We start from the raw sequence: 71671 nt of genomic DNA on the forward strand, positions 1-71671 counted from the left end.
CCCCGCGGTCCCGGGGGGCCGGGCAGGCGGCTCACCGGGGGACAAGGCGTCAGAGCCGGTCTGCTCTGGCACTGCCGGTCCTCCGCTTTGGAGGGGAAGGCAAGCGGTGCCACTCAGGCCTCGGGGAGGTCTGTCAGTGCTAAAACTTTGGTGTGTCGGGTATAAATTCAAAGGTTCCCTTCCACTTCCTTGATAAAAGGGGGTTTCCTTGCCTAACCTCGCAGCCCCGGCGCACAGGGCTGCTGATTTTAAATACAGCATCTGGCTGCAGCTCTGGGCAACTTTGCACATGGCTCTCGGAGTCACCGTGCAAATCCTTGCACAGTTTGTAGGCTTGAGAGGCATTCGGAGGTCTACAGAGAAAAGTGCTGTAAAGAGGTCTCTGCTAGTGTTCGAGAATTTGCCCCTGTGCGCCGAAGTCTAAAAGCGGACAACGTGAAAGGTTATTTTGCTACTTCTCTGAGAGCAAGCTGAGGCTCCAGGGAGGCGATGCACAGTGCTAGGTGTTCAACGCCTGCTGCCAGCAGGAGAGAGGAGCCTTGCAGAGCATCCTGCCTGAGAGCAGCCGGGGAGGGATCCGCAACTCTCTGCCCGTGCTGCTGGGAGCAAATAAAATACCAGGAGCTAACAGTAGTGGCAATTTATGCTTTTTCATCGTAAGCACTTTCCTTTGGGATGTGAGAGGGGGCAGTAGTTGATTTATGAACATTTTTGTTAATAGTTTTGTTTGGGTAACTTTTTGGGTTTACTCCTTTTTGTTTATTGATAATGCGAACTAGAGTGCGATATTTGACAAATCGGACTTTCCTGTTTAGAAATACGCACATACGTGTGCAAAATGCTAGTGCTATGGCCACAGGGATGGAAAAGTCTCCTACCAATGGGTTATTCCTCGAAATAAATAAATAAAAAAGTTGAAATAATTAATACCCACCAACTTCCTTTACTTCATATATTTCTTGCCTGCACTTGAAAGTTATCCTGCATCGTATGGTTAGACTGTCCTTAGGAAAAGCTTGAGAAACAGGTCGGACTGGAAGACATGAGAAGCAGGCTCCAGAGTACTGGAGATGCCAGGAGGGAACCTTTCTCGTGATCCTTCCTCTGATTCTAGGTTCAGACACTTATTTGTGGGAGACTGCACCTCAGGGGCACATCAGACAAACTTGTGTAGACAAAAATATGCTCTGTAGTAGGCATAAATGGCTTGCTGTTGCCAAAGACATCTGTCTTGGGGGATGTATGCGCATTATCTGTGTATCACACAGATGTAGGAATATTCAGCGCTAGTTTTATGCTGGAGGAGGTATCGGAATGATGGCTCGTGTCCTGGCAGTGGCGCAGGGGACATCAGAAGTGACAGGCAGGACAGAGCTGATCTGCTGTGCTGGATTGTTCTGGAGCTAGCATGACCCTGGGTTACTTTTGGGTTTGCCTCAGTGCAGACGCTTGGGCGGGATGATCTCTCACGGTCCCTATTGAGACCTATCCTGTTGTTTATCGGTATACAAATTTATATTGAGTATCTTTCCTTGGCCTTTAGTCAAGAGCTTCTTCCTTTGGTTGCAAATAGGGAAGGAGGATGTAGAAAACAGAGCTTAATGTAGCTTCTCAAAGGGTAAACCATTCATCTCTTCTGTCCACAGCCCCTTCCTATTTTTTGTTTTTCTTGCATCCTAACATATGCTTCCACTTTTCCTTCCATTTGGGGATTGCCTAGTCCTCATTTTATGCAATATTCTGCAACAATCTTTTCTCTGTGCCTCTCCTGTCCTCCCCCAAGGCTCGCCATGTCCCCCACCCCCCAGTACTCTGCCAGAGTCTCTGTGGCATTTCCATCCTGTGGTCATGGAAGACTGGACATGGTTCCTTTCAGCATCCATCAATACAGGCTGCTTTTTTTTTTTTTTCCCAGTCAGCTGCAGAGTAATAGGAGGCTCTCCCTCTGCCCAGAGGGAAGAATGTCTGTTTTCATGATGCTTCCTGCTACCTGTCAGCCACGAGGGAGGAGGCTTGAAGGAGGAAGATTGAACTTGATGAGGATTCTGATTGCTGTCACTCAGTCGCTGCCTTGACCCCCTCAAACCATCTGAGCATCGTGCCCTCCCGACTCCCCTGTTTCCATCTCTGCTCTCTCCCTCTCCTTTTCCTCCCTTCCCTGTGGCAATGCAGATTCTCCTGTGCAGAAATGTGGCCCAAGGCCACTGCCAGGAGCAGAATGGAAATGTCAAAGATTGCTCAATACTCCACTCTTTTTCCTTCCGTTACAACTGGGAACCCTCTCCCAGCAAGTGCATAAGTGATTTTTCTTCAGGCTTTATAATACAGAATGTGATAAATTTGGCAAGAAGCGAGACTCCCATTTGCATCCCGTTTAAGTACTATTCATAGAGACTGGAGGCATTTCCATGTGCTCATTTTGCAAGAGAGAGCCTCTCGTTGACAGATGACTGCAGCTGTAGTACCGCTGGCTTATACTGGCTCTCTGTGGGCTTTCCACCTCGCTTCAGCCCTCCCAGAAACCTGTTGCTGATTGTCCAAACAGTAACGCTTCTTTGCAGGTGCCTGGATTGATCAGAGGATCCTGAGTCACCTGCAGGAGGGACATGTCGCACCAGCGCACAGGTGGAATTGGAGAGGATATGTCTTTAGCACATGTAAACATGAGCTAAGACAGGTCTTAGGAGGAGCAATGAGTCGTGTTCCAGTCTGTAGGAGTTTCTCATAGTGAAACTTGTCCTTTTTTCTCTCTGGTCTGTTGTGAGACTCCGATGATACCTCTATATTCTTTGGATTTCTGTCTGAACTATAAATTGTTGTTAGTGCAAGCTATTCGAAAGATTTTTAAGGCATATCTGGAGCTGTCAACCAAAATACCAAATACTACACATTTGTAGTTTGAAAGAAAGCTGCTTTCTAGCCTGAACTTTCAGAAAACACCGTGGTGTAATCTGAAGGTAAGGAATAACAAATTCTGAATGAAACAAGAACTGCACAGCATCAGAGAGTTTCAACAACATATATGTTTATCTACAGTACATGACAACCAATCTAGTCTCATATTAATCTTGTAGAAGAGAGGCAGTAGTTGCTCAAGGTTAAGCCACTTTTCAGCTTTTTTTCTCTGTCCATGAAGATGAATGCCATTGCAGAGATCAAGCATCGCACATTGTCTTGCTCTATGTATGTGACACATGATTTTACAGATGTTGTTTTCTTTTTCATCTAGTACAAACATCTTCCAGGATTTTGACTCATTTCCTTAAGTCTCTTTCAGCTGTTCAGAGAATGGCTAGAGGAAATGAGGTCTAATATCCTAATGCATTGCATTTACTGTAAGTACCCTCTCACTTTAAGTACAAAACTTTGCCTTTTTTTAATTTCTGAATGTCCATTTGAATATTCCCCCGCACAGGAAACAATTTGCAGTTGCTTCTGTCCTTCAGAAACTCAGCTCCCCAAGTTGAGGCTCTTTAGCCTTAATAGAGCTTAAGGTGTTCATTGTAACCTTAGCCAAAAGAGGGGAGCTGATGCTGAAGGCATCTAACGAAAATGGCGATCCAGATTTTAGTGTGTTACATCTTTTGGACGTTTATTAAAAAAAATCTGAAGAGAATGGACATACAAGTTACTAGGACTTGACATAAAAGGAATTTAAAAATTACTATTACTATTCTATGTTATTTCACTGCTGAAGTATTCTGCTTGGCTTTTTCAGTAATTGTTAGGAAACTAGAAGGGCTTTTTCCGAAAGGACCCTCTTTGACAGTGAATCCTGCAAACAGTCATAAATGAATGTAATTTTACGTGTGTGAGCAGCCTCCGTGGCTGGTTGCCAAACCTAATGACAACTGAAGTGTACTGTTTGTCCACCGGCCAAGATTGCTGCCGTTAGTGATAAAAGCATAAGGGGAGTGTAAACATCTGTGTTTGAAGGGAGAACGTGACTCCTATTTTCTAGGGTATACCAATTAGAAAGCACAGTAAATGGTAATCTCTCAGTGGATTTACTCTTGGGGATTATATTGATTTATTCTGAGAACATAGGTTTTCAGATATACCTTTAAATGGATTTTTAATGTTCTTTTTCATGTCGCAACAGATTTTTTAGTACAGCACGTAAGGCTCTCGGTTATATTATCTTTAACAGCAAACAAGCATGTAAATAACAGAAAAGTTTCTAATGTTGCTACCGTGCTATGCAACTCTTGGGCTGCCCCATACAGATCATTCCTGGAAATTGTGACTAAAGCGAAGGATCGTTTAGTAACATTATCAGCTACAGGGGGTTTTGTCACTGGAGGGCTGACAGCATTAAATGTCTATGATTTTAAATGTCATCTTGACAGCTGAGTCCGTAATCATGTAACATAATCGTTAAATATCTGATACGGAGAAGAATTCGCTGGTCAACTAGGTACTGACGGTTGTAAATCTAAGCGATAGAGAGGATGCGTGGGCCGATTTAAGTTAAGAAGAGATGAAAACCATGGCAGGGAAATTTGAAAGTCAGAGAGATGCATCTTTTACAGGGTCCTTGAAAGTCTGGCAAATGCCAGGTTGGTCCTACATCTATCTTTTCCCATCAGTAATTGTCTTAAGCTAAGTAGTACTCCTCCGCTCATGCTGGGTGAGCATGCTCCTTGTGACGTGGAGTGGACTTCTTTTAAAGAAAGGCTTTGTGCAAAAGCCACACGGGAAAAAGAAATCAAACTTGTTGGTTATAACCTGTCATTCAGAGCCTGCATGTTTGGGGGGTTCAGAAAAGGTCTAAATGAGCTGTGTAATAGAAGTGTTTTGAGTGTTCACACACCTAGGCCATTCAGAACTAACTAGATTCCTGAGAGAGTAAAAACTTGCACTTGGCTCTCTTAATCTGTTTTTTGTTCAAGAATTAATGGCTGCACCGACATCACGTGTTGAAGGTTTTGTCTGCAGCCCTCAGGACTGGAAACTTAATTTTGTGCTGAATGAAATCTGGCTTTCTCACGCATTCTCCTGCCTCCCACAGGTGGGTTTCTAAGAGACGCAGCAAGTCTTAGGAAGCTGCCACAGACCAGTAAGAGTAGGGCTGGAGGAGACCTGGAGAGGTCATCTGGTCTGTCCCCTGCCCTTCCCGGCGGTCAGACGGAGCAGATCTTCCCAGGCCGACTTTTGTCTAAGCTGCTCTGAGGCAGAGTTGTGGTGCAGAGTCTACCACCCATTTTTTCTAGTACATAACTAGTTGTTAAAGGTCAAAAGCTTCTCCTGATATCTGACATAATCTCCCTTGCTGGTTGCTTAATTCCATCCTTTTTTTTCCCCCTGCTCTGATGGATATAGTGAACTGCTGATCACAATTCCCTTTATAATAACATTTCGCACATTGACAATCAATATAACATCTTTGACTTGTCTTTTCTATGATAAACCTTTTTCAGCCTTTTCTTCTGGTGCATCTTTCGTAACTCCTCTTATTCTTCTCCAGCTTGTTTGTGCTTCCTCCAGATATGATGTGTAAAATTGACGTCTGACTCCAAATAAGAAATGTAGTGCTCCCAGGTTTAACAAGATAGTTACCTCTCCGTGTACTATGTGCTTCAGTTTGATTCAAAGCATTGTAAATCTGATTTTAATCATGATTTAAATCAGCCAACAGTAAGCCTCATTTTAACTGTTTTGCATTTGTACTTAATCATTTTGTAAAGAAAGGTTTAACCTCCTTTATTACCGTTGAGATAGAGTTTTAATTAAATATAGCCTTTGAACGTAATGTTATACTTACTTTGATTAATCACTGTGCCTGTATTTAAGCAATTATGTAGCTTGTTATATATACACTTATTCTGATTCTTCATGTCTATGTTTTAGTATGAAAATAGAAAGTGTTGACGTTTCTTGTATTAGATAATTGATTTTTTACTGATGATTGGCATCGATTACAGTGAAGGAAATGAGAATTCTGAAATGTTCTTCCGTTAGATAAATAGCGCCACATAGAAGCCAGCCAATTCAGAAGAAAAAACTCATTCAGAAATGTTTTGAAATAAAGAATTAATGTCTGAAAGGCCTATCTGTAGTCAAAACTGGTGGTTTCTAATCACTGTGCTGCAAAAATTTTAGAACTAGCCCATCTCATCCTCTTTTTATTCTTAGAATGGCAATGGAAAGAAACATTCATGTTTTTTTTCAACTCCTGATGAGTAGCTCCTCTTTGAATAGGCTAGTTGCTTAATTGAGTTGTACTGAATGAACTGAAATAAAATATTTTCTCTGCACCTGCTAGGAGACTCCAGATGCCAAAGGCTGGTTTATCACTGTGGCACAACCTGCCTGGAGGTGCTCAGTGACTGACTTCCATGAATTCAGTAGTTTGATTATCTTCAAAATGTTGGCAGCAAATGTACTGCTTGAATAATTTTTTTTCCTTTCATTTTTTTTAATGATTAGAGGAGTTGTAAGTTCAAATTTAAGTTGTTGTACTTTCAAAATTACTGTTGAATATTTTTACTTTTTAAAAGGAAAATATGCGTTGTAAAAATGCTAAGTTTTTATAATGCTACTTTTGATGTAATATTAAATTAAATATGCAGTTTAATAGGGTGTTTTTACCTGAAGTGGTTCTGTTCGTATGCCTTAGATGCATCTTCTACACTGAGACCCGGTACTGAGATGTTCATTTTCTGCTGCTCAGTGATTGCCCGATTCTTTTCTTTACTTTTGCTGCCTCTTTGTTCACTATTTCATATGGCATGGAAGTGCTTTCTATGCCTGGATGAGCATAACTTTTTAACTTTGAAAAGAAATTATGTGATCTTCAACAAAATAAAAGCTTCCTCCCAGTAGTGTTCATTGTAACACAAGCTGTTCAAGTTTCCTATTCCATAGCACGTCTGACTTCCAGCTATTATACCTAAAGTTGCTGACTTTGCAGTAATGCTAATATCATCATACCTAGGATTTGAGGTATGCAGCACAATGAAAGAGATCAAATGGAAGGAGCAGAAGTAAACCCTGTATTTCTGGTCTCCTCCCATAAACTGGATACGATCAGAAGCGATGCTGAAATGGGATTCCCTGCTTAGGCAGGTACTTGGACTGTGCTTATAGCGCGATACCCTCTTAAGTATCTCTCCTGGGGCAGGAAGGAGGACCACTTTTTCAATAAGCAACTACCTATATATATGCCATGTATATGCAATTTGTGATAGGGCTTATTAATAAACTAAGAAATAAGGTACAATTTGCAGGCAAAAAATACAAATGGGACTTCTGGTGACATTGGAGATTAAATTCAACAGCCAAGATATGCATCTCTTTGCCAGGAGACTGGGGAAATGAAACTGGATTGTCAGAAATACATCCAAGTCTCTGTATTCAAGGCACTTCCAAGACAACATCAGTGACGGATCTTGCCGGGTGTTAGTGTGATTACCTGAAGCGAGATTTGTTCACCCTACGAGGTTCTGAAGAACGTGCTGATGAATCCTCCAGAAGTTCTCCTTGTCACAGTTTCAGAAGGCATGTGCAAAGTTACTTCTCTAATAGTGGCTCTCCCATTAAAAATGTGTTTATTAGATTTGATATTGTCTTTAAAACAGCGCTTATACAAGAATTTTTTACCAACGTTTTAGTTAGTAGCGAAGTTTGTGCACTAGTTAGGCAAGGGAAATCTAACGTACTGCAGGCTTATTGAAAATCACTGAATAAATAAGGTTAATTTATATGGACAAATATGGAAATACTCCAAAATCTACTTCTTAAATGGATCCGTGTGCCATGTGGATGCATGACGTGATGCAATGACTTGTATTTCAGTAATAGAGCTATATAAATACTTCAGCTATCTTTATTAATAAAACCGGCATTTTTCTCACGAATCTGTCAGTTCTTTCCGTGAAAGAAAAGAGAATACAAAGTAATATGGACATAAAAGATAGCTGTGTCTTTTGAGCAAAATTTGGTGAACATGTTTTTAATCTGAAAGTCTTGTTTATTGCTGTAATCTTCTAGGAAAAAGTACTGAACTAAATAGAGAAAGTAAAAAGCAGTGCTCCTCTTTGTGGTATTTAATGTGGTCCATCATAAGAGCAATGATAACATAATTATGCAATTATTGGTATATTTTCCCCTCTGGAGGCCTTACGTAGATGATTACCAGTGCACCTTTTAATGAAATTGCTACTATTTGATAAAATAACTGCCAAGACTTGAAATAATTAGAATTCGCATTGCCAAAAGTCTTACATCTCCTTCCTCGGTTGAGTCTTTTCCAAATAGGCATTAATTCAGATTGCAAAACGATTCACTGTTCTCCAGTTTTCTCATTTCTCTTCATTAAAACTACCTTTTCACTGCATTTCAGAAAACATGCTTTCAACCTCATGTTGCTCCTTACAAGGAACATTCATTCAAAATGGAAGTTGAAAGATACTGCGCCTTTTAATGTAAATGTCAGCACAGAAGAGTGAGAAGAAAAAGCCATTAAAGGCATAGACTGGATGAATGACAGCTGAATTTGAATACACTGTGCGTTAGCATGCTTTTTCATTCCTTCTAATCATTCTCCATACTTACTTTGTAATTTGTTTACTTATATGTGTAACAGCTGATAAAACTAACTGTAGGAACAGCTGGTTAATAAGTAATTTTGGAAATTAGAGGGAAGAAGGCAATAACTTGGAGTAAGGATCAGTCTAAATGTATAAATCTCAATGCTGACAAGTTTGGCAAGCAGTGGCTCCTTTTTTTGCAAATTCTTCTTATGTGTGTGTACATACATATATATTTATCTGTCTTTTTTTTCTTTGAATAAGAATTAGCAGGTAGTCATTTTAAGCTTAGACCATTCTAGTTTAAAAAAACCTGATAGGTCAGTCATGCTTTGGGTTTGGTTTTGTTCATTAGTACATTGCCTGTAGGTTCTGTGGTGAGTAGTTTAGGTCTAAGAGACCATAGTGCGTCAACATGCTGTAATAAAATGAATTAATCACCTAGAATAGGTTGTTGCTCATAGTGCTTCAAGATGAGTGACTGAACTGCTATAATGCTTATGGTGCTTCTTCAAAAAACAACCGCCAAAACCCCAAAGCAACAGAAAAAGCCCCAAAACTGTGACTTCCTGGAAAAAGGAGGATTCAGAAAGGTATCATACCCAGACGTGGAGAGAAGCATGGCGTTTGATCCTGCTGTGGCCATTTAGTATATGTGCTAAACTAGACTTATATTCAGCTACGTGTCTGCCTTTGACAAATGCCTGTATTAGGAGAGTGAGGCATGCCGATCAGAAAGGGCAAGCTGCTTGGTAGGCAGGCAAAGCGGCCTGTTGGCATGGCTGGAGTTTCCTCACCCCAGCAAGGGAAAACACAGCGGCTGGGGGAAGAGGAAGGTGCGTCTCTGTCTCTGGAAGGTGCAGTTCCTTCCCCCAGCCCCTTGCCCTGAGGGAGCGTTGTGCTTGCATGTATAGGGCATCTCTCACATGTTTGTTTTGGAGGTCACGTGCAGAATCTCCTCCGCTAAGCCTGTTTCTGAAATAAGGAAGCAAAGCGTGATTAGCTACATTGCTAATTGCTGCGACCAGACCCTCTGCAGGAGGATCTGCTGGCTTCCACCCACAAGCAGGGGATCAGCCCAGGTGCTGATGCTTGTCCTGCCTGAAGATCCTGTGAATGTCTCTCTTGGAGAGTGGGATGTGCGGGGGCTAGAGAGCTGGCTGGATTTGTCTGCTTGCCACCTGCCTCTGAGGCTGGCTGGTTTTCTGATTAGTCAGATCTCGTTCAGAGGGGTGTATAACCTCCCTTCAGGTGTAGCTGGGTGTCTCCTCAGTCGCCTGAGCTGTTTGCTATGCAAGGGGTAGGCACCAAGTGCCCCTTACTTGTCCTGTGGAGTGCCCTCCCAGGGCGTGAGGTGTTTAGTGAGGCAGGTCCATGTAGGAGCAATCCCAAACCGTGGAGCTGAAAGGTTCCCGTGGGGTGTCACTGCAAAGAGGGGGTGTCTCACAGCCACAGCCAAGGCCCAGCTGCCTCTGTGGTTCCCCACACTCATGCCTCCGCAGATGATAAAGACAGCCTTTGTTCCAGCCTCTTCCACATCCTCTCTTGGGTTTGCCCTGGGTGGGAATCGGCTGGCCAGCTCCACACTTGCTCTTTGTGTTGGGGGTACCCGTTTCTCCTTTACGCTGCCTGCAGATGGAGTGGGTTTGGCTGTGCCTTTGAGTGCTGGGCTGGCGAGATCCCGCCGTCCGCCCTCCACGGTGCCCTTCCTCTGCTCCCTTCCCGTTCAGGGTGAAGGGTCTACGGCAGGGGGAAGGCCGAGTGAGAAGACAGTGGTTGCCCTCACGCAGCAGAATAAATGTCAAAGCCCCCATTGATCCTCTCCCCTGGTTTTCTGCTTGGTAACGTACAGCCTTTGAGGATCCCAAACTTCAGAGCAAATGCAAGCGCAGGAGCTCTGCATTTCTGCTCTGGGAAACACATGGCGTCGAAGAGTCTGTTGGTCAGCAGATAGCACTGACTCTGTTAGATGGGTTGGAAACAAACCACTTAGTTCTGCAGGGAAGCCTAATCAGTCTAGACCCTGTAATACATGCCTGGTGACAGTTAAGTTTTCAGTCTCCAAGATGAAGTTGGGGCTGAGGAGCTGGTCAACATTTCTATCGGCAAGGATTTGTGGCATTCGTATATGCTGAGAGTCCGTGACGCTTGCAGGGGACAATCATGTCTTTGGTCTTTTTTGGTCTATGTCTTTGAGGAAGACACTAGCATGGGTGTTGGCATGGGTGGTTTCTTTTGCAAAGTAGGAGGCTATGCTGCTAGCCGCCTTTTCCCCTGCAACCTAGCTGAAATGGGATCTGATGTAGCTTTCAGATCAAATAATTTAAAATTGACATTTGCCATTGCTAAACTTTTCATCTAGCACAAGGGAGAGTGTCTGTTTAGTGAAGTGGAACAAAACAAGTAAGCATATGATAGCATCTCTCCTTTGAAAAATCTGGGAGATTTTATACATCGGAGTAAATTAAAGTTGTTTCAGTGTGATTAACATGTAAGTTTGACACTTTGTTTCCTTGGGGCATGAAATGGCAGGACAAAGAAAATATAATTGAAAGGGTCTTAAATTCATCTCCGTCACAGCGTATGTCAAGTGTCATAGTGGCTTTAACAAATAAGAGACAGAGTTGGAAAGGTGATACTCTTCAATTAGACTCACTAATACTATAAACACCAGGCAGGCTTCTGGCTGGGACTTCTGCACTTGTGTAAAAGAGATAGTTTTGCTTCTACTTTTCTTTCAGACCTGCAGGAGACTTGTGTGTCTGAAAACATGTTCATTTTTCCAGCAGTGCTGGGTATGCTGAAAGAGGATATTACCTCCCTGCAAGCCATGTCTTGCTGATATCCCCAGACCATTGCATCTACAACAGTGCCACTACTTTAACTGATAAAGCATATCTCTTGTTTCTGCTCTCTTATGTTGTTGTAGATGAGAAACTGAAAAATGCGGTGAGGGAGGTCGATGTGATAGCCCTTGAAATGAACCCAGTGCCCAGAATGAATAGGCACTGAAAAGAAAATAGTGTCTCTAATTGTATCCAATCACCACAATCTTACACCAGTGTTGCGGACATTTTGTCCCTTGAAGTTTTAGCTCCTTCGTGCATTTGTCATAGAAAAACGTTAACTGGTTTAGAAATCATGGTCAGGATCAGGTCATGGTCAGGTCATAGTTTTCGTTGTGCGATGTTTGTTCAGCTTACATGGGGACTGCTGATGATTGTGAAGGTTATGGGCAACCACAAAGGGAAGAGACAGAAGCTCAGAAGAGCCTGCTGTGCCCTTACAGTTCATCCCAGCCCTGGGAGAGGCAGGGAGAGGGATTTACTCTTGCTGGGTAGCAATGGACCTGCTGGCAGGTTGCTGCCAGTCCCTTGGGCTTGGCAGAGAGGCTGGCGTTGGATGTGAGCAGGTTGTGGCTGTACTGTGGAGCTGTGCCGTGCCCCTGTCTTGGGAGATGTTTGAGAGAAGTTTAATGTGGAAGGCAGTGGTATAAGGCACAGGTTTTTTTTCTTTTGTTTGGTTTTTTCTGAAAGCAATCTGTTGTGTTGTAGGGCTGCCACAAACTTCTTGTTCCTTTTAATGTTTAGATAAGAGTTGAAAAAGGAAACAGCCACAGAGGGACTAACCTGTTGGCCTAAGGTTGTGCAGGAAATCTGTGGCAGAGCTGGGAATAAAGTCCGCAGCACTTGAGTCTTCATCTTATTCTATGGCAGTCCCACGCCCTTTGTTTGCTTGGCAGCTGGAGATGGTTTCCAGTTGCTTGTGCACATGATGTCGACTTGCACCTGATGTGTTTTTCCGTGCTACAGCAGTGTTGTGGCTGAGGCTGAAAAGCTCCGGCATAAACCATATTTTTTTCCCCAGGATGGTGCACTCCTTAGCCAAAGCTTTTTTTATTTGCACATCCCTTAATTGTTATAGGAACATTCTGCTGTCCTTAATCATATCCCTGCAATTTGACCTGCATTTCCTATCAGTATTATCTAGAGCTGCTTCATTTTCTAATTCCTCCAGCCCGGTTTTCCAGATGTTCCTTGTGCATGCAGAAGTCACAACTGCTGTACTCCCCCTCTTTCCTCCCTCTCCCGTCATTTTTAGGACTTAGGAAGCTGCTTGTAATATATTCACATATTCTGCTTCTTTTTTCATTTACACAGCTGCCTTCACAAGTGATCCTGGCATTGTAGTTTTTAACTCAAATTTGTTATATTACAAGGTGAAGCTGGGGTAGTGGAAGTGACTCTTTTCAGCCGTGGGACACAAATTTAGAACATCCAGAATGGATCTTGGGCTGTCCAACTCTGAGCTTTGCAATTTATCATATGGGGGTTGTTTTTATTGTTAAATATTTGCCATGATGAACGTATTTTGTTAGCATATAACTACCTGCTAGTTGCCCTTGAGGACAACTGTAGAGGGTCATCCAGAACCCCACTGTGGTTCTCTGGCTGTGCAGTGTATGGGCAGTGTTGGATGTTTTGCAGTGGGATCCACAGTCCGTGACTGGCAGCGGGATCATCTGGCCCCAGTAGCCCTCAGGAGCCATGGAGACAGAGGATGGATTTCCTCTCGTCTCCTTGTGCTGTGGGGCCCCTGTGGTCAGGTGGGCTTCACTGAGCTGGGGACACCCAGCCAAATACTGAAGTAGTGGTCCCCCTCCTTTTCCAAGGTGTAAGGAGGTAGAGAGAGGGTGGGGGCATGCCCAGGTGTGGGTCATATAACAGGGTAAGGATGCACACCCACACCTGGAAATCTTCAGTGGAGGGATAACGATGGGTTCCTCCATCCTGTTGCTCAGATAGTTTAACTATCCTGCTGATGATAGGTAAAGTCATGGTCCTGCTTGGGGTGAACACACAGCCCTGGGAGGAGACAGCAGATGCTGTATCCCATGGGGTTTGGCAGTTGGAGATCTGTTGTCATCCCTGACGTATATCCTGCCAACCCAACTGATTCCCCAGTTATTAGTGTTAGTGTCGCAGTTATGGTTAGACGCTTATGAGGTGTTACTGGAGTGCACAAGAGCAACAGTGGGCCTGGAAGAGCCCTGTCATGGCTCTGGTGCGGTACAAATGGAGCAGTCTCAGACATGAGGCGTTAGCAGTCTGAGGAAAGATCAAGAGATAGCAGATGGACACAGGCTGTGGGGATTAGTACACTGGATTACAAGTTGTTGGTTAAGCTCTCAGATTTCTGTTACTTAATTATTCCTCCAAAAAGAAGACACAAAGTCATTCCCATCGTTCTAAGCACCATTTTAATGCTTCTTTTATAAAGACAGGCGATATTTAGGTACATAATACCAAACACATGTGATAGTGCTTGCATTTACAACCTGCTGTACTTTTCTTGAAGATACATTATTTTCAGAAGTCAACAAAAAAAACCCATTACATTGTGGGAATATTTTGTGTGAGGCATTAATGCAATTTGTAAATTGTTTTGCTGAGAATTTGTAGGCTGCATAAAAGGAAGCATAGCAAGATTGTCTTGAAATATGAGTGATGGTTTCAACTGGAATATCGTGGCTTTTGTTGTGGAGTACCACAGTGTGCTTGTTCCCTCTTTGCCTTTCTTTCTCCAGCTCCAGTACGTAACGTATTTCTTGTGCCTCCAGACAGAGTCCTGCTCTGCTGTATTGTTTACCACCTTTAAAAACTTTCCACAGCTTGCCAGATAGTCCTGATAATAAATGTTGCAAAATTTTGAGGTCTTAATCTGAACGGGTAGGATGAGTAGTAGGAGAAAGAGTAGGTAAAAGTCACAAATGTTGCATAAAAATATGAAATTGTGTTTTTCTTAATCTTTCTGGCAATTATTATTTCTCAGATGGTTGTTTATACATTCAGTCACGGAAGTGCATATGCAGGGTTAGTGGACCTCATGTGGAAAATTTCTGGTGGCACTGGAAAAACGCACTGGTGGACAGCCTGTTGGGTTTAGCACTGATAAATAAATCTTCATCCGAGGGACACAGGGAGAGAACAAGGGCTCTCTCCAAAACCCAGACCCCAAACAAAGTAATTAGGCTCTCCAGGTGGTGTGACCGTCCTTTGCTTCCTATTCTGTGGTGGATTTGTCAGGAAGAGGAGCAGTTACCTGACCTGGTCTTAATCCAGTATATACGTTAAGAACAACTAAAGCTGTGAGATGAGTGAATTAAGTCTGGAATATGTAACCTCATCCCAACTAATTATCTGATTGTTTTGCTTGCACGTCTGTTGTTATCTGTGTGAGTAAGGAAATTCAGCCTCTGAAAGGAGACACAGAGTGTGTTTTTGCATGCAAGTGGTGGTGGTTTTTGAGAAACATTTCCCCCCCCGAGTCGCGCATGGCTGTTATACATCCAGTCCAACTGTGCAATGCCGTGCTATGCATGAGAGGGGCATGGGGCGATGGTTATTTGTAGGACTAAAGAGCCAGCTTTCGGATGGCAGCTTTCCCCCTGCTGCCTGCTTTGTGCCAGGTGTTTGGAGCTGAGGGCAGGCCTCTACCAGCATCGCCCCTTCTGCTGGTGAAGGAGGGCTGCTCCGTGGCGTGATGAGGGGACACCTTGGTGTTTGCTCCATGGCAGGGGCTGTATGAGTGACCTCCCCGGTGCCGTGCTCCTCGGTGGTGGGGCGGGGGGGCCCCCCCAGTCCAGCCACACGCATCTCCCCTGGCAGGGCCCAGTCTGAGACCTTGGTGGCTGCAGGCAGGGAGTGATGCCAGTGAAGGATGTCCCGATATTCTCCTTTCCCAGCCTTCCCTGACTCTTCTGAGAACCTAGTGCCAGAGTGACTATACAACATTGCACTTTTGCTACTTTGTACAGCTCATGTCATTTGTCGCTTGAAGTACCCTATAGTCTGTGGGAAGCAGTGAAGTCTTACAAAGACATTCCCGTGAAGAACCTGCATGGTCTTTCATGAAACCTTCTCGGAGGTCTCGGCCCTCTGCCTTGTCAACTGCCAAAAGTTGCTGGCTCTGATCTGAGGGGTTTGGAAATCAGAGGTCTCCTTGCCTCTGCCCTGCAGTCAGGCACCTCTGTGTCCAGGGCAAAGGGTTTTTCCAGCGCTGTTGCCAGCTGAGCCACTGCTGGCCACGACCTGCACTCCTGAGACCTTGGACTTGCACCCTCCTTGTTTGAGTTGCTGTATCACAGTTCAGGCTCACACCTGCACTTTGAGGTAGCAGATTTGAAATTAAAAGCTGGATTTTTTTTGCCTTTTTCTGGCAATTATTATTCCTAGGATGGTTGTTTATGCGTTCAGTCACAGAAGCGTATATGCAGGGTTAGTGGACCTCATGTGGAAAATTTCTGGTGGCACTGGAAAAATGACTGCCTGTTGGGTTTAGCACTGATAAATCTTCATCCGAGGGACACAGGGAGAGAACAAGGGCTCTCTCCGAAACCCAGACCCCAAACAAAGTAATTAGGCTCTGCAGATGGTCTGACCATCCTTTGCTTCCTGCTCTGCGGTGGATTTGTCAGGAAGAGGAGCAGTTACCTGACCTGGTCTTAATCCAGTATATACGTTAAGAACAACTAAAGCTGTGAGATGAGTGAATTAAGTCTGGAGAATGTAACCTCATCCCAACTAATTATCCGATTGTTTTACTTGCACGTCTGCTGTGTGGGTAGGGAAATTCAGCCTCTGAAGGGAGCCGCAGAGTGTGTTTTTGCATGCAAGTAGTATTTTCAGTGGCATGACTCTGCTACTACATATGGATGTTGTACAATCTTGTACAACTGTGCTTTACATGAGCGGGACATTAGCTAACAGCAGTTATTGTAAGCTAAGGATTACTTGTAGGACTAAAGAGCTACTCCGAAATGGGAAGGGTTTATTCCTGCAAGACCACTTCAATATTTGTGTATGATATTCTGATGTTCAAATATGCCCATAGTAGTAAGAATTTATCTGCATTTTCTGCTATGAACTCTACTTTGGAGGTTGACTAAGACTTTCGCATCAGGGGTATGCTAACTTAGCAACTCCCTGCTTGACTTACCTTAACAGTAGAGCCAGAGAAGCCTGAATGTGCTTCTTTCTCCAAATACGCCGTGTAAGCTGGGCAGTGGCTGGGAATTGTGAATTGAAGCTGCTAATTTTACACAGCTTTATTTTCTGAGAACTTTAAAAAAGTTGTGTTATGGCATGTTCGGTGATAAAGAAGGTAAGAGGTCAGTCAGAGTAGCTTTGGTGACTGGGAGATTGGTGCCTCAGTGAAACTAATCTGGTAGTGTTGGGATGGAAGCTTGAAGAATATTTTGCATGAAATTTTTTTTGGAGGTAAGAAATGACAAATTGGCACTTCAAGTAAAGAAATAAGCGAGTATGGAAAGCACGTACTGATGCCTTCATTAAACTGGACACTTCTAATCTAAGAGTGTGAGTGGAGCTTCTGAGTACATGAGAGAGCAGTTAAAAAAAGATAACTGTTGAGCAAGGAAACTTCAGTTCTTGGCAACATACTGAGTAAATGACAAAGAATGATTAAAAGTGCTGCCATGTAGAATCAGGCTCATATGTTCTTGAATTTAATTTTTAAATAGCTTGGGTCTGTTCCCATTCAAAAGCCAAACCATTGCAGAAACTGGTGCATCTGAAACTAGTTTCAAGTGGTTTTTTAAAGGCCAGTTCCCATCTGCAGTGGTTATTTGCTCTGTGTGCTGAAGGTCTTACAATCCAAAAGGTGTCTGTAGAATTGCACAGTGCCATTGCAGCTTAGTGTTTTTAAGAACTAACTCCCAAAATATTAACTGCACATATGCAACTATAAATAACAATTTTGCTGCAGAAAAAAAATAGTGTGTTGTATTGACAGGCATTGTATTTTACGCCTTTTTTTTTTTTTTTTCCAGGTGGTTCACTGCCCCGTGAAGAATCTTCACTGGTTGTGAATAAAGGGGAGGAATTAAGGCTTAGGTGCAACGAGGAGGGACCTGTGACTTGGAATTTCCAGAACTCAGACCCATCGGCAAAAGCAAGGAGTTCCAATGAGAAAGAGTGGTACACCAAAAATGCAACAGTCAGAGACATAGGCAGATACATATGCAAAAGCAAAGGGAGTATTGTCACCTCTTTTTATGTTTTTGTTAAAGGTAAATATCAATGAAGGCATTATTTTTGTTTTCCCCCGACTTTCCCACTCCCAAAATAACAGGACAGTAAATGCTAGAGGAGGGAATGAATTTGAGGTACAGAGGGAGAATACAATCTGATAGAAGAAATCTTCTTCTCTGTCCAGTAGAAAGAAAGCTCACTCTCAACTTTGCTTGCAGTGGCCTTTGTCACAAGAGCAAAGTTCTGGGTGAGTTTCTCCTTACATCCCTGTAGTTCTGTGGTGAAATGCACCTGAGCTCTCTTTCTAGAAGCTAGCCAAGTGACCTGAATCGGTTGTATGAGTCAGTTGTACTGTGAGGAAGCAAGCAGTATGTAGAGATGTCTTTCTAATTCCATGCCATCCATCAGTATGGAGTCATGTAAGGTTTGACCACAAACTCTTGATTTATTGAGGCACTTAGCTAAAGGATTTGGCTTTTCAAGGCTGCGCTCTCAGGCTTAAGCCAGCAGGCAGCAATGATTCCTCTGCCTCCAGCTCCTGATCTGCCTTGTGACTGATCAGAAGTGTCTCAGATGGGGAAAAAGGTGCCTCTGCTCTTGACACATTTTCACAATCCTTTATTACCCTTCTTCTTTGTGCAGTGTTTTCTTCAGAATTCTTCTCTTCTTTTGTTGGCTCCTGATCTGTAGGTTCATCAGCTACCCTCAAGCTGACAGTTTACTAAGCCTGGCATTCTCTTTTCCTTTTCAAGGAAGACGGTTATTTTGCTGCTTCTTCACATAGTTCTTGTGGTCTTTCTTCCATGTTGATGGAAAAAAGTCCTACAGAATCCACTTTCTTGGAGATGGCATTCCTTGTCCAACAGGGATTGTCTCAGCGAGCCTCCTCTGAACCCTGCCAATCCTTTGAGCATTACTGCAAGGTTGTTCTCCAAGACAGGGAAATACCAGCACAACACAGCGAAGAATATTTTCCAAAGGGAAGATATCTGGCATAGTGACCATACAATTTAAAGAGTGCTTCTTTAACCACTCCCGAGTTGTCCAAATAGCCATGCAGCTACCATGGATAAGTTTTCTTGACCTTCTGTGTTTCTCTAAGACTGTAACTAAAGAAAATATGGCATGTATTTTACCTATATGTGACAAATATTGTTGACTGTATCTACCAGGACTGTTTTCTTGAAGGTCATGGTAATTATCTCAGACAGCTGTGGTCATAGAGATATTTGTACCTTCCATTACGTGAGTGACTCCTTCACCTCAGGATAGCAGGCAACCCTCCCCCTGAGCGTGATTACCAAAGCCTCAGAGAAGTTGTGTGGCCCTCATGCAACGTGTTGTTAATTATTTTGTCTTAGTTGTGTGAAAAATATGCAAAATTCACTTTGACAAGTTCCTGGCAGTAAAATTAAGTATGTTTGTGAGGTTGGCCATCATTTTGCAATAGGCTGTGGCTTAATGACGTCTTACATCACCTTGAAGATGCTACTATGAGCTCAGCTGCTTGTGGCGTTGCCACAAGCACCCCATATGCTTTCTGCTTGTAAAGCTGGGAACTGAGAGAGAACAAGACCAAGAACCTCGCTCTTGCACAGCCCCAAGTGGCACATAAAATCGTGGCAGCTCTTTATCTCTTACGTCCTTCTGGATCTACTAAAACCAAATTTTCTGTGAGTCTGTGACTAAGGATGACACAGTGTTGATGGACTGTAGGCACTTACCTCTTTCACTTTTCTGCTTTGGCAGAAAGTGCCTGTGTTGTGTCTATAGAAGCAGTTTGTGTCCCTGTCCAAGAAAGTTTAGTGAAATCAAGCTAATTCAGACACCTACATAAGAGAGAAAATCTCTTGATTTTGATCTCAAGTCTTTTCAGACTCAAGCAATGATAAGTACCTCCAAATCCTGTGTTGGAAACCTGAGGTATGCCCAGAAAGCAAGTGCTACCAAAGATGTACCTGGGGTGGAAAGCCGTGAAGAGAAGAACATGACCATAAGAAGCCTTGCTTGTGCCTGGATTCCCTACAGCAAATCCTTTCATGTCTTTTCACCATGATACCTCCTTTCCAGAGGGGAGTGGAAGATGGGAGGGGAACACCTCAGCAATTCTGCTTACCCCAGCCAAGGCCTTCCCTGCAATTTCAGCTGTTAGTGAAACCGGTCTTTGTTCCTTTCTTCTATTTTCAAAAATGTCTTTTTTTTTTTTTTTCCTGGGGAACCATACTTTCTGCATAGTGAAGATATCTTGGCTTTGTCCATATTGGAGAAAAAGTGAACTGAGATGAAAACAATGAGTTAGGTCTCTGTCAGCAGGGACATTTAGATGAGCTCTTCTAATCCATGCTCTTCCAGCTCAGGAGTGAGAGCTATTCACAGCATTTCTCTAAGTATCTATGTGTGCAAAATGTCACACTTTGGTTCTGTTCAGACGTGCTTTGCTTTTTCATTTGTTAGCAGTCTCCATCCTCTAGTTCTAGACTGATGCTTCAAAGCTTTTAATTTGTGGGGGCTTCTTGGGTTGCAGTATCAAATGAGGTTAAAAGTACACCTTCACTCTAGACTAGAAACCAGCCAGTAACTTCTCTGTTCAGTGATGAGCAGGCTTCAACTTAGCATTTCCTAATTGCTTACGTAAATGTCCCATGCTTTATTTTCAGCCTGGTCCTTCTTGTCTTAAAACAAATGCACATTGTCCATCATCTTAACCAAGTTCTGTCAGTCTTCCTTGTTAAGTCATGTTTTGTTTATCTCTGATTATTCGAGTTGTATGAAGCCAGTTTGCAAAAAACAATGAAAACTTTCCCCTCTGTTTCTACATTTCTAATTCATGCTGCTCTGTAGGGAGGGCAGATGGGAGCTGAAATAAGCTTTTACAGAGTGCTTGTCACCACACCATCCTTTATTTTTGTGTTTGCTATTAATGGCCAGGTTATTAGCACTTCAAGGTCAACACCCAACATGGGCTTCAACTTTAGTTGTAAAAGTGTTTCAAGTACTGTATGTTTGTGTGCTGTGGTTGGCCGATACGAAATGCTTTAGAAAAGTTACCTTGTGAAAGATTATGTGACGATTTTTCAATCAGATATGCTGTTTGTATGCCCAGCTTTTTTCTAAGGAGGCTCAAAATAACCCCTGCTTTCAGGGAGGAGAGAGAGAGAAGTTGTTTGGTGCTTCCTCTGGTAGCAATGTATGTTCATTTAGATTATGTATTTTACAGAAGTGAAAACCATAATTTAGGTGCTTTTCGACTTCCATTTGCTCATAAATTTCTTCAAAATCCTCCTGTGGGCATGAAACCGTAAAACCCTGCCACTAGCTAGAAACAAATTACTTTTAATGGTCTATGAAAATCTGTTTACTGTTGTTGCGGGTGGAGGTTTTGGAGCTAAACAAGGCAAAAAAAAATGTTCATCTCCAGATAAAAAAGCGGTGAGATTATTTTTAGTGCACATGATTCTTTAGTGTGTCTGATATTGAATGCTACTGCACATCCCCTGTTGTGCTGCTCTTTTAGGACAAAATTTAATGTCTCTTGGTAAACATGAATTAGATAATACTCAGTTTTACTGGCTGAATGTAAAACTTTCTTTGATGTAAGTGCCCAATTGCAGAGTTATGGTCATCAGAAGTTCCCTGTGCAATGTCAGCTTCTCTGACAGGTCTTTGCATTTCTTCACAGATCCAAACGTGCTCTTCCTTGTTGATTCTCTGATCTATGGAAAAGAAGACAGTGACATCCTGCTAGTGTGCCCACTAACAGATCCAGATGTTTCAAATTTCACGCTGAGAAAATGCGATGGCAGACGTCTCCCCAAAAATATGACGTTCGTTCCCAATCCCCAGAAAGGCATAATTATAAAGAATGTACAGAGGTCATTTAAGGGCTGCTACCAGTGCTTGGCCAAGCACAACGGAGTTGAGAAAGTATCGGAGAACATTTTCCTGAATGTGAGGCCAGGTAACACAGGACTTTGCCTTCTTGTAGAGCACCTGATTTTACCCTTCGCCTCCCAGGAGTTGGTGGGAAGTGTCGTGAAGCCTCGCCTTGTGTCCTGACCTTGTCATGGGGAGGCTGGAGTTGGTGGTCTCCTCTGGAGGCTTTTGGAGTCTTTTCCTACTCAAAGCTGTCAATGCTTGTGCACCAGGGGATTGCTTCGTGGTGCCTGTGGTCACTGCAGGCTATCCAAATGAAGGTGATGGGCTTAGAAAGCTTGCTCTGGGTAACTTGTGTCAGGGCACAGGTTGATCTGGTGACACTTGGCTTGTGGCTGGGCCAAACAGATTTGGCCGTGATAATTTTTATTTTCTGTTCCTGGTGATTTCCAGGCGTTTTTTTAACCATTCTAAGAAATGTGGGTTGTGCTGTTAAACTTTGAGAACAAACCAGTGCCCTGAGGTTTGGACAGGTTTGTGCAGGCAAGGTGGAGATTTGGGTGCCTGACTCACATGTCTGTTGCCCACAAGTGACAGCAGGAGGAACTGATAGATGGTGTTGAAGAAGAGGGATTCAGTGGAGAGGCAGAGCTTAGGGAAGGAGGGGGCCCTTGTTTGTCTCCATCTTCATGAGTGAGGATGGTCGAAACAGCAACCAAGCAATCATGTGCCCAGATCATGATGAGGAGTGCTGCCAGATGCACCACTTAGCTCTGCAAACCTGTTGATGATGCCCCACATTTGACCTTCACACAGCCTTGTGCCCTAGGGTTGAGTGTTTTAAGTGGGTTTGGGAAGGAGGAGAAGCCCAGTGCCTGGCTATGCAGTACATTACAGGCTGGTGTTGTCTGGGCAGTTCGGAGCCAATGGTTACCCTGTGTGTCGTTAATCTGCTGTATAAATACCCAGGAGAGAAGTGGAGGGAGCAGTTCAGCATGCCAGGCTGGCTTGGTGTTTCCTCGGGGGCAAGTAAATGAGTTTATTCTCCATGTAGCTCTGGGGCTCTTTGAATGAAGTAACCCCTCCTGCAGCTGAGAGCGTGTCTCCGCTAAGGCGTGTGTGCGATGCAGAGGCTGTAGCAAGGCCTGGGGGGGAAGCATCCCCTGTCCGTGCACACATGTAGGTTGTGCACCAGGAGTTTCTGTCGGCTGCAAGGGCATTTCTGTTCTCACGGCCGAGGTGTCTCGTTGGGTTTTTGTTGGTGAAAGGAGAGCCTCAGGTAGGGGCTGCGTTGGTTGGCTTTGTGCTTTCAGAGGCATCCAGCCATCAGCGATGCCGTCCCAGCGGTGCTGCTGGAGGAGGAGGTGCAGGGCTGGGGCCAGCGGGCTGGGGGGCTTTTCCCCCCTGCTGCCTGCTTTGTGCCAGGCGTTCGGAGCTGAGGGAAAGCCTCCACCAGCATCGCCCCTTCTGCTGGTGAAGGAGGGCTGCTCCGTGGCGTGATGAGGGGACACGTTGGTGTTTGCTCCACAGCAGGAGCTGTGTGAGTGACCTCCCCAGTGCCGTGCTCCTCAGTGGTGGGGCGGGGCGGGGGGGACAGCGGGGGCCATCTCAAGTGTAGGTTTGCTGTGGCAAATTGAAGAATACTTTTTCCTGGTGATTTGGAAACTCCGATATAGTGAATTCTAATGAATACTAAATTTCAATTAGTGAGAAGAGAACAAAAGTTTAATCAGTACAGGCATCTCTGGCATTCTCCTTTGATGACAAAAATCAAGTCGGTTCTTGCTGTCTGTCTTGTTTGTTCTGGAACAAGTTTTTTTTTTCAACTGTTTTTTCAGTGATGGCCAAAGAAAGGAAGCAGTTGGTTGATATAACTGACACTTCTCTAACATAGGAGAGTGCAAGTTGTTGTATTGGACTGTTTCACTTTTTTACGGGATACGAGTCTGTACTTGCTCGATACAGCAGTGACTTCAGATGGGAGGGCGCTGACCTGGCATCCCTTTCCAGCAGCCCACGGATGGTGGGCAGCCATAGGTGGCCATGGGACCTGGGCCCTCTGCCCGCGTTCTCCATCTGGGGGGAAGCGTGCAGTAAGTGGAAGCATCTGCTGAAGGCTGTCAGCAGCAAAGCAGCATTGTCATCCTCAGTGTTGTAATTACTGTGCTGTAGTGTTTAGTCCTCATCGAGCTCACCCGGTAAAACTCCCACTTTCTTCGTGGCTGAAGATTTAAGTGCATTGGAGAACCTTTGGTGGGCAATGTTTTTGTAATCGTAACCATGGCACACAGACCCCCAGGCCTGAGCTGCTGGTGCAGAAAGAGAGAGGCATCCATGAAACAGGGAGCTGTGCAGTCGTACTCAGACATATACCAGCCCTGCTATGATAGCACAAGGAGTGTTTATGTCCAGCCCTTCTCAAAACAATGAGGGGCTTTATAGCTTTACGGCTTTTTCTTGGTTGTCCGTAGATGTTTCTGGTGGATGAGAACACAGCATGCCTTCTGCACCAGCTTCCTCCTGTCTCTTGGGTACTGCTGAATGATGGGGGGGATTTTTGTGTGAACCTTTATATCTGAAGAGAGCAAATATGTTTCTTTGTTCTCTTCCATAGCTGCTTACAGCAACATGAGGAAAACATTATTGTTAAAAGTATGAATGGTTGAAAAGCGTGACGTTTTTCTAAGTATCGTATAATTTACCTAAGACAACTACAAAGCCTATGTCAGAGGCAGGAAGAGAGTCTGGAAGACCTTATCTGATATAAGTTGCATTCACAGTTTGAAAGTGAGTCTTCCTGCATAAAAGTCCTAGTGGGAAGTTCATTGGAGTCTCATAAATAGGGAACATTTGAAGAAAGGATGAAGAAAGCAGAAAAACAAACTGTGGAGGGAATAGAGGAAGAGCTGAAGAGCTTTGGGGAGATAGGAGGCACATAATACTCAGATATATTTGACTATTGACAAAAGACACCCCAAAGCAGAATAGGGGTACAGCTAGCCCACGGCTGCTTGTAACCACTTACCTCCTGGGCGACGAACTTGTCCATGGTCTTGGCTCCAACCACCTCTGTAAACCATCACCATGAGCAGAGGTTGTGATGCTTTCAGGAGCAGGTGTGCTGAAGTCCTTGAGCTATACCTGTCCTTCCTAGGCTGTCCATCAGATGCTTTTCAGGGACCTGTCAGACAGTACTTCATGTCTGCTGTAGTATTTTGTAATTAAAATTTGCAGTTAATGCTACTCTGAGGTTCTTCAGTGGCTGATTCTCACTGTGGTTTTGGTTCCAGAGTGCAACTTTTCAATCGGTGTTATGGAATGAATCGTCTCAATGACGGTTCAACATCGTTCAAGTTTCTCCATGCAAGTTGCTACGCTCTAGCAAGTATTATCTAACTTTAATTGTAATTTGAAGGGAGATTGAGGCAGAAATGTGCTTGTTGTAAAGGAACAACTGTGTAATATGTTAAAGAAATTTGAATACCTCTCAGAGGCCTGAAATTGTATTGGAAAGTTAATGACTGTTGATTTTTATCCCCCCTTGGAAGCTCTGAAGCTAATGAGAAGTAATGTACTTCTAAATTGTTTTCCAGTTCACAAAACTCTTCCCGTCATCACCTTATCCAAAAGCTACGAGCTTCTCAAAGAAGGGGAAGAATTTGAAGTTACGTGCATAATCACGGATGTGGATAGCAGCGTACAAGCTAGCTGGATTTCTCACAAAAGTGGGGTGAGTTCCTTTAATTGTATCACGTATGCCTCAGCACAGTAGACAGACTCCCTGTAGAGTTTCACATGCTTGTCTTGGATACCTGATACTATATTGGTTTGGATTTGTTGCATTTCCAAAGGTCCCGCATCCCGCAGACTGGCCAGGTGCCAGCAACACCTGTCCCGTGCCCATGGGGGTGGCTGGGAGGGAAAAGCATCTGCATGGGCTCCTCTTCCCAAACAGAAATTAAAGTTAGGCTCTTCAATGTGAAGTTCAGGTGACCTCTGTTGTGCTACCTAAATACAGAAGCACGGAGTGCCTACACATCACATTGCAATCAATGGGAGCTGCAAATATCAACACATGGACTGCGAATTACATATTCTAGTCGTTATCATTAACAGTAAAATACCTGCTAATTAGCATGGGATTGTGTGTGACAGGAATAGTAGTAAGCATTCGCAGGAGTGATTAATTCATTTAAATTACATGGTGTGCCTCACTAACTGGGAAGGTTCTGAAAAATGAACCAGTGAACTGGCTTCCGTCTGTAGTGATAGATGAAGGTACCGCCTGGCATCACCAAATTAAATTATTGGAAGGCTAAGTGCTCCAGGAGAGTTCATTACCAACAGCCCAGCTATTCTGCAGATGAGGGGCAGAGAGATCCCCTCCCCTGGTCAGCCAACATGCTGCCAACTCTGCCTTTGAAACGAGCAGCAGGCACTGGGTTGTTTTTAAGGACACTTCTTGGTCTTCTGGTTATACCCTGAAATTTAAATTAACTAAAATTGTGAAGACACACCATATACATTCCCATGCTAATTGGCTGGTCTTTTACTGCTGATGGTAGTGACCAGAATATGTAATGGGAGTCCACGTGTGTATGGAAAAAAAGGCTTCTGTGATGCCGTGATGTTTGGATAAGTCACATCTCCTCGGGCGGGAGGCCCGTTCCCTGGGGCTGGGCATGCCATGCTTAGCTAATCCGCCGTCTCTGGCAGAGCTGCTCTCGCTAAGTGCTCGCTGCTCCAGAAATCCCACCTCGCAGCTCCTAAGGTTGAGGAGGTCTAAATGACATGAAGGCGGTGTGGGACATGCAGATGGGGCTTTTGGTCCTGTGCCAAGGTCAACTGCAAGTCCTTCATCTGAGAACTTCATCTCTTCTCTCGTTCCCTTCCCTTTTCTTTGTTACAGTGTGATGAAACTGGGGCCCTCCCTTAAGTTTTTGTGCTTTATCACTTTTCATTTTATGAGTAAAAGCCACAAGGAAAATATTTTTGACCAAATAAGTGTAACCTTTCTGTCCTTTCTTGTAAATAGCAGGGGATGCTATCTTTTAAATATTGACTATCAAATTAGATTTTGTACTGAAACAGAATACATAAAATTCATGTTTAAATAGATGCAGAATTACGTTTTGTCCTGAGTAGGTGAGAGGAAAAAAATCCAAAACACTTTTTCCTTGTGTGACTGAAGTTATCACTTTTGAAAATTAGGAGATTTCTTATAAGCAAGCACCTCCATACAAAGCAAACTTCTATTTGTGACTATTATAGCTCAGAAGGAATCAAAATTGCATTGAGAAGATTAAATTTATCTAGAAACTCTTGGAACCTCCAAGAATTGAAATCATTCTAATAGAAAATCATAACAAGTCCAGGTCTGCATTTAGAGTAATCAATGTAAATTCATCAGTCTTTCCAACCACACTGAGCATTCTCACAGAAACTAAAGTCAACACTTCAAAGCATTTATTTTTTCTATACGTACGTAGGCATAGATTCATTATATACTTGATGCTTTGAAAAAAGAATGAAGTTTCTGGTTCCCTTTAATAAATCTAGATTGCTATGGACCAAGAATCAGAGTGGGTACCAGAGGAAGAATGGCATGTAAAGCCTGCTGCCAGCAGGTTTCTCTGCAGTACATCTGCAGTCAGGAGGTGCTGCGACCTCGGCAGCAGCCCAGTTTAAAATGAAGCTCCAGCACCTTAAATTGTCTTTTGTCACCTGCTGGGAGGCATTGCAACTATTAGAGAGTTCAATGATTTTTAGGCACCACTTGAGTGGTGAACCACACTTAAGAATTGCGAAGACTTTTTATGGTAGCTGCAGCTTCTGAGCATTAGGAAAGTCAAGAGCCAGTGGTCATTTTGCATAAAGCCCTACAGCTAGAAGTGTTGTTAATGCAAACAAAATCTTTTGTCAGTTCGTCACCTTCATCAGCATTAGCAATTTAGCCAGAGTGAGTTAGGTCTGACCTTGGGCACAACACCCTTTTCTTCATATGATTGAAACATTTGAAGAAATCAGAGTTTCAGGTGAAAAAGCACACAGACACACACATGCATACACACACGCGCATACATTTTTGTGTTTTGCATGGAGAGATTCTAGTGACAGGTTTGTCGTACTGGCTTATTATTCCGGTTTAAAGTTATGAATATTAATATAGCAAAGTTATAATTACTTCTATTTTTAATTTATCTGGGAAAGATGCTGCATACACAGTGTTTTAGATGTTAATTGTTTTTTACCGACAGATTGTTACAAGCAAAAGCAGAAATTTGGGTGATTATGGATACGAAAGGAAATTAACATTGAACATCCGTTCAGTGGGAGTTAATGATTCTGGAGAATTCACATGCCAAGCAGAAAACCCTTTCGGAAAAACCAATGCCACAGTAACCTTGAAAGCACTAGGTAAATAGTTCTTGTAGAAATCTTAACATTTCTAAGAGCAGGAGGTAGAAAGTGAGAACACCGGAGAGCCTTCCCTTCCATCTCTCTCCTTTCCTCCGAACCTCAATGAGTAAAGTTGCTTTATTAAAAGGTTATTGCTGACTAGTACCATATGGAATGGCTCAGGATATGTTGTGGTGCGTATGACTACTTTAATTTCTATAACCCTTTCCATGTTATTGGAATGTGATATTAGAACAACCACCCAACAGTGTTTCCATCTCTCTGGTTTGTCTCATCCTTCCTGGTTTAATTTTAAATTTAATCCAGTCTTAACAAAGCAAGTAATTTACTTTTGCCAGGTACTATCCCTATGCTTAATTAATTTGACAGCACAAACACAAAACGTGTCTTTAATACCTACCTTCCAAAGACAGGAAATTTTGTTGACATCGACATGTCAATGTTTTTTACATAGACGCTATATATGTACCTCTATTTGAAATAATGCTGTGAGAAACGTTGTAGTGTGCATAGACAGTGTGAAATTGTTCCCGAGCTCACCCCCGTGTTAAACCCACTATCCATCACTTCCACAGGTTTTGGATCGTGTCCCTTAACAGTGAGCAAACTTCCTCCCTCCTCTTGTTTAATAACAGACTTGTTTAGAGTCTGCTATATATTCACTTGGGTGACACACAGTGCCTTTTGAGTTTTAGAGCTGCTGAAACCTGCTAATTTGATAAATTAAAGACAATTAAGGACACATTGGTATAGTTAATAAGATCATTCTGAAGAAGTCTGTGTAGTTGGCTACACCCGTTTTGGTTCCTTACCGTTCGAGGGTTTAGTAACTGAGGGAAGTGCAGCCTTGCATCCTTTTTCCTTTTCAAATCTGTTTTTCTGTTGCACAGATACTCCAGCAGCTTTGCTTGTTTTGCTTTCTCCGGTAACTTAAAACAGAAGTGTTTGACCTTGCGGGTCAGATCTTCAGCAGAGCAGCAGAGGTTTGAGTGCCCTTAACTTTGCTCCGCCATTCGAGGGGGTAGGGCTCACAACGATGGGGATGTGTTCCTCATTTTTTTTACAAGACAGACTAAATTCATATGTCAAAAAGTGAAACAGTGTGAAGTATGAAAGAAAATCTTTTCCCCAAGGGGAGCAATATGAAAGCTTTCATTATGAGAGGAGGGAAGTTCTTAACTGCAGAAATTCTTAGGACTACTACGTATGCAAATGTGGCTTTAAGAAGGATTGACTTTGGAAGGTCTGGGGACTAAAATAAAGCACAGCGTTATAAAAAATAGAAAATAAAGTAACAAGTTGGTATTTAGTAAAATGCAGTTTGTATTTAATAAAAAATGCCAGAGAAAAGCTGGAATATTTCCTTCCAAGATAGTTTTCTGTCCCCATCCTATCATATTTGACTTAAAATAAAATAAACTCCATCTCCTGGATGCCTTTCACCATTCACTGTCAAACTGACTGTATTTACCTGAACTGTGCCAGCTCCCAGGGTCCTGGGAAGTGGTGTATGGCATGTACTGGAGAGATCCTGGGATTGTATAAGATCCTAAATTGCTCTTGCTTTAATGTTAGCCAAAAGGTTTACAGGAAATAATGGGTATTTTTGGTAAATTTCCTAATTACATTTTTTAACAGCTAATTTGTCTAACTGTAAACAGTTTCTAGAACTGTGTTTTGGGGACTGATAGCACAATCATAAAATTTTATTTGCAGGCTCTTGGGTCCGATTTTGAATCTAGGTTGCATAGGGGATCCTGTTTTTATACAGAAAATAGAAAAAAGCTCTGTAAAGGAACTGAAAATCTTCCGTTTCCATATTTAAAACCTTTTTCTCTTTTCTAATGATGGAGAGCATTTTAGAGCATACCTGCCTGCTATGAGTTTACTTCATCCTTTCTTCTCCAAAGCGTCTGTCAAGTGCTCTGGCAGCTCCATATGCTTTCACCAGGCCCTGCTGGCTCTGGTTTTCCCAAGCTCAGGTGCCCAGCTGGCCACAGCAGTTTGATTACTAGAAAGTGGGAAGAAGCAGGGATCTGAGACTGACTTCGGGTCTAAATTCAAGCTCTCTCAGTAAATGTGTTTCCTTGTAATTGCAATCTGCCTGTCAAACTGATAATTCCCATATGAATTTGTGTAATAGAACTGAAAAATTTGTCTTTTCGAGGTGAATAATCCTGAAGCTGATGAGTTTATTAATGAAATTAAAACCACTGCAGTAAGGATGCTGCTCCACATGATATTTTGGAACGGAACTGCACAATGATAAATGGTAGCTGCCAGATAAAAGATTGAGACCCAACAGTAGATGAACAGAAATGACTTAGTTTAAGACAGTTGATATCCAGGCCTGTGGACTTAGTACATTTTTCTAATAGCTTAATTTGTAATGTCGTTCTTAATTACACTTGACAAAGAAACCTTAAATACTCTAGTATATTGTTGTAAATGATCAATTTATATTGCTTTTTTCTTAGTGTTTCTTTCATACCAGACAGCGACTCTGATTTTTGGGAAAATATAAATTCTTGCATAGAATGAAACATGTGCTTCCATTTTTTTTCCAAGAGCAAATAGAGGGTACTTATCACCAGAAGGTAGAATTATTTCTGTTAAGGCACTCAAGGCTGCTTTAACTCCTGTGCCTCATTGCTATATATAGCTGGTGGCCTTGGTTTTGGCAGGTGAGGGTTCAAGTTCTGCTTTGTAGATTAGGTTTCCCGTTTCACAGTTGGATGTTCGATCACTGATCTTGAAGTAGTCTAAGTGTGGTTAGAGTACTGACAATCTTCTAAATGGCCCTGAAATTGTTTTTCTTCTCCTCTTATGGCCATCAGCTAAAGGATTTGTCCGTTTGTTTGCAACAACGAATACCACAATAGATATAAATGCAGGACAAAATGGAAATTTAACAGTTGAATATGAGGCATATCCAAAACCGAAGGAAGAAGTCTGGATGTACATGAACGAAACATTACAGAATTCATCGGACCATTACGTCAAGTTCAAGACTGTGGCCAATAACAGGTAATACGATTGACTGTAAGTGCTATCAATTTCACTTTGGAGTCTGCTCTGGAAAGAGGAAAGTGGAGATGACAAGAAAATTGTGATTATAAAAGATCTTGTAGTACATGTGGCTTACCACAGTAGGTGGTGCAAAGTCTGCTAACCTAGATTTGAAATAGTGTTGAGCTAACCACACCATCTGAGGACCAGTGTGCCATGTGCTCATGATTCACCTACAAGATGCCATTCCTGCCCCATAAGCAAAAATAAGAATTTAAAGTTGGTTGTGTGCGGAGACCCCCTCCACCACCACAGCAGACCCCAACGCTCTGAACAAAAGCTAGGCCTGGTGCTGAGCAGTCACCTGGGTACACATTGGGGGTGTTAGAAGTGGCGAAACTTTTGGATGCTGTAGGGCAAGGGTAGTCGTAATGCAAGATAAGAGTGTCTGCATGGACAGTGTCTGCAGAAGAAGTTGGTGCACTAATAATTCACTCCTTAGCTTCTGTGCAGCAATTGCCTGTTCAGCGCAAGTTGTGAGCATCAGTAATGCTTAATTTTTTTCTTTACAGTTATACAAGTGAACTTCACCTTACCCGATTAAAAGGAACAGAAGGAGGCATTTACACATTTTTTGTGTCCAATTCTGATGCCAGCTCCTCTGTAACATTTAATGTCTATGTGAAAAGTAAGTAAAGTGAACAGTCTGAAATATTTCATTATCACAGTCATTGTATTTTATACAACATAATGTATGCACAAGATGTCACAGTGTGGTTCGACATATGAGAGGCTTTCTGAAGTGAAGCACGTGCTGGAAAAACTATTTAAATGTCAAGACATAAAAGTGCAGAGTACTTACACAAATCCACCTACTATCCAGCATGACCTTACATTCTAGTGAATGTATTCCCGAGGTTACCAGAGAGCAGCTAGATAGGTTATACAGGAAAAAAACTGTAGCACTTGCAAACATGATCTCAAAAATAAGCATGTACCATAAACCTTTGATAATTTAAGGTGGAGCAGGATACACAGGGATTATAATTTGCATTTTTGGCAGCCGATTAAGCTATTAATTGTCTTTAATTTGTTTGAGTTGGATGCAGAGTTTGAAAGCTTGTCAGGAAAATTATTCACTTGTGCCTTTTGGCATCTAAATACTTCTGTGTAATAATATAGATCACCATTGTTTTAGGGAAATCTGCATAGCTTTACAAATGCATGTGCTGTCATCTTTGGACATGCATTGGTTTCAGTTCCGAACAGCATTCTTCAAGACAAAAGCTAGACTTCAAAATGAATTCAATGAAACCTTCAGGAAACCCTGTCCTTCTTAGCAGAGGCATCCTGTTAGAGTATTTTGTGCTCTCAGCAGACAAATATTGGCATCTGCTAAAGGCCAAGTTTAAGGAAAAGGGGACTGCAGGCAAACTGGAGAAACTAAGATGAGGTAAACAATGATGCCTTCAAGCCCAGCAGGAGGAACTGTATAGAAAATGAGTGAATGTCGTGCAAATACAGTTCTGTGTTGCTTTCACAGCCATGTTTCCTTCTCCAGGCATAGGTTTATGCAGAGGACTGTTGAGACTTCCACAAATGCACAAAATCCTAGATATTAATTTCTGAATCCTTCTCATTTATCACTGAAGGTCAACATTTGTAGCATCACCATTAGCAATGCCGGAATTTGGGTCTAGAAATGTCACTTGGGCTCCTTTCAGAATATGGCATTTCTTCCTTCATCTGTGAATGTTGTCATTGGTATTCTTGTGCCTTTTCAATTTCCTAGCTGTGATTTCTGAGATGAGGGCACTGGCGACATCAGATGTCCTTTGCTTATGTAGGTGAGTGTGGGTTACAGTCAGAAGGGATAATTCTGCTGTTTTACAGTTTAGCAGAGCAAATTGTTGACCCAGAAGTTTAATTTCTGGGTAGGAACGGGAGAAATTGCAGGTTGCTGTGGAACTGTCAGTTCAGATGAGGCTGGATGGTGTTTTTTGACTTGCAGGATCCTACATGTGCTTGGAGCGAGGGGCTGTTCATAGTCCTCCCAGCTCTCCCATTCTCTGCAGGCTGCTCCCAAGCTCCCAAGTCTGGGCACAGGAACTAAAAAAAAAAACAAAACAGCTGACAGTTTTGTCATCATCAGGTGTCAGTTCTCGGCGCAGAGCTCCATATTGCCACTTTTGAGGAATGTGGTACTTGATAAAAACTGAAACCCCCTGTAGATCATGGTTAGGAAACCAGACTAGGAAGAACATGGTGAAGCAGGATGACCAAGGCAGGAGGGAGCACAGACAGTTTAGTTCTTCTGAATGGCTTGTTCATGCAACCAGCAGTATTCAATTTTTCTTCCCTCTTGCTTCAACTACTGGTCCTGTAAGCAGTAAAATCAGTCTTGGCATGCAATGGGGATGTTTAAGCAGTCTCATAGAGCTCATGTTACCATGCACTGTGGCCCTGGGTGGACTGCAGCCACTGCCGAAGCAGATGGATTTGACACGCTTGACTCGAGAAGAGTTTCTTTTGGCATTTTTGACTAAGCTCCTGCAAATATTTCTTCTTTTGGAAAAGCGGAGATGAAATAGATTGATCCTTCTAGGGGTTTGTTTTTAAGAAAAATCTGTTTTCAGTGGCTTGTAAAATGCTCATCATTTAGGTATGAAACACAAACTGCACGACAATGTACCGTATTATTTGACCGAGGAGACTAACTGCCAAAGGTGAGTCATGTGTGGGTGGGTCAGATCCTGATCGAATGGTGCATCCTCACCTGGCATTGTTGTCAGCTGGGGTTTCGCATAAATTGCTGGGATGTAGCTTGTGATGTTTACACGTCTGGCTTGGGCAAGTAATCAGCAGAAAGTAATCAAACAGGTAAAGCGGGATTCATAATCAGGGAAATGTCTTCACATAAACAAAAATTGATGCTGAAGCATTTGCTGAAAGATGTGAAAAAGCCAGTGCAGAAATACTTGCCTTGGATTAAAACACATTTAGTAATTGCATATGCTAATCTGAAACAATACTAAATTGCTTTAAAAAAAAAAAAGTAGTAATTCATAGTAAATGTGACATAAAATAAGGAAAGAAGGAGCTCTGAAATTAGAAGCCAAAAAGAAAATTACAACTTGACAAGCAGCATGCTGAACTGAGTTACAATTAAGAAATTGTAGAAATCTCTAGAGTGGCAAGGTACAGTGTGTTTGCAATTAGTAGAGGAATCTTCCAACTAGTATCTGAGTTTAGTGAAAAATGATATCTGGGCTTAATTACAGCCAACAAAATATTATCTATGCAGTTGGGGTTCATGCTGCAAAGAGAATACTGGTCACGCTATTATAGATCACATGAAGCCAAGCTCAGTGGTTTTCCTGTCATTGGACTACACAGTGAACAAATGAGAAGTCACCATGATATTATAAAAAGATTTATTCCAAACCAGAAAATGTAGCTGCAGGAGGAAAGCCCTCTCTCTTTGACTGCAATGACAGACAATACCTATTAAGTGTTACTTTTTAGACATTTACTTTGTTAATGATGAAGAAAAGGAAATCAGTAATAGAAAGCAATTAAATGCACAACGTTGTTACACAGAGCACTGAATTAAAATAGGGGTGACCTCTTATAAATCATCTTTGATACATTCGGAATCAACATTAATAAAAGCTGAAAAGCACTTAGTAAACTTAGTGAATTAGAAGTTTAAGACATCTAATGACTGTTATGGAAGGCAATATGCATATATACTGAGCAATGTAATGAAACATTAAATATTTAAAGGGTTAAAGCCAAAACAGTAAGCCAAGTCTAGTCATTAGGAGCCTGTCTGATACCAGGGGTAATTAGGCAGTGAAAGTCATAAAATCTAGCACAGTAAAATCTCTTTTACAAAGAAGATGCTTGGTGACAGCTTGGCATCTGTTTGTGAAAGCCAATCCATCTTTTCTCCAACATCCCCTGGAGCAGCTTCGCTGGTGGGTGAGGAAGATGCTCTGGCTGTCGGAAAGGGGTGCAGGTGCTGAGACACGTGCGTGGCCAGAGCCAGCAAAGGGCACAGCCCGGGGGGACGGCAGTGGCAGCCGCCCTTGGTCCCCTCGGGTACTGGCTACAGGAGGCTCTTCTGCTGCCGGTGAAATGCATCCCTTAATTTCTCTGAGCTGGGGAGGCTGGGGAGCCGTCCGTGCTGGTGGGAAGAGGCTGATCACACTGATGGCCACATCAAAGCGCTTAGGCAGGCACATCCCGGGTGGAGCTGCTCTCAGGTCAGCTGTTCTCACGAGGCGGCCACAGCTCAGCTTCCCATGGCACCAGGGCTGGACCGCTCTGCCCGGGCTGCTAGGGGCCTTAACCCTGGGCAGCCTCTCGTCCCTCTCCGCTGCTGCGGGATGAGTCCACGTGGACTCGTGGCCATGTAGACAGGCTTTTATTGTGCTAGGTTTTTACATCAGAAAAAACCTGACTAACGTGGGCGTTTTTGTTTCCTTCACTCAAAGTCAGAAGATGGTAGATACAGCCCAACTCTGGCCCAATATTTTTTCCAGGGCTTAATGTTCATATTGCGCTTATATTTGACTTTTCATTTCTCTCATTTCCTGAGTTACATTGTGTTATAACATTGCCTAAAACTTAGCATATACGTAAACAAATTGTACATGGGTAGTAGATTAGCTAATTATGATTTCACAATCCAACTATTTTGATAGGAGTTTTGGAAATGTGAATTATGTGTATTCCATGAGCACTGAGGCTGGGTGAGATACTGTGCACTCTCCAAATGGGTAATGCTGAAAATTCATCTTCAACATTTTGCAGCAATGTTTGGTTCTTGGTGGTTTGCATAAAACACAACATGCGGATTTAGAAATGAAAGAACATTCGGTTCCTGTAACATGAGTCATGAGGAGATGCTATGTGATTGAGAATATACGTGTGCTTTATTGTCTCTACTTTAATCAGCAAGTAGAGTATTTATTAAAAGCTAATGCCGTGCAGTCTTTGTACGTGGATTTTATCTGAAATAAATCTGTATTTTCCCACTGTAGTCTATACAGCTTCACTACTTACTAGGATATTGGAAGTTCATCTTAGATTTCTGTAAAGTTGTGTTAATGGTCCATGATAATGGACTCTTAACTTGTACCTGTCAGGTGAGCAGCATCATTGCAATATAGTCTAGTTTTTCCATTAACTTCTTTTTGGGTCATTTTGCAAGGAAGCTAAGGTAGTTATGGGAAATAAGGCCTCTAATTCAAGTTTCACCAAGAAAAACATTTTGCTGTGTTGGTGGTGCCCGTGGCTGAAGCCTATGACATGGAACTAATGACTGTGAAGTCCGTCTCATCACTCCAGTTTCATGCCAGACTTGAAACAGCAGCTCCTGAACCAAGTGCAGGACTAGCTCCGGTGCAGGATGTGGCAGGAGGCATCAGCTGGCTGAATTGCTTTCTAAACTACCAGAGCAATCACGAATTATCGTTTGGAAAGCTAATACATTCAGCCAAATATTAGCTTCCTCTATGTGCAATGTTTCAGAGAGTCAGGCAGTTGGGCATTCTGGTAACGGTATCTTAGAGGGATGTATGTCCTCTGTGGGGACAGGGAGGTCTGCCCTGGTTGACTTGCACTGTACTTCCTTTTCTGGCTGCGGTGGTAATATTTAATACACAGGACAGCTGTTTGAGAGATGTGGTTTGACAGATTTAGTATGCTTACAACTGTGAAGAAACTGTCCTTTTTACAGGCGGGTAAAGTCACGCTGTGCGGGAACGGGAACTGCGCTGTTGTTCCAAGCACACACTTCTTTGGGTTGTTTAAGCTCTGGGCTTTGCTGGTTTAGGATCTTTCATCAAAGCAAATTCTCAGAGGAGGAAAGGTATTCTGAAATGCAGCCCAAGCATTCAGTGTAAGAACCGATATTTTCAGTGCTTGCAGGACACCAGTTCAGACCCTTGAACATGCGAAGCTCTGTTCATTTGAGTAATTCCACAGATGATGATGCACACAAATTGCTGGGGTAAAGGGCAAATGGCAGTGCGAATTCTGTGTTCCCCTAATGTGTGACTCTCGTTTTTGTTTGTTGCAGCAAAACCAGAGATTCTCACTCTGGATATACTTAGCAATGGTATTCTCCAGTGTGTAGCAGCTGGATTCCCAGCCCCTACCATATATTGGTATTTTTGCCCAGGAACTGAGCAGAGGTGAGTTAAGTAAACCAGAGTCTCCAAAGGTTATTTTAAATGCAACACACCCGATTTACAATTAAAAATTTAGAACATAAAATGACTCAGTAACAGTTACGTTCAAACGTTGCATCACTGTTTTCATAATTTTCGGCATTGCGTTATTTGCAGTGGTTTGAGAGAAGGCAGGGCTACGTTTCATTATTCCCCTTTGCATTCCATTCTTGAAAGGGGAATAACCAACATTTTCTGCTGTGGAAAAGTAAAAGCCAAACTTTCTCTCTGCTGCCAGCTAGCTAATGTTTGTATCACTTTGGCCCCAAATGACACACGTTCTGTATGCAATTTCACATAATGACAATCAGAGAAACACTTGTGAATATGCTGTTATCTTTTGTTTTATTGTGTAATGGTATAATTTTTCAAGACATAAAGTAATTAGATTTCTATTCACATGAAGCATATGACAAGTAAACACGTCTGGAGTTATTAAGAATAAAACCTGATGTCTAGTTACCACGTTTCTAAAAAGATTATAGAGTTTCACTGTGAAGTGAGCATTTGTGAAGCATGTTTTAAGGTTTTGGTTGACTTCCACCATGGTCTCCCACCTGTGTAATTTGTTTTATGCCTGAAATAACTGTCATTTCCTTAATTTTTTATAGTACAGGTTTTTTATCTTAACTGTGTGCTCATGTAGTAAATATGTGACATATGAAGGAGAGGCAGGATCTTGAGAGAACAGAACCGGCTATTTCTGGCCACATATAAGCTTGATGGTGTTGTACGTACATCGTGGATTTTTTTTGTGCCATAATAAAACGATGCTTGAGGAAAGTTGTCAAGAGTAGATAATAGACCACAACTGCTCAAAGCTGAAGTTGGAGATGCAGGTTGAATGGTACAAAACCCACAGTGGACTTACAGACCTGTAGGTATCTCTAGCCAAAAGCAAACGCAAAGACCTCATGGTGTCCAGTTGGATCAGGCTTAGTGCATATATCCATTTCACCCACTGCAGAGAAGACAATGAGATATTGTGAGCAGACTGAGTTTTGAGGATAAGATCTTCGGCTGAACCCTGTTGTAGAGCAGCGTTGTCCAGTTATCTGGTGGTCTGGCAGTGACCTCAACGGCAGGACCTGTCATCCATTCCAAGTAGCAATCCGTGGCAGATAACTATCAGTATTGTTTCTCCCAGGTGTTTTGATTCACCGACAGTATCCCCCATGGATGTCAAAATCAGTTACACAAATTCATCAGTGCCATCATTTGAACGAATCCTGGTTGAAAGCACCATTAACACCAGCATGTTTGGGAGCACTGGCACCGTGTGCTGCGAGGCCTCCAGCAACGGGGACAAGAGCTCCGCTTTCTTCAACTTTGCCATTAAAGGTAACAGCTGCAGTGAATGAGACCATAAAACGTGGGTGCCGTTCAGCTCTTTCTGTTAAGAGGATTTTAAGTGGTTTACCTTTGCCATAAGAAAGTTTACGGTACTGTGGCTGAGCGTATGATAACATATTACACTACACATTCTGCCTATTCATATTCAATGAATATTCAATGAATATTGTGGTATTGTCTTTCTATGGCTCTGCAACACAGTAGGTAGCTGGTTTTCTTCTGTCTGTGCAGCACAGGGGCAAACCACCTACAGCATTACACTGGCTTTCCCTCTCTCTCTCCCTTTTCTTTTCCTGTCGTCATCTGTTTTGACTGTTTAGGCCACCACTTTTTTTTCAAGGAAAGCCTGTATTTTTAAAATGTTTTTACAATGTCTTAGGAAAAATGTGGTCCCGAACTTGCCTGGAGCCTAAGGGCCCTTCTGTTGTAAAAGAAATAACAACAACAGCCCATACTGCAAAAGGGCTTGTGAGTTTTGTAGCAGTATTTGTGGGTTTGTGGGGGAAAAAAAGCACTAGAACATAGATTACTCAAAATGTGTTTGTAAATCTGTGCGCTTCTTTGCAGGATCAAATGTTCTGCTGCTTCTTTTTTCTCTGTTACACCCAGATATAACAAATAAGCCAGATTTGGGGCAGGTCGTTTTTACTGGAATGGTATTCCTTCGCTAGTCGGCACAACCTCTACTTGTAAAGACTATGCTGTAGAGATCATACTTGGGGGGCGGGGGGGGAAGGAGAGAAATTAGGACTTCAGAAAAAAGCTTCTTCAACTTAACTTGACTGAGATGATGTAAATCCCTTTCATTAGTTGATCTTGGTGTCACGCCTCCTGAATCGATGAAGCTGAGATTCCCGAGGCAACAAACTGGATGGTTTCTGTGCCAGCTCTGTTCCCCACAGCTCATTCAGGAAAGCCATTCTGATGTACCTAGCGCACAGCTGAGAAAGTCAAAACCCCAAACTATGTTTCACAATGAAGCACCAAGGAAAGGTTATCACCTGCATCTTTTTAATATAGTTTTTCTTGTTCCGTGTTTAAGCAGAATTTTCTCTGTTTCTTTCCAGAACAAATCCGTACCCATACCCTTTTCACCCCTTTACTAATTGCATTTGGAGTTGCTGCAGGACTGATGTGCATCATAGTCATGATCCTGGTGTACATATATTTGCAGGTAAAATCAGAAGCCCCTCTGCCTGAGTTAGGAAAGTGTGTGAGCTGCCTATGGAGGCTTCGGTAGTGACAGCCGTTCTCTTTCTTTTCCAGAAACCCAAATACGAAGTTCAGTGGAAAGTTGTTGAAGAAATAAATGGAAACAACTATGTTTACATAGACCCAACACAACTTCCTTATGATCACAAATGGGAATTTCCTAGAAACCGGTTGAGTTTTGGTTAGTTTAGATTTATTTAACATCATCTGCAAGGAGAAACCTTCAGGTCTCGTATGAGACTTTGGTCAAACACAGCAGAGCTCTGTCAAAAAGATGTTGTGCAATAATGCAAATAGTGGTAATTGCTCATACTTACCTTGGGACAAAAAGCAAGCAGGCATATCTACAATAGCTTCCTTGATATCATAAAATAAAATGTTGATCCCTTCAGGGAGAAGTGCTCCAAGTCATTACAGAGCATTTTGTTTTGCTTTATTAGGTAAAACCCTTGGTGCTGGAGCTTTTGGAAAAGTTGTTGAAGCCACTGCTTATGGTCTGTTTAAATCTGATGCTGCTATGACAGTAGCAGTAAAGATGTTGAAAAGTAAGTTGCTGTAATATACTGTACAATTTTTTCTCACTTCCTTCTGGTCAATGTGTTACGTACTGAACATTGTGCTTTGCCTTGCAGCAAGTGCCCATTTAACAGAAAGAGAAGCCTTGATGTCAGAGCTTAAAGTGCTGAGTTACCTTGGAAACCACATTAATATTGTGAATCTGCTTGGAGCTTGCACTATCGGAGGTGAGTTATCAACAGATTATTGATTATTTCTGTTCCTTTTTTATTGCCAGAAGGAGGAATCCTGTGAAGAAGAACCCAGTGCTGCTAAGTGTAGAAGTCTTAAGTGCATTTCTTGCTTAGGCAGGTTGCAGATCATCGTGACTATCACCTGTGAATTACTGAATCTAGATTTTGGGCTATCCTAAAAGCAGTAATGAGACCACTGTAGCTGCACCTAAACAGGAAGGTTGCTGTTATTCTCTTTCATGTGAACCATTGTGTGCGTTCTTCTTGACAGATGACAAAATGTATGGCATAAGTTTTTTCCTCAGCCACCCCGTTTCTCACGAATGAGAAAAGATACGTGAACTGGTTCCTTGTTGGTATCTGAGCTGAAGTCAACAGGCCTGTCTTGTATAGTCTTTCAGCCTTCTGTTTAAACTGTAAATTTATCTGTTAAGGCACCACTGAAGTTACAAATTCTAAGCAGCAGAAAGTTGAGAAAAAGAATTTTCCAAATAAACTATTGCACAAGCCAAGTGTTTCACATTTAATATTAACTTAATAAGTTTGTTTTCATACATACTAAAAGCTACAAAACAGCTGAAGTGTCAATACAGAGTGATACAGTCCTGTGTTTTTAATTTATGTGCATTTTAATATGAAAGGTGGTGTTGCTTCTTACACAAATATTTGCTCTTTTAAGTTTTTGCTTCATTTTTCAAAGAAAAGGAGCTTGTAAAAAGTCATAGTTTTAGACAGAGGCAAAACATTTCTCACTTTCACATTTAATGATTTAAAAATAGGATGAAACAATTTTGTTTAAGCAGTTGACAAAGCAGACTCACTGGCCTGCATGCATGTCTGTCTCAGCTGAAAAATTGTGGCGTCTGTAAGAAAATCCCGCCACAAACACTGCTTTTGCTATTACAAAAGCTATAATTTTTAACTGCAGAAAAATGGAAATAAACTAGTGAGGTTAGGAAATGGTGGTACAGAATAACCTTACAGATGAAATAACACGCAGTACAATTACATATTCAAGGGCCATAGCTGGAGTCATTCACTCAGAAAACATATATTTGATCTATAAACATCCGTGCTGGAGATGACTTGATTCTCCTTTCCGATTTCATTTTAATATTCTAAGACCTTGTGCAATGTAGTTTTCTGTCGCAGCAGGCTGTTCTGTTTGAATGATTTTTCCTATTATACTGCAGAATATAACACTCTACATCATTTCCAAAACATTACTGAAGGAGTGTGAAGCTCTACTGTAAACAGAAGTGAATCAAAAGGATTAATGTTTGAAGCTTGAATTACTCTAACGTTTGGAACAAATAACTTCCTTCAGGAAGTGAGCAAAATCAAACAGATGTGGCTGGCCAGAAACATCATCACATGAAGAAAGAGAAGAAGACTTATTTGTTTAATTTTTGTACAATGCAATGCTATTGAGGGGGCGAAAATTAATTGGGAGTGACACAGCTTTAGCTGGACCATAGTTGCTGATCTGTGAAAGGGAAGATGCTGGGTTACTTTTCTACAACTTTTTAAGGCTAGACAGTGCTAGGCAGTGTGACTTTTAATAGCCGAGCCTGTGTGCTTGGCTGAATGCTATCTTTATGTAAGGTTTTCTGTTTTAAAAACAATACTCACCTGCTTTCTAAACCTCACGTACATCTACAGGTCCCACTCTGGTCATTACGGAATATTGCTGCTATGGTGATCTTTTAAATTTTCTGAGACGGAAACGAGATTCATTTATTTGTCCAAAACATGAAGAACATGGAGAAACAGCAGTTTATGAGAACCTTTTGCATCAGGCAGAGCCTGCGGCGTAAGTATGACCTGCTGAAACGTACTTGTGTTTTTAGAAGACTGGGAAGGAGGAGATATCAAAGTTTATTAGGGATAAGAGATGTGGAGAAGCCTTTCATGCAGCAGGCTTTGAAGATTCTTTGCTGTGCAAGGAAACAATGTAATTAAAGAGATGATTTGTACAGTGGGTGTTCTATTCTAACAGAGCACGATTGATTGTATATACTCTCTGTTTTACTTCTTTATCAAATTTCCTGTAGTTACTTCATGCAACTCCTTGGCTCCCATCTTCGTATGTATTTGTGTTTATCATTCCTGTTAAACATTGGCAGTGCTCATTTAGCAGCTTGAATGACAATTCCCCCAGTGTTGGGGTGTTAATGCTCCGAGCTCTCCTAAGTTCCTGCCTTCAGAAATGACTTCTTACAAAATCAAACCAGTGCCTTACAATATCAGAGCCAAGCTGCCACCGATAGCTCGCTAGATTTTGTGATGACACAACCCGTGTCACGATTCTGAGGTTTCTCTAGTACTTTGTTTTTTTTTCCAGTTACTTCATCTGTATATTTTTAACCACTCTGTTTTAGATACCAGCCCAGAGCTCTTTCCAAGTGTGTTTCCAAGCAGATTTCCTGCTCGGTCCTTCCCTTTGCAAAGGGAGGGAGACATAACTTACCAGAACCTGGGGGCTGTCAAAAATACCTGCCCATTTTTGGTTTTAGGCTGTTTATTGCCCCAGTGGGCCCATTACTTTGTGTTGGCAGACACAAAAGAACCAGGCAGACCCTTAGGATGTGGTAAAGTCCTTTGTCCCAGCAAGACGTAGTACTGATGAAGCTGTTTGTGCCGTGGTAATCTATGGATAGCTGGTGATGCCCCAGAGAGGTTGGCACCATGGAGGTGATGAACACAAAGCTGTGATTTGCCATTGGAGGTGTGCCCTCTTTTCAGTGAAGGAATCTCCCCGTTTGAGCACATTTTGTAAACTGAGGTATTAATGGCAGGTTATTAATAATACTACTTGTATTAGTATTTACTGTAAGGTTGCAGGTGCTAAATGCGTCAGATGTGTTCCTGGTGGTGACTAAAGCTATTGGTGATCTCATTACTCCTTCCCGTGCTAGTTCTGTGACTGCATTTATTGTTCATAAACTAAACAGGTATTTCAGGCTAAGGAAGGGCTATGTATGTGAGTTCTAATGGCAATGAAGTGAAAAATGCCGAAGTACATCCATCATTTCTAAAGGTGCCTAACTGTATATTTATAAACCATACAGTATGAAAATCTGTACATTTGAATTATATATAGCAATAAGAAAACTTAAACTTAAAGAACGTAGCAGATGGCTGTCCCAAGCCTCGTCTGATTCTTTGAAATACATACGAATCTGCTGTGGAACTTGGGAATCTCTGAATTTAACATTTTTTACCATTTGTCTTCTGCATTTCAATTGCCACTTGAGTTGCTGAAATATTCTGATGGAAGTTGGCCTAAACAGAAGAAGGAAGCATGAGCAGATCCTGTGAAACATCTGCATGTTAATTTACAGAGAGTGAAGTCTGTATAAACAGTATACGTATGAAAGGTTTAGTTTGCTCACCTGAGCCAAATTCCAAACTTTGAGATGTATCATTAGCTGTACTGACAAACCTCTCTTTCTGTACAGGCCTTTCTTCATCTTTTTTACACACCCATGAGTTTCCAATCTACCGATCACTTGTAAAGCATTCTATTCAGAAGGCTGGCATAACCTTGGCTTTTTGTTTGGATGGCTTTTGAGACCTTTTTCACTAAACTATGTTTCATTTCACCTGCTGCCTCTACAGTGATGTTGCCAATGAGTACATGGACATGAAACCAGGAGTGTCATATGCAGTCCCACCAAAAGCCGATAAAAAGCGGCCAGTGAAGTCTGGTGAGTACAGTGACAAGGAATTCTGTTTGCTGGTGGGAGTGCAGAGAGAGGGGCTTCATGGATTTTTTCAGTTTTATCATACTTTTCTTTCATGGATGGGGACAATTAAAACTCGTTAATTGATATGAGAAGGCTTGAGAAAGAACAATAGGCTAAATTACAGTGTCTTGTATTTCTCCACACTTAAACGGAGTATCAGGATTATTTTTTGCTTTTTGGCAATGGGCTATTTACGTGACTCTAGTCTGGTACTTACTCAGATCACTGTTTTGTTTAACGTTAAGACAACTCTGTTTCTAAATGATTACACTTGCTCCATTCAAAAGCTGTTGTTTATATTGCGTAGGAACCTACACTGATCAGGATGTTACCCTTTCTGTGTCAGAAGATGATGAACTTGCTCTAGATGTTGAAGATCTACTAAGTTTTTCTTACCAGGTGGCAAAGGGTATGAGCTTCCTTGCCTCCAAAAATGTAAGTTAAGAATTTTTCAGAGATGGACAGAATCAGTAGATGTCTGATTTCCATTAGCATCACTTTTTAAATGTGATCCACATGCTTAAATGCTGAACATTTCTGTGTTCTTTTCAACAAATGCTGCAATCTGATATGCTCCTTCTCATACCTGAAGCTTTCGCTAATGTTGGAGTTCTCTGCTGTGCTTATTGGCCAGAAGTGGTGTTTTATATCCCGTAAAACAGAACATTGGGTGCATAGTAAGGCTCTTACGTATCCACGGTTCCGGCTGGTAGAATCAGTGGCCTTGCTCATGAACATAAAGTAGTCATAGAAATGTCAAGAGAAGAGACAGAGGAGAGGAATTGCAGTGCACTGTGTTTGCTGCACGCTGAGGCTCCGCTAATTAGTAATGTCTTGTGTTGGGAGACGGCAGGTGCAGCTGAACCCTGCCTGGCTTGGCTGGTGCCTCTTACCGGTTTGATCTTCAGCCCTTCCTTTGTTTCCTGGAGCACACAGATAGTTTCATGAGAACTCCTGATGGCTTTGGAGGCAGTGAAACCCATAGGAACCCCAAGGAGTTATTTCTTCAGTCTCCTGTGGTGTATGGGAATTAAATGAAATTCAGGAAAGAACTGGAAACCCAACATGCAGACACCTTCAAAAACAATTAAATCTCGAGAGTTTAAGATTTATTCTCTGTGGCGTTGCTGGAGAGTTTACAAACTAAACAACAGTATGAAAACAGCTGCAAAGCTATCTATTTGCCTGAGTTTTAAACAATGCTGCACTTGCTGCTTCTCTCATGCGGAGTACTGCCTTAAACAGGGGAGCTATCACATCGTGTGCTTTTTTTTTAGCAGTATGGCTTAATGCACAGGGTATGTCTTGGTTTTTAATTTTCTGGAAAGATAAAACCAGCCTAGAGACCCACAAAGAATCCGCTTTGGCTGCCCTGAGCATAATAAACATTTCTCTGGGTTTCATAGGAGAGGTATTGTGTAACAGAAAGGGATTTATAAAGAATAGAAGTCTTAAGCACAGCATAATTATGATCTTCCTATGGTTGTTCTTACATTTTATTGGAAAAATGCCATTTAACATGTAAACATCGTAACTAATACAGACACAGGATAGTACAGGTGCACCTTGGATAAAGTGCAAAACCAAATTTATGTAATTTACAGAAAATAAAGTAATCCTGGGATCCTTAGGGGTAGGAAGTGTGGCTCTAATTCTGCTCCAAAAGAAGTCCACATTAAAGCTTGCTTTTGCACTTTTTTTCCCCCACTGTTCCTCCTTACAAACCCTTTATTTTTCATCTGTCAACACCTTCAAAACAGGTTTGACAGGCAAAGACATTATTTTACAGATTTTAATGGTTTTCACTGGGCTCCTACATCCTTCACTGTTCAGGACATCCAGTGCTTAACACACACAGTCTTTATTTCTTCTTATTTTCCTATAGAATAGCCCCAGGATTCACTATGCATCGTTCCTGGTGACTGTTTTCTTTATACTCTTCCCATTGATACAAACAGACACCGTGTTATTGAGTAGCAAAGGCAGTAATGAATGTGACACCACCTCACCATGAGGTTGGGAAGTAATGTGCAGTATAGCTTTGGCAGTGCAGAATTAACGGCTTTACCGCAGAATTAAGTTGCGCTGTGCTAGCACATTACTGTGCTTGGTCCTCTTTGGTCATTGTGTACATACACACTCTTAGCTCCCACTAGTAAATGCAGAGTAGCGTGGGCTGATGGATAAGATGCTTCAGATTGCCTCACGCCCTTGGGTAAGGAGAGTCCACGCAGATCAGCAGCGCAGGGTACCCAGCTGCTCTTCTGCAACTTGCTTGTGTATCAAGGCTCAGAGACATAAAAGTGCCTCTGTGCAGGAGTCAGGATAGGAGCCTGTCCTGGGGGGATAATTCCCTTACCAAGCACACAGTGCCTTAATCACAAGACAAGGCTTCCTCCAATGGACAAAGTCTTTATTCAATGCAAACTGCACTGGTTCTGGAGGAACAAGGCAGAGACATGCTGGATGCTTGGCCATTCCTTCATTTCACTGCTTCAGTGCAGTTATGCTCTCAGCTTTACATACACCAAGTACAGGGTATGTTGGATTGGGAGGTGAATGAGAATCCCCTGAGACAGTAATTGTCATTAAAAATAGTTCCTCGTGTAAGCATGCAAAAGGGACAGAGATTAAGTTGCTTATGCAACCTGCAGGTATTTTTGAGTTTGATTTGCATAACTCTTGATATTTTAAATCATGGTTTTGGTAGGGAATTCCTGAAGTTTTGTATTTCAAGGAAAAAAGAAAAATCAAACCATCGTCAGCTATTTTTCAGACAGCTGTGGCCTGCGTACTGTATACCATCAGTAAAGCAGGAGCTTAACACTCTCCTTTCCAGATGGAAAAAGAGATCATTTTGTTAGAGAACTACCTCCGTTCTCTAACAAACGCACATGGGCTCCACAGTTGCATACAAAGAGACACGTGGGCTGGGAAACTCGGGCACCCTCTGGAGCTGCAGTTACAAACACGTGCACACTTTGCAAGTGAAAACTGGATTTTAAGCTAGCTAGGTCACTGAATGCGTGACTCTTCATTGAAAGATACTGGCATGTGAAAATTTCCGGTATTTTCAAATACTTTGGTCTGCTTATAAAGGTCTCCTAGGTACTTAATTATTCAGATCTTCCAGAGGAGTATTTCTGAAATGGGATTCAGTTTCCGGACTTGTGTGCTTTGAAGTTGTTACCATAATTTTCCCTATTTTCAGCTTTTCAGCACTTTTCCTTCAACCACAATAGTTATTTAATAGAACATTGGAATTATTTTAGAAACAAGCCACATTTTCCACTTGTTTATCCTGTGTTAGGAAACAAGCCGGGGATTTTTTTGATAAAAAGTCAGAGAAAAAGTACATTAAACTTTAGCTGCGAACATGAAACACTAGAAAATTCAAAGTGCACATGGTCTTTTCTAAAATAAATGCATAGACAACCTTAACCATGCAGATCAATGTCATGATTGTAAAGATACTACACCAGAATGTTTAATCATCTGAGTGAGCTTATTAACACATGGCTTCATTATGACTTTCAGCTTGCCATAAAATGCATAATGCAGTAAGTAATATAGCTAAGTAAACACGTAACCAAGCAACAACCTGTTAAGGATATTATAAAATAGCTGTGTTTGTTTGTCTGTTTGTTATTTAGTGCATTCATAGGGATCTGGCTGCAAGAAATATTCTTCTAACTCATGGTCGAATAACAAAAATCTGTGACTTTGGCCTGGCAAGAGATATAAGGAATGACTCAAATTATGTGGTGAAAGGAAATGTAAGTATATATGATACTTTATCCACCTGTTTTCAGTTAGGGGAGTTCCTGTTGTCTTGATGTGTGAAGAAAGTCTTTCTTAGACAGAAATGTAGATTTCCCAGTTCTGGTATATGTCCCTGCTGGTCAGGAACGTTAGGAGGGGCAGTTCTGGATGTAGATGTGTGTGCTGACAAAACCCTTGGTATATACACTTCGTTACACTGGAAAAAATGTGCTGGTATCTGAATGTATGTTGTAGTGGAGGAGATGTTTTTGCTGCACCAGTATAACGTCCAGTCTTTCTGTTTTAACTGAACGTACTAAAAGTTACAGCTCTGTGAGTAATTGCAAGTTTTACTGTTGGAATATTCTGGTAGCCCAATCCTGAATATAATTATTTTGAAACTTTTTCTCTGGGCATTGCTATATTTGTCCATTATTGTAATAGTTTATTTTTAAGATCTCTAAATAATCAGGGATTTGAATCTTGTTCTTTGCTATAAAGCATCACTCAGACAACGGAAACTGGATTCTGAAGTGTGAATTTATTGATTAGGGCATAGTGGGAGGCAAAAAAGCCTTGGCTTTCTGTGATTTCATACACAGATTTTAACTTCGTATGTGTAACAAATACACCTTTAACTTGCAGCTATAGTTCAAACCCTGTAACAGGGTTGGAACAAGACACTGCATTTTGATGAGAAAAGTTTAAAACCTCTCATGTAGAAGAGTACCAATCACACTAGTACCTACTAGACCTCTGGAGGGGTACAAAGACACTTTGAAGTGATGCAGATTACCTTGGCAGCACTCAAAGTCCCCTTTAAAGTGCTGGTGCAGTAAAAGAAGCCTTACTACAAAAGAAAGTCGAGCTTGTCTGTACTTAAGCTGGAGAAGCGTGCTACGAAATACAGGTATTTTGCATCTCAAACTGGATTAGTGTTTTATGTCTCTGTCAGGTACACGCAGCCAGCCACTGCCTTCAGAGTACACATGCTTTCACTTGCACTGTTTCTCAAAGGAGAGAAGATCCATGTTCAGCAAGGCAGGCCCCCTCCCTAGCGCAGCTGAGTGCTCCATGATCAGGGACTGGTCATTAGTTAGGGACTTGACAACACATGAACTGAAGCTTGCCCATCCTGGCTTTGGGCAAGCTGATGAAGAGAGAAAATCCCACACCTAAGCATCTGTCACCGAAGTCATTTGCCATGCTCAGTTAACCTCAGTCAGTCCATGGCACCTGAGGTATCTGAGATCGCTCTGCTGCTCTGCTGTCACCTAGCAGTCCCTGATGTCCCACGTACCTACAGCATCCCTGTTTTAGGCTATGGGAGAGATGGGTTTATTGGTTGTCTTCAAAAACAATGTTGGTACCAGCCACTGGGTGCCTAGAAGTTGAGGTTAGGGAACAACAGGAGCTGAAATAATTCAGGAGTGGCTCTCCTGGCAAAATACTGAGTGGCATTTAGTGTAAGAAAGCTGCTTTCAGGCTCAGGGGGTCAGGTCAGGAGCTGCTTGATCAATCAAGGTTCCTGGGAGTGGGAAGTGCAGACCAGCAGCTTAGGAGGGGAAGTGGGCAGTAAGTAATTAAGTTTTACTTGTCTAGGCTACCCTTTAAGTTTCCCCAAGTTGCCTGAGAATAGGATTTTGCATAGCCTGGAAGGGTCAGAGGAGGATAGACTGCAGCTGCCTGAGGAGAGAGGAAGCAGTGGCTGCAGGAGGCATCTGGTTGCATCTCGCCTGATCTTACAGCAGATGAGGAGCGCGGGGGCACGGCTGGCCGAGGACACTGCTGGGAGGCAGTGCTGCTGACAGCAGCTGGGGGCTTGGCCAGGAAGAGTGTTTGCTGTCTGTGTTGTTCAGAAAATAAACAACTCTGGTTGCGTCTCTGGTGACCCAGCCCATGGCTAACGCCGCCTTTCCTCCACCTCGTTTCTTTTCCTTGCTGTTTACCTCCTTTTCTGTTGGGTCTCCTTTCTGTACAAGACATCAAGGCTCTTCTCTGTGGTATGGTTGAAATACATCTTTGGACACATCATTGCAAGATCACTTAAAAGGAAGAGGGGTGGTTTCTCCCACAGCAGGACAGAAGCATGACCGGCTCCTACAGTCAGACAAGGAAAGGGCAAAGAAGGGAGAGGAAGGTGGAGGAAAATCCAAAGGCTTTCTGTGCCCTTTCCTCTGCTGCAGTTAGCATTCCCGAGGGATGTCTGTCCCCACGCAAACTTATGAAAAATTGTAGAATCCTAGAATCTTTTAGGTTGGAAAGGGCCTTTAAGATCAAGTCCAACCGTTAACCTAGTGCTGCCAAGTCCACCACTAAACCATGTCCCTAAGCACCACGTCTACACGTCTTTTAAATACCTCCAGGGATGGTGACTCCACCACTTCCCTGGGCAGCCTGTTCCAGTGCTTGACAACCCTTTCGGTGAAGAAATTTTTCCTATTATCCAATCTAAACCTTCCCTGGAGAAACTTGAGGCCATTTCCTCTGGTCCTATCGCTCGTTACTTGGGGGAAGAGACCGACCCCCACCTGGCTACACCCTCCTTTCAGGTTGTTGTAGAGAGCGATCAGGTCTCCTCTCAGCCTCCTCTTCTCCAGGCTGAACAACCCCAGCTCCCTCAGCCGCTCCCCATCAGACTTGTGCTCCAGACCCTTCACCACCTTCATTACTCTTCGTTGGACTCTCTCCAGCACCTCAAGGTCCTTCTTGTCGTGAGGGGCCCAAAACTGAACACAGTACTTGAGGTGCGGCCTCACCAGTGCCGAGTACAGGGGGACGATCACTGCCCTGGTCCTGCTGGCCACACTATTTCTGATACAGGCCAGGATGCTGTTGGCCTTCTTGGCCACCTGGGCACACTGCTGGCTCACGTTCAGCCAGCTGCCGACCAGCACCCCCAGGTCCTTTCCAGCCGGGCAGCTTTCCAACCGCTCGTCCCCAAGCCTGTAGCGTTGCATGAGGTTGTTGTGACCCAAGTGCAGGACCCAGCACTGAGCCTTGTTGAATTTCATACAATTGGCCTCGGCCCATGGATCCAGCCTGTCCAGATTCCTCTGTAGAGCCTTGCTGCCCTCAAGCAGATCAATGCTCCTGCCCAAAATATATATGTCAGTATACATTTCTTCCATGTGAATTTTCATATTTTTTTCTGATACACTGAGGAGATAAAGCAGATGTCTCAACTGTTGATTAAAGCCTTGAAACATCTTGACTATGTGAATCTCATCTATGTGCCTATGGTAGCCAGTCCATGGAAGCAGACTTACATGTTTGCATAAGGAATCATGCCATAGTCATATATATTATTTTGCTCTGACTTCCTGCCATCCCTTATAAACAAGACAGAAGGAATCACACAGTATACAGAAAATCAGAGTGCAAGGAACTGCATGAGTTTGGTAGACCCACAGAAAGATGGATCAGTAACCATGCAGCACTTGGAGATTCTAAAATGCTGAGATTTCCATTTTTGGTTGGATACTTCTATTTCTTGATTTAATGAGTATCTAAAACACAAAAGAAGTAGTAGAGGTTAATTTTATCTTGTAAATTTTGTATGCCGTATGTTCATTGTCTTAATTTATTCCCTTTTCCCTGGAAAGGCTCGTCTTCCTGTAAAGTGGATGGCACCTGAAAGTATTTTCAATTGCGTCTACACCTTTGAGAGTGACGTCTGGTCTTATGGGATATTGCTTTGGGAGCTCTTTTCTTTAGGTAAGCTCCTTCAAGGTCTGTATTTCAGGGGATTTCTGTTTCATCTTGGTTTTACTGCAGATGCAGAAATCATGTTGCTCATGTGTTCTCTCAACAGGAAGCAGCCCGTATCCAGGGATGCCTGTGGATTCCAAGTTCTATAAAATGATCAAGGAGGGATACAGGATGTTCAGCCCTGAGTGTGCACCACCTGAAATGTAAGTGAGCAACCAGCACCTCTAATCACCAAACATCAGCAATGATGCAAAGGAAGGGAAGCTTCCATTCTTGTGTTAAGGCTCATTGCACTACCCCATTGTCTTTTTTTTTAAGTTCTTTTCACGTTTTAAATAATTCATGTACTCTAACTAGCGGAATACATGCCTTGTCGTTACAAGCAATGAAATACACTCATGCCTTGTACCATCTGATCGCTTTGTCATGACATCTGCTCCGTGTCAATAAATTATTGACAGATCACAGAACATAATTAAACATTTTTAATTCAGATAAAGCAGTCAGTGAGATGTATCACCAGACTGTACAGCATCTGCATTTGTGCTCTACTTCCTGACAGCAGGAGGACTGGCTACTGATCTTCTTTGTGAGCCATTCTTAATTCACTGTTTTGTAAATGAACTGGCACTTAGCAAGCTGTCAAAGAAAACTGCCCAGAGACTCCCATTAGTATTGAGTCCTTTGTTGTCACAAGCACAGGTGTTAGCAGCACTATTCTTAAAAGTCATTTAAAGAAGGTAAACTGTGGGACTGGGTCACACCTTTTCTTTCAAATAATAATGAAGGCGAGATAAGAGCTCTAAGGATTTCCTCATGAGTGGTACTTAATTTCATTATCTTTGCAGGTACGACATAATGAAGAGTTGCTGGGATGCTGATCCTTTACAGAGACCCACATTTAAACAAATCGTACAGCTGATAGAGCAGCAGCTTTCAGATAATGCCCCCCGGGTAAGTTACAGATCATCAGTTTTTTGGAGTCAAAGTAGTTTCAGGCAAGACATTAGACTAGAGCTGTGAGGAGCAAAAAGCCCAGGCGCTTCATTAATTTTTCGGTATTATAGATGTTTTGCAGTGTCAGTTTGGGTGGTACAAATGGTGCCTGGGCTATTCACTTCTGCTTAGTTGTGCCATTAGACAGTAGCTGTCTAAGCCCATACCCAAAACGTATCAGCTGGAGAAGACTGCATGGCTGATGCTTCTCACTCAAAAAAGACCTGGCACAACAATTTTGATGTTAGAAAATGTAATGGTACTGCCTAAATTCATCTTATCTTAAACTATGAAAAATTTTATTAATCTAGGAAACATTTCAGAAGTGAAGTATATTTAGCTTTTATTAGAAAAGCTTTCTGGATGAAGGGGTTGAGCTTTTGGTGCTCTTCTGCCTCTTCTCACTTACTTCCCCTAGCTGTATTTGTATAACTTTGGAGGTATGTCGTGACACACTGTATTCACTGCTCTTTCGACCATTCCCTAGTAAACGATTTTTCTGAGAGGGTAACTAGACAAAACAGTCCAAAGAAAAATTGGAGGCGCATCAGGAACTTGGATTTTCTCTCTCAATGGCATTGTGTGTAACTGGGTTTTAAAAAAGTAAGTTTAAAACCTAGTTTAAAAATAAAGCTTCCTTTTACCTTCTGGATGCCTTGTTTGGGCACAGAGTACATGGCTTCCTGATAATTTGAGAAAAGAGGAAACTGAAAGCTGCTGGTGTTCAATTGCATCCTGTAGCGTATTTTTGGCAGGTGCAGGCGTTACTAAAACAAAAGCAAGAATGCAAAGGAAGTATTAGTGAGGTTTCTGGGGGAGTTTAGTAATAACCTGAGCTGCATTTTTTTCAACCTGAGTTGAAATTTGACATGCAGTTGGAAGCTGCCGTGTTGTTAATAACTGAGACTGGTGTTTTTGATTCTTTAAAAGAGCAGTTAAGCCCAAGACCTTTTGAAACTCTCTTTAGATTTGCAAAGAAACATCTGAGCTGGAGTTTTTCTATGGTGGTGTGTACTACACAGTGGGAAAAGGGTAGGAAAGGAGAGGTCTCCAAGCATGCGTGAAGGGAGCGGTCTGCAGAATATTGACACAGGTCTTTCGCTTCTGCAGGTTTATGCGAACTTCTCAACTCCACCTTCCAGTCAAGGAAACGCTCCAGATCACTCGGTGAGGATTAACTCGGTGGGTAGCAGTGCTTCATCTACTCAGCCTCTCCTGGTACGCGAAGATGTTTGAGTGGCATCTGGAAGAAGAGGAGCCCAGATGTGTTAGTTGTTTGTATTGCGCAGGGGGTGAGAGAGGGACGACTTCAATAATTTCTCTTACTTTTACTCACTACTACCACTGTGTAGCTGAAACGTTGTTGTAATACTGTCCTTTACCACACACTGTTACATATAAACTTAATCTGCTGAGCACAGTTACAGGCATCATTGCAATGTAAACTGAAGCTGTATATATTTTGCTATGTTGTGTGTATTTGCAGTAGAGAGCCAGATCTGAAGGAAAAAAAAAAAAAAAACAACCAACAAAAGAAATCCTGAGCCAGGGTGTGGAATAAGATGACTGCAGATCAAACCAAATCTGCAGTGATCCTTCTTTGGATCCGTGCCTGGAAGGCGTACAGTCATTTTCTAGTTAATCTTGTTTTGCTGAATTTAAGAAATAAACGAATATGAAGCTAATGGCTTTGTAAACCCCTTTCCACTTCCAGCCAAGCCTGAGAAGCTTTCCCAGGCAGGTATTGTGGGTTGGAGGCCAGCGAGAGTCCTGTATGTACTTGGGCAAGAGAGATGAAGGGACCAAGACCCTTCCAAATTTGGTCTGCAGAGCTGCAAACCCTCCTGGGACCTCTGGGGTTTGAATCAGAGGAGGGGAGAAGAGCATGGATCTTCATCTTTATTTCCCACCCATGTTGTCAGCCTTGCAGACCGGTGGCAAGGTTTCTGTGGACATGTGCACTACTTCCCACTGGCTTGTTCCCTGCCAGGGATGGAGTTGCCCATCACTGGGTCTCACCCCACCATGGAGCCTGAACCAGTCCCGTGCCCCCCTCCCTTGGGAGCCTGAGGGCTTCAGTGCTTGTTTTGCTAATAGTTACGTCCAAAAGTGTTCACCAAAGACAGGTGGGCCCTGCCAAGTTGGTCAAAATAGAGGAGGAGGGCTGCTTCCAGTAAACTGTGTGTCTGGAGGAGAGACCGTTTAATGAGTCACCTTATCTAAGCGAGAGCAGAGGCAAAAAATTCTCTCCTGGGGGCCCTTTCTTTATCTTCTCCTACCCAGGTGAATCTTTCCCGCAGGCAGGCTTGGATAGTGCTAACTGGAAAGGGCTGTTTTCCCCTGCCCCAAGACATTTCATCTTTCTCTAGTAGTCCGGAGATCGTAATGAAGAAAGGCCTAACTGGGAAGTGCTGAATTTGTAAATGAGATAAAAGAAAGAATCCCTTCAGCCTGGTTTGACAGACGTGAGGCTTCGAGGTCAATATCTGTTGAGCCCAGGGCTGTGCTCAAGTATCTTCTAACCCCTTTTCTTCCCATCAGAAACACTGCTAGTTCTTTTCTTCCTTTGTTTCTGTCCTCTAGAAATTAGTAAAGGCATTGAGAGAAGCATGTATCAGAGGCAGAATACTAGTTGATTACCTATTTATTTACAATGCACTTAAGCACTCTGTAACTTATACTTTACCAGGATTTTGGTTGAGTTTACATGCAATTTAAATGTGTAACTAACTGCCCAAATGCAAGGTAATTGTAAATACACACACTGGTAGTATATTTTGGGTTATGTTGAACACCACGCTCCTTCTATGACTGTGCATTTGGTTTCTTGTTACAGGAATCTGTCTTTCAGAGTTAAGTCAAAATTTAGCCATTTGCACTGAACGAACTTAGGCTGTTGCACCTTTCCAAAGTTAGCCAGTTGTTTGGAGGCACTCTTATGCATACTTGTTGTTGAGCATTTTCAGTTTAATGCTATAAAAGCTCTTTTGTAATGTGTTGGCTTTCAGAGCAACTGTAGACAAACTTGTTGTTATAATTATAGATGTCTCGGTACTTTACAGACACTTAGCTGAAAGAGATTTGGGTTTTTTCGTTCTTGAAATTTATATTTTTATAATTTGGGGATTTTTGAAACTTATTTTGCAATGGCTTGGTGTTTTGAATGGGTTTATGCATTGTTTTTGTAAATATGGAAATGTAGCAATAATGTCCTTTTGACTATTCTCAGTCCTTGAGTCTCAAAAATATTTTTTTATATATATATATGCAAAAACTATATGTATAAATATGTAAGTGTTTGAAAGTTTATGAAACACTTATGGACATGTTGCTCGGTTGTAGAATTGCAGTTCAGAAAAGTTCAAATAAATCTGTAAATATGTATTCAAATGTTACCGATGTGTACTATGTTAAGATGGAATATTTTCATGTAAGTCTTAATAAATTCTTGGGTTGAAGCAAAATCTCAGTGTCTGGCCACACAGGGGTCAGGTTTGGCATTATGAAACATTTTTGCAAATGTGTGCCAGAAAACTTCAATGTTTATTTGCTGTGAAAGTTCTTTACTTGTGAATATATGGGACAAATACTTGGAAACTTGGATGCAGCTTTATTCTGGAAAAAATTGCAACTAGAAGATTGATCCTGTCGACTGTTGATGGAGTCTGTATGTTATGAATAGTATTTAAAACTGCACAAAAATATCTCAGTGTTGCAGAGGCAGTTGGAGCCACTCAAAGGCTGCAGCGATGCTGAATATTCCCCTTCGCTCAAACACACATACACACGCACGCCCTTGTCTCTGCTGGCATGCTGGCACTGGAGCTGGTGCTGGGCTGGCTGAATGCAGCACTGTGGGTCAGGCAGCATGAGAGACCTCACGCTGCTTGGCTTAGGGGGGTCATAAAGAGAGAAGGTAATGCTTCCCTTGCTGAGCAGGTACCCTGCATCATAGTGGGAGACCCTCTGCTTTCGTTATTCCAGGTTTGAAACCTGTGACTTACCTGCTCACACTTGTTCCTCTGCTGTATAAGGGTTTGCATCGGCACGGTTAGTGCGTGGTTTAATAGTAGGCACAGAGCGGATAAGCAAAAGTTTCTAGAACTGTCCGACCAAAAACCCCTACTAGCTCATATGAGAGACAGACCTCAACCGTTTTGGCCCTTAAGCATTTCTGTTCTGTTGGCAAATCTGCTTGAAGAGCTCCCCTCCTTCAGAGTTTCCTTTTTAAAACAGCTTCCTTTTTTTTTTCCTTCCATCCAGGTCTTGGCTCTGTTTGTTAAAACTAATTAATGAAATTAAAAACTAATTTTGTCAAGAGCCAGGAGGTGCAAGCTTTGTCACAATTAGCATTGTCATTGTTTTTGAGTAATGCTTCAGAAGATAGCAAAATTGTGGCTGATTTTGAACCGTTTTTCCTCCTGTCTTGTCCACCCCCTCATTCAAGCAAAGTAGACTTCATACTGAGGCATCCCAGTAGCTGAATTGGTACAAATAATTTGTGAATTCTCATTTAGCATAGCCAAAGGAGCTATTTTATGTATTTATTTGGTTAACACGTCATTAATTTTATTTTCCTGAAATGTTTCCCCTTTTGAAGCAACCTAGGATACGGCATCTCTGCTTTCTGAAAAAATCTTTCTCCTGTTTTCTTATTACAAGGCTCACAATGATTACCGCCTCCATTCCTGTTCATGGTCACACAGACAATTTCCCCGTGAATTATTTTCTTGCACCAGTTCTAAGCAATAGCTTACATGGAAAAGCACATCAGGAAGGCATTTAGTGTGTATTTTATCTGCCCTTCAAAGCATTGTACCCAGGTCTAAAGACAAACCAGCACCATGTTACCAATATGGACCATCACAGACCAAATAGCTGAAGGGAGGGTGCAAAGAAGATCGTTCCAGGCTCTTTCCAGTGGTGCTCAGTGACAGGCCAAGGGGCAATGGGCACAAACGGAAACCCAGGAGGTTCCCTCTGACCATCAGGAAACACTTTTTTTTAACTATGAGGATGACGAAGCACTGGCACAGATTGCCCAGGGAGGTTGTGGAGTCTCCATCCTTGGAGATACTCAAAACCATCTGGACATGGTCCTGGGCAATTGACTCTAAGTGGCCCTGCTTGAGCAGGGGGTTGGGCCAGATGGCCTCTGGAGGTACCTTCCAACCTCTGCCAGTCTGGGATTCTGCAGTCAGCAAGGGCACTTTGGAGAATCTCAGCTGTAACATTCACTTGGCCAGAGGTAGAAAATAAAATCCCACCCTTATACTGAACACTAGAGAGTGACTCTTCTGTGGTTCTGTCTACCAGCTAGAGAAGAAAATACTTGTAGGCTCTGTGGGAGAGAAGAAGATAGTGGAAACACTGCAGTATACCTGGAGTTAGTGACCAGTATGGTATGCATCACCATCACCAGATTTTTTTGTTTCTGGTTCTCCTTCACATCTGTACACCATAGAGGTCTTTGGGGAGGTTGTCTGTAAATGGAGACACGATGCTTCTGGCCAAGTCACCAGGGAACGACCAGTCATACCCTGGACCGAAATGTTCACAGTGATTACTGGAGAGGTTGGACAACAACATCCTTAATTCTACTGCATCGTAGGCTGAAACCGAGAGAGTGAAATGCTTCCCTCTTCCCATGTGTGGATTAGGAAACTTCCTATTTGTCCTGTGGGGAGCTCTAAGTCTTAACAGAGGTCAAGGAGCAGTTGTGTAGACTTTTTAGCCTCTGGTTTAGAACTGAAGTTGTAAGAGAAATATGAAAACCTACTCTGCAGTTCTGTTGTGGTTGCCAGAAACTTCTGTAGCTATGAATAATGGTTACAGACAACCTTCAATTGCCACCTTTCCTGAGCACTAATTTCTTAAAAGATTACGCCGTAACTAGTAATTCTATGTCCAAAAATTGCTCTAAGGCTATGTTTTCTGAAAGATTGTCCATATTTCATAAATTGATTATCAGTCACTCTTTTTGGTGAGAACTATTATCTGTCAGCTGCCAACCAGGCAGCAGAGATTATTTACTAGCAGCGATAGCTCCAGTGACTTGATTTTTCTGTCTGTGCCATGAAAATCATTTTAGCTAGGTTGTGACAGGCAGTAGAAACCAGCTGGCCCCGATGGGCTTTGAGTGTGCGCTAAGCAATGTCAGCAGCATCAGCTAAGGGGTGTGCATGGCAGGTTTAACACCATCCAACCATCAGGTCACCACGTGGGAAGGCACAGCGTGTAGCTTCCCCTGTAGATCAGTACACATCAGTTACCCCAGTACTTTCTTTAGCTGCAGAAAGTGCAAAATAATCTTCGGCTTCACCCAAATACGTATATTTTGAAAAGTACCAGAACCAGTGGCTGGCTGCACTTCTGTGAATTATACTGCCATGTGCTTTTGGCTGGTCCAAGTATCATTACCGAGCAGGGGTCTTTTGCTCTTAATATGGGGTTGTGGGGGGTTTGGTGTGGCCATCAGAAAAGAAGTTGGCTTAGTGGCACAGCTGAGCACTCACTTTTGGTGACTGAAATAACCTGTGACATTTGACTTGCCTGCTCAGGGTGGGAGGAGGGCTGCTGAGCAGGGCAGCCCACCCGGGTCTAGCTGCCTGGTGGGTTGAGGATGAAAGGAGTGAAAGACATTCCTCCTACCTCTGGCCCATTCAATGCATTAAAAGAAAATTTTAAAATAGCAATAGCAACCTCCCAGATGCTGTTTTTGGCATTTCCTCTCCTGAGTTAAAACAGCAAAACAGTTCAAACTCATTTATCAGATGAAAACATTTTTGTATTTTCCCCTTCAGTCATTTTTTATTCAAAAGCTGTTTGCATTTTTTCTTCTCTTGCTGGGACCAAACATTAGCTAGTCATGTTGTTCCAGAAATTAGTATTATTTAGAAATTTCCAGAGTTCTTGTGCAACATGTTTTGGGTTTCAACTCTGATAGATAGGATGTCTCTGAACCAAAGCACCAAAGGAAAGACTTCCCGTTGGTCTAGAAAAAAAAGCAGGTCAAAAATGGCAATTGCTCCACCAAAAGCAGTAAGTAGTTGCACAGCCTCCTGCCTGCCGGAGGACAGCCTTGAGCTGCTGCATTGCTAAGAGCAGCAGAAGCACGACGAGCCCCTGGGGCTGGGCACCAGCATGTGGTCAAGCCCGGCAGCAGCGGAGGAAGGAACATTGGCTTTATCCCTTCATAACTCAGGCCTGCAAAGGTGTCCTCACCCATCCTGGTGTTTCCAACTGGCTTCGTTTTGAGGGAAGGGAGGGAAATTACTGGTGTAATACATTTTAGCTATTCTATATGAGAGAACTAAGACACTAGAAGGGAGGGGAAATTATGTTTTAGAAGACCTTCTCTTTTAATAATAAAAATAAATGTTTGTAGAGTATGTTTGTCAACTTCCTTTGAGCTACCTTGATGAAACTAATTAGGCAGGATAAAATCAAATTGCTTCACTACAATTAGTTATGTAACTAATTTTGGAAGTTTTATTATTTTCTTTTAGAGCTTCTGGCATTTGGGGGCATGGAGAAAATATAAAAATAGGAGCAATACTGGTAAACTCCCCCCCAAAGCTCATGGTTAAGCCACTGGAGATTTCAGAGGCCTGAGGCATTACTGGGGAGTGCCAGAGCCCAGCAATGGGGAGCCGCTGTGCAGAAGTAGAGCCCTGGGTTACAGGGAGGTAGCTCCAGCAGCAGCCCAGAGGACACAGCTGATGGGCGCCTTTCTACATCCCCTCTGGCCATCGACTGTCAGCTTGTTAGAGACTTCCCAGGATTTCTCAGGCTCCTTTGAATGGCAACAGTTGTTTGGGTTTCATTTGTAAAGTTGCAGCAAAAAGAGCCAAGCTGATTTTGGCCGCTTCAGTGGAAAAACAAAACAAAACAAACCACTATTTTTTAATCATAAAAATATTATTGCAAGATCCCTCCAGTGACTGCATGTTGTGCTGCACTGCCTGCACACTGCTGCACGGTCCTTGCAGGGATGCGGCAGCAGGGCCCAGGGCATCAGGAGCACTGGGATCCCATCACGGGTACCAGCATCCCCAGCTGTGCTGGCCCTGGGCTCACCAGCCAGCTTTTCTTTGGGGCCACGTACATATGGCACTTTAAGGGTCAAGGAGAACATCTGCACTGTGTCTCACCCGCCCCTTGCAGAGAAGTCACCAGCACTTGATGGGGGACAGGAATTTGTCTAGGAGTGGTAGGAGTTTACCCAGAGGATTTACCTCCCAGGTGGTCTCTCTTACTCTGCCAGTTAATCCCAGCAGGAAGCCTTTTACCTGCTCCCTTACAGCTCTTCCCAAAGAACTGGGAAGAAAAAAATAACTATCATCTTTAATGCTGCTTTAATTTTTTTTTTTTTTATTACTCCTTAATAAAGTTGCCTCAGCAGCCTCGGCTCTTTCTATGTTTAATATTTCTGACTTTTCTATGAAGGTCTAGTAGTACAACACTGGGGAAGATCTTGTTTTTAGGCAAACTGCTCAAGGCCTCTCTCTAGCAGCGGGAAGGCTCCAGTTCCCTCCTTGGGTTGCATGTGTGTCTGTCTGTTAGCGTGGGGCAGCTGCCGAAAGCCATGTCCCGCAGGTAAACAGGCTCCTGAGGCTGGCAGCCCCCTCTGACACAAGCCCCTCTGGCCTCCTCTTTAAACAGCTTTAGGAACAAATCTCCTTTTAATCATCTTCATAAGCTATTGTTGCAATTACGTAGGATCCTCAGGCCGTGTGATGGTCATGTGTGCCGATCACCACTCCGGCACTTTTCTGATCACAAGTAATAGATGGATTTACCTCCTCGGCATCAGATCAGCGCTGTCGGTTCTGCCCTGAGCATTGCCCCTGCGAATGACCATGTGACGGTGGTTTGGATCTGCTTTAGTCACCTATTCAAAGCAAAGAGCTTTTAAAACATCAGCTCCTGAAGGGAAGGAGGGGAGGGAGGGGGAAGGCTGAAGGAGAACCATGTTTTGTCATGTTTTTCATAGCAGAAAATTATTTAGGACTAAACACATCGTACCTGCTTTCTCACACTTTACTCTTAGTTCGGTGTTGGGGAGAGGAAAATGAGGGTCCTGATAGAAGGTCAAAGTATTTTGTGTTGTACCATGCAGGGGCGTTAGTAAAGTAATTACAAATGATGAAGAAAATATCTGTTAACCAGATGGAAAGTAAGAATTTCAACTCCTTCATTTACCACCTAGTATCTGGACAGTCCAAGGAGTCACCTATATTACATGAGAAATATCTTAAGCCACTTATATTACAAGAGAAATATCTTTAGAAATAATATTGCAGTATCACCAAGGATATTTTCTGGCCTGATGCCTGCAAGTCTTGTAGAGCAACACGCGGTCGGTGTCACCAGCCCAGAGAGCGCGTGCAGATTCATCTTCTTTTCAAGATTTCTTCTTCTGATATCAAAAGCCTCTCTGGAAGCAGTGCCTATTTTTCACCCAAGCCGATGGATATGCACAAATTAGGACTGTGGACGAATATGAGCTTGCTTGCCCACATAAATCTTCTTCCAATGGAAGAACAGAGACAAAGAAGTCGCAGTTTTATATTTGTGTGTGGCCTGTGTAAAAGCAAAGAAGATGGCACAGAAAACCGTGGACCCCACTTGCGCTGCACCGTGAGATCGTTACAGTCATATGACGAGCTATCTAGATTGTTTGGCACCCGAAATGTAATCTGTGGTTACGTACAAGCCTAACCGCAGCGATACCTGCAAATATGGTTAAAGCTGATCTACAGCATATCAGCTGGAGAAGGAAACGTCTCTGCTCCTTTGCACAAGGAACTTGAACAAAAACTGTTTTGTTTCTCCTCCATGACAAAAAAACAGCCTCTGGGTCTCAGTGGACGTTTTAGAAAACAGGCTAAAAACAGCTTTCCTACACTGAAGCGTTGTTATTCTCTGCGATGGCTCTTTCTCCAATTATAACTACTTTCTCCAATTATAACTACTAAAGAGCTTGGCCATCAGATACATGATTATTTTAAATTAAAAAGAGTAATTTTTCTGGTGGCAGATTAAACTTGAATTATACTCTGGCACATATTTGTCTAGGCTCAAATTCATATCAGTATATGAAATCATGCAACCTGTCAAGAAGCGGGAATAAGAAGAGGGAGGAAAGCCAAACTTTGCGACATGGGAGCCAACGGGCTGGGCTAGACGGGGCTGAGCCTTCCCGAGAGGGTAGCGGGGACCCTCCCTCACTGGTGGTGGCCAGTTGGCCAGCCAGACAAGCAGCCAGTGCTGGGGTGGTTGTGCCTCCTGTGAAATCCAGCATAGCTGAAGGTCATTGCCACCCACTGGGGAGGCAGGGACAGACTTTTTGTAAACTTGCCTGGAAGGGGAAACCAACAAGGCAGCGGTTTGCAGGAGTGAAGGAGCCCTGCAGTAAGGCTAAGTTGTAATACTGAGAATGGGTTCTGTGGTGTCAGACACCCAAAAAAGACCCATAACATGGGGAGATCTGGCTTCAAAGCTTAACATCTATATAGACAGGTTACAGCAATCACGGGAGGGGAAGTAAAGTCAGATGGAAAAGAAAAGGCTTTCCCAGCATCTGGGAGAAAGTCAGGGCTCCTGTGCCCTGGGCACTGCTGGCTCAGTCCCTGCCGACAGCAGCCGCTGTCCTGCAGGGTGGTCACCGTGAAGGGTCAACCAGCAGGAGCAAATGAAGCCAAACCAGGCAAGGCTGTGTTCAACATTTATACGGACAAACACAGCTGCAGATGGTCACTAGGAGATTCAGATTCAAGAGCTGCTGCAAGGGCTGAGGCTCCTTCCCTGGCTGCATCCTACTGCTCTCTGCACCGGGCTTGGCACCGCACCAGTCCTGTGATTTGTGCTCATCCTTGTCCCCCGTAACTCATGACAGTGGCAGAAACTAATGGAAATGGGCGATTGCGCATTTGGCTGCTGACTCCAGCAATCTATGGCACAGATACCAAAAACAGGGAAGTGTTAGAGATGAGCACCCTCTCGAGTGTTGGATCTTTGGATAATTACCCTTATCTGCATCCCTCAAGAGCCCTTGTGGCTGGGAAGGAGGGATGGTGACATTGTATGACACCAGGACACTTACCTAGCAACATCTGAGACTCCAGCCGTTTCCCTGGAAAATGAATGCTGGCATTTAGCGTTGCAGTCTTGGGCAATGGCCCCATCAGCTGCTTCAGGGGAGGTTGGAAACAAGTCAGCCATCGCACTCACCTTGGGCATAGCTGCTTCATGGCAGGGATGTGCCTCCTTAACCCAAGGCAGTGACTGATGGTTGGTACCCTGCAGCATGAGGCTGGGTATTTCTTCTAACTTTCCATCCTGCCCAGTGACATGGTGGATATTTGTGATGAATATCTTCCATGAAATTTCTTTGCTAACAGATAGAAAGTAAGCAAAATCTTCTTCAAAAGAAAAGGAGTCAAATATTTTCCTACTTCCCTGAGCAGTTTTGCGCAGACTTGATGCAGTTGGTAATGAGGTTCCAGGTCATTTCTTATTTTGGGTACCATCTGCTGCAGTGGGAAATACCAAATGTATTTTTTAAACACCATATGAGTATGGTTCATTTTATCTAATAATGTGCAAATCCTCTCTCCCGGATAAGTATATGCTGAACTTGAAAAGACCATTCCTGAACATCAGTACAGCTTCAGAAAGTCTATCACTTCCGAGCAGACACACTCAATATAATTCTTTTGCAATAGATTTTAGCATTTTACCCCAAGTGTAGAAAGTGGGCTGCTATGACAGCCAGCTAGAAGTCTACGCACTATGACTTATGCATAGTATGACATGACTATGCATGACAGACTTACTGTGGGGACTGTAAAAGAAGAAGAAATACTTCAGAATTCGCATTATTCTTCCACCTAGCCTTTGTGCAGCATTTTTCATCCTGCTGTCCAGAGGCCTTTTGTCGTGAAAAAAGACGTGATTATTTTTGAGAAGCCCATCAAGAGAGCTGTTTTACCAACTACCCGCAGATGCAACTTGCTAAACTAACTGGTTGCCTCTGGGAATACTCGCTGTTACAAGGATGGCTCTTGCCAAAGCATCTTCTTCATTATGTCCCCACCAGCACTTTCCAGCACCCACCTGTAGACCTTGCGCATCTGCTCCCCTTCTCCATGCCTGCCCCAGAAGTACATGGTAAGAAATATATAGAAAGGATAAAAGCAGATAGGCTAGATGTGCTGAGGGCTCAGAAGGCATGGATTCTGTACTGTTTTGTCTGCGCAGTCTGAAGAAGCGAGCTCGAAGCACAGTCGCACAGCTCCTGAGACAGCCTGGCACAGACATCGCTGTCAGACACACAACCCCCTTGGGAGGCACCCGCAGGGTTGATGGCACCCAGCTGCACCACCTGAAGGATCTGCTCTGGGGACAAGGAGGCAGGGCCATTTGGGGCAACTGCACTGCCAGATTTGGCTGGAAGGGGAAAAAATCTTCCTGGCAAAGGAATAGTTGACTTTTTAACTATTGGCAGCAGCATAGTAATGTACCTTCCAGTTTTGTTTTTTCTGCAACTGTAATTAATTGACTCCTTTGTAAAAATCTAGATCATGAATAATGAAATATATTAAATAAAAACAGGCCTAATACTGATGCCTGTGTTGTTCCATTAAGGGCCTTACCAAAACAGAGATAGTTCCCATTCAGTTTTGTTTAAAGAAGGTTTCAATTCATGCTTAGATACACGACAAACTAGCATCTGGTCCTTTAGCAGGCAGGATGTTGTGCTGCATGGTATGAAGAACCAGCTGAAATCAAAAAGTATCATAGCTCTTGCCTCCCACTTAGTTTCCTAACCCCCATTTGCCTGTTGTTCAGGGAACAGCAACCTGTGACTGTAACTGGAGGCAGACCATTTAAGGAATTTTTTTTAACCATATTTTATTATATTCTAAGATTTGAAATCAGGTAGATAATGAATGCAAAAATCACCTCTTAAATCAGGTGGTTAATAACTGCATAGATTGCCTCTATTTTTTCTTAATTTTTTTTTAAGCTTGTCTTCCGGGATTTAGCATTTTTGTTGAAATATTTCCCATGTTTTCAGGGGACCGGGCAGAAGCAGCCCGAGGAGGTGGCACCACGGTGCAGCCACGCTGGGAGAGATGCCAACAGGAGCAGTGGTGAGAGCGGCTCCTCCTCGTCTACCACCCGAAATGTATGGGGTCATTTCTGAGAACCAACTTCTTCCACCTGCCACGCACAGATTCTCTTTTTGATACTCTTCTCTTTAATCTGCATGCCATGGCCAACCATAACTTTTGGGGTGTTTCCTTCTCATTTTCCTCCCCAAGTTCCTGTTTAGAAACAGATTTTAAGTAGCCTCTCGCTAACCAGATTGGCCACTTGCTTCCATTTTCCTCTCCAGTGCAACATTGTCTTGCTTTCATTTCAATGTCTTATTTACAAAAAATAATCCCAGAACAAGGTCATTCTCCCTCTTTTAGTCTCAGACATTACTTCATCTAATTGCAACGCCCTGAATGAGGATCTAATAAGTGGGGTTGAGTAGAAGGGAGCTCATTTACACTGCCAACTATATCTGGTCACAACTCTTTCCAAGCCCTAAATTGCCTCCTACCTCAGGCCTGGCCATGGTGAAAATACATTTGAATAAGGGCAAATAATGTACCCATATCTATGCAAAAAATAAAGCACTTTGCCAGTTGTTTAAAAAAAGCTGGCAAAACCAATCAGGACTTGTCAGAATTCAATAAAAAACTCAACAGTCCATGGTGCAATCTGATTTCCAAACAGTCTTCTCCTTGGGACAACAATGCCTGTAGCAGGAGGCTCAGCTTCCCCAGGAGAGGTACTGGCCATGCTGGGTGGACGTCCTCTCCGGGTGGGCTTTGCCCACTGGCAGCACTCTCTCCTTGATGCTCTTGCTGCACGGCATCAGACCAGGGGTGGGAAAGCCTCTTCTGCAGAGAGCTTCGCCCTTGAACTCGAGCAGCCAAAACACACCGATGCACTTAAAAAGAAAGTTGGTCTGGATAAGGTTGTAAACTGGGGCCTTCACCAAGCCTTGGTCATGTTCGTACTGAAGTAGGTGGAAACAGTCCATTCAAAGGTGATGACTTTTGAAAACCTTAAGCAGAGTATCTTTATAACAAACCAAAAAGTGAAGCAGATAAAGTAACCAGCTGCAGCTTTGTCCTGTTTTCTACTGTTGGTTTTTTCTCTTTTCTTTAGGAAAAAATCAGAATTTTTTCTCTGTTTTTTTAAGTACTTTTTTATCCCTAGATATATGCTTGGATTAGTCCTATTTTGGAGGTCAGGTTTTGCCTAGTCCACCACTTCCCAAATCATTACCCAAACAGGTTTTCAAATACATTTCAGCCTAGCCAAGATCAAAACTTACATTTATTAACTTTTATTTAGTTATTTATTTACTTATAGCTTATAATTATTTACTTGCATTTATTTATTTACCTTTATTTATTAATTTATTTATTCACTTTATTTATTTATTTACTTTTATTTATTTTGTGAAATAGGCATGTACTTAAAAAAATTACATAAAATATTGCCATGCCAGGGCAAAGGCGCAGAATCAACATTTAAAAACCAGATTTGAAAGAGAGCACAGGTTTTTGCACGTGTGCGTGTGTGCGCGCGAATGCATATTCTCTGGGTGCATAATTTGTCCATTTTGGCAGGGTGTGATGCTAATTGCAGTGTGAGTTCCCTGAACATGGACTTTGTGTGTGGATTTTCCCCTCCTGAGTATAAAACCATTTAGACTGCATGTATTTTTAAAGTCAGATTAGATGCCCGTGGAAGGTTTACAGTAATTCACTTTCAATTTAGAGCTGTTTTTTTTGAACCAGAGCAAGTAGATGAGCATCTGTTGCACTGAAAATGATACAAAATGTAGTCACCAGGCAAAAATCAAACAACTCTGAAAATTATTATTTTGGCTACATAATCAAGTATGCAATTATTGCATTATCTACAAAGTATGATCATACATTATTAATACATTTTCAGAGAGAAAGGTTTTAGTAAATGCAGTTTTTCTGGCTTTTATGATACTCGAGACCCAAACGTAATTCTAACTGATTGAAAATACTTCATGGCTTGTCATTTCCCAGTTTAAGATGCAGTTTGGTTGGGCATGAGAGACAGTAAGGAGGGAGCAGGAAAAACAGAAGGATATGGACATTTGTGTAAGTGATTACAGACATCCTTCCTATGTGTCATGCATATCCCAACCTGGAGAGCCAATTTTCCAGTGGGAAATGATTTAGAATGCAAACAGCATAGTGTGCTGTGCTATACACAGATATTTTATTCACAAGTTCGGATACACAACTGGGCAAGCATTTTTCAGAACTGGGAAAAGAGACAAAGGGAGGTGCTTACTGACCTTTGATGTTCTGGGCTGCAGTGACTTTACAAACTAATTCCCATCTTCAAAAGCATCTTAAAGTGGGATTAATTTCAGTTAATTTTGGCTGTCTGAAAGTTAGGCATCCTGGGCAAGCTCCTGCCCCAGTTTATTTCTGCAGCCAACAGAGCGGCTGTTTCACCTGTCGTGGATGCTTACCTTGTGACGGGATAAATCATTCAAGTCTACAAAGCTGGCATTTATACGGCTGAAGCCATGGGAGGTGAATCCTTTCATCATTAACGGTTTCAGTCAGTTTGTAAATGACTTCTGGAAATGGAAACTAGGTTTCCAATTAATTTTGGGAAGTGAGTGTTACCTCAGCCCTGATGTGATTGAGCTGTACAGTCTTCTCGTTGAGCTGCATGGCTTAATCTAATGCCACCAGCTGGAAGAAAGTTTTGCAGCCTGGTTTTGGGGCAGGATCTATCTGTGTTCTACTCTGCTTCCTTTTCTAAAAGGTGGTTGAAAGTGTGTCTTGAAATATCAAAAATACTTGCGCCTTATGGACAAATAGCCCAGACTGCTTGGGGACTCATCAGTCAAGATTGCTTTAAAGATAAAGAAAACATGAGCAAGACCTAGCTGGGAAACATCTGCTCAAAACTTCTGCTAGTGCCAGCAAGTCTACTGAAGAAGTTAATGTAGTGTATGTGCACGTGTGTGTGTGTGTGTGTGTGTGTGAAAACATTGGCAGGCAGCCTTCACAATAATTAGTTATACAAATTAACACTAATTAGTGGCAGTACCAGATGCCATGGGATAAATTCATCCTTGACATGAGGAGGGGTAATTAATCCTAAATGCACCCTTGTGATGTAGGTAAGTATTATTATTACCCCAGTTTGACAGACACAGAGAGGTGGTGTTTTGCCCTTGGCAATTCATCTTTCCAGAAGACTGACTAACATAATTTATGGTGGAGCATTACGCTATGCTTTTTAGATGGCATTTCTTGTAACATCGCAATGCTATCCCATAAAGAGATGCACAAGTTAGGTAGAGATTTTGGACAGTTGATCCCCAGCTAGACAATTCAGCAAGCAGGTTCATGTTGGGGTGATCTGGAAAACCTTTAAATATATAGCATGGCAGTATATGTGCTGGCACAAATGCCTCAGTAAGGAAAACTTGCTCTTCAGTAATGGAAACTTTCTCTTTTTTCCTTTGAAAAGTCATACTTTTGGTACATAAATACTGACTCTGCTCAGCTTTTGAGATTTTTCTATAAAATGGTCCCTTCTGGGGCTATAGGGCTTTCCCTGCAGCACATAAACCATGCTAACACAGGGCTTGAGCCTGTCCCCCTTCCCAAGTCATTTGCTGGTAAAGCTCAGTGACCATCAGCTCAACGTGCCCAACAAAAGAATGCTGCTGCACGTTGGTAGCTCTCCAGAGCCAAGGAACATTTAGAGTCATGCCTTCAAAGATGTGCTCTCTGTAGGGTGAGGAGACTTAAACCATATACCATATGTTTAGCATATAAAGGTTTCAACACATAGCAAGTTACAGCTGGACAGACAGATTGTATGTTGAAGGAATTTCCTCCATAGCGATACATAAAGCTCACAAGCTATCTGCATTTCCGATATGTTTTCATTCAGTGCAAATAATTTTACATAATAATAATCTGCTAAGATGCAGAAATCTAACTTTCTTGGCTGAGAATGAAGCTTGGGAACAAACAAGATCAAAAAATCTAAACTGACTGGAATTTAAGCAATACTTTTGGTATATGTTTCTAATGCTAGGTTGTTGTGGAAAAAATAGCATCTTATTTCAGGACAAAACTACAAACAGCCTGAATTATGGCTGTACAATCTTTACTTGATTACCTAGGAAAAAAAAAAGAATTAAAAAAAAAAATATTTTCTATGCACAGTTCAGTTTTTAATGGATCTGAGTCAATGAGTTTATCCCTTAAATTTTGAACTTCCTTTAATTTTAAAATTACTTAAAATTTGAAAAATACAAACTGCTGGTTTCTTTTCTCTGAGAACTGTTGCTTGGATCCATTCTGAATCTCTAAGAGGCAAATAGTCTTTGAATGCTTTCTTGATTTTGAAGCTCCAGATGCAGGATACTATTTTTTTAATGTGTGTTATTAGAAAAGGTCTTAGCAAAAATTAATAAAGAGACACACCAAGAGACAGCTTATCATAACGTCCTCATGGGTACGTTCCCTTCAGTGGAACAGTGCGATGGCCTTCATGTACAATGCAAAACCAGTTTTAAATTAGTCTTCAGAGAAATCTTAGGAGCTGGAAGCATTTAAGTATGCATTAAAAGACGTTAAAATAAAATGCATTTTTATACATGTAGGTACCCTAATGGACTAACCCCTGGCATTATAACTTGGACAAATGCCCATACCTAAAAACAACCCACTGCCAACTAGGCTCTCCTCTCTCCCCAGAAGGGCAGAGGATGAGAGCCTCACATTCAGGCCGGGGCAGATCAGCGTGAGGAGCAAGTGCCAGGGACCATTGGAGATGGCACCTTCCGGCACCTTCCCCATCAATCGTGTGGGTCCCAGCAGGATCACCTGGGCTGGCCACGGTGTCCTACGAGGAGCAAGGCAGGTGCTGGTGCCCAGGGACCACATCACTTAAGGTTTCACAGGTAAAACCTGTCCCTCGAGTTTCTCCTTAAATAAGCTGCAAATCAGGCTTTACATGCCAGGAGAGAGCACCTGATGGAAAGCAGTGAGGCTTTCCCCATCTCCAGCTGGGGTACCACTGCCAGCTGCTGCCCAGGGCAAGGTGAAAGACTCCCGTGCTGAGAGCCTGAGCAGCAAAAGGCAGCCCAGCTCCAGCTTCTGTGATTCCCTCTCTGAGTTCCCCCAAATCACAGGGGATGGAGCCGCTCGAGTGCCATTTCTGTCCCTTTCTGAGCCCCTGTGGTCATGCGGGGGACGCTTTGTGGTCTGCAGTATCACAGACTCTGAAAGTGTTGGCTTTTCATCCACACTTGGAAAAAGCTAGGATGCAGACCACTCAAACATCTTCAGAAACCATTGGGAGCAAAATAATTTCGAGTCATTGCTTCTCTCGTGAAGGCAGTGGTTGCCTCTGTGATTAAAGCCTGAGCTGTGTTGTGCACCAAGGAAAGAACAGATGTCTGAAAGGTCTGGTAAAGAGAATTACAAAAGATTTCATACTGAGAATCCTGTGAAAAATAACGTAGAACCTGGACTGTCTCTCTCAAAATTATATACTGCCATTGAGAATAACACCTCTATGCTGCACTCTTTAGGGTGTTTTTGTGTGCACACATGCACGTATACACAAGGAGAGAGGGAGAAGAGAAACCCCCTCCAACCCAGGCGGTTTCAGTTTAGCCCCATTGCAAAATGTAGGTGGTTTATTATATTTTCGTCTCAGCAGAAAGGAAGCAGAAGGCCTTCACCGGGAAAGCTGCGAGGCCTGCCCGTCCCGTGAGCCGCACATGCTCAGGAAGCCAAGGCGCTGGTGCGGCTTGTGCATAGGAAGTGCTGCCCTCCCCATGCACCCCCCTTTTGTCCCGACCCCCAGCCCCCGGCCACCGGCCCCTGACACCCCACCAACCCCCGAAGCTTATCTACG

The 71671-nt window shown here is 42.7% G+C and overlaps 1 protein-coding gene across 1 annotated transcript; it reads left to right on the plus strand.

Annotated features, from left to right (window-relative positions):
• The first annotated feature begins 9255 nt into the window (after positions 1 to 9255).
• Positions 9256 to 54334, plus strand: KIT (v-kit Hardy-Zuckerman 4 feline sarcoma viral oncogene homolog). The gene is made up of 21 exons (XM_009702252.1): positions 9256 to 9367; positions 17383 to 17622; positions 21264 to 21542; positions 25051 to 25187; positions 27715 to 27874; positions 30715 to 30904; positions 31459 to 31574; positions 36975 to 37089; positions 38273 to 38466; positions 39546 to 39652; positions 39745 to 39871; positions 40131 to 40235; positions 40323 to 40433; positions 42102 to 42252; positions 44061 to 44149; positions 44496 to 44623; positions 47842 to 47964; positions 51556 to 51667; positions 51765 to 51864; positions 52510 to 52615; positions 53768 to 54334. The coding sequence occupies exons 1-21, from the start codon at positions 9256 to 9258 to the stop codon at positions 53891 to 53893; spliced, it is 2928 nt and encodes a 975-aa protein (XP_009700554.1). The 3' UTR covers positions 53894 to 54334.
• Positions 54335 to 71671: the final 17337 nt, after the last annotated feature.

This window comes from Cariama cristata, unplaced genomic scaffold (genome assembly GCF_000690535.1).
Source record: "Cariama cristata isolate BGI_N322 unplaced genomic scaffold, ASM69053v1 scaffold34096, whole genome shotgun sequence".
NCBI lineage: Eukaryota > Metazoa > Chordata > Aves > Cariamiformes > Cariamidae > Cariama > Cariama cristata.

Bases quoted from the DNA above. Each gene is read 5' to 3' on its own strand.
- KIT (XM_009702252.1), top strand. From the start codon at position 9,256: ATGCCGATCAGAAAGGGCAAGCTGCTTGGTAGGCAGGCAAAGCGGCCT. The intron at 21,543-25,050 runs GTAACACAGGAC...ATTGTTTTCCAG, and splicing joins TTTCCTGAATGTGAGGCCAG to TTCACAAAACTCTTCCCGTC. The intron at 52,616-53,767 runs GTAAGTTACAGA...TCGCTTCTGCAG, and splicing joins TTTCAGATAATGCCCCCCGG to GTTTATGCGAACTTCTCAAC.